At 32.2% G+C, this 72,089-nt stretch overlaps 3 protein-coding genes and 1 pseudogene across 3 annotated transcripts; 2 read left to right on the top strand and 2 right to left on the bottom strand.

The window, feature by feature from the left end:
* The first annotated feature begins 1,770 nt into the window (after positions 1-1,770).
* Positions 1,771-2,332, top strand: LOC130949898 (NAD(P)H dehydrogenase (quinone) FQR1-like; annotated as a pseudogene).
* Positions 2,333-34,695: 32,363 nt separating this feature from the next.
* Positions 34,696-37,575, top strand: LOC130950515 (3-ketoacyl-CoA synthase 11-like). Its single transcript, XM_057879035.1, has 2 exons — positions 34,696-35,754; positions 36,564-37,575. Exons 1-2 carry the CDS (start codon positions 34,954-34,956, stop codon positions 37,347-37,349), a joined length of 1,587 nt encoding a protein of 528 aa, XP_057735018.1. The 5' UTR covers positions 34,696-34,953; the 3' UTR covers positions 37,350-37,575.
* A 4,939-nt stretch (positions 37,576-42,514) lies between these two features.
* LOC130948600 (uncharacterized) lies at positions 42,515-43,727 on the bottom strand. Its single transcript, XM_057877392.1, has 2 exons — positions 42,605-43,727; positions 42,515-42,570 (listed from the first exon to the last, which is right to left on the bottom strand). Exons 1-2 carry the CDS (start codon positions 43,725-43,727, stop codon positions 42,515-42,517), a joined length of 1,179 nt encoding a protein of 392 aa, XP_057733375.1.
* Positions 43,728-44,927: 1,200 nt separating this feature from the next.
* On the bottom strand, positions 44,928-53,286 carry LOC130949897 (uncharacterized). Its single transcript, XM_057878501.1, has 5 exons — positions 52,818-53,286; positions 47,995-48,096; positions 45,678-46,433; positions 45,422-45,517; positions 44,928-45,325 (listed from the first exon to the last, which is right to left on the bottom strand). Exons 1-5 carry the CDS (start codon positions 53,284-53,286, stop codon positions 44,928-44,930), a joined length of 1,821 nt encoding a protein of 606 aa, XP_057734484.1.
* Positions 53,287-72,089: the final 18,803 nt, after the last annotated feature.

Genomic DNA, 72,089 nt, shown 5'->3' with positions numbered 1-72,089 from the left:
TCCCTAACGTTTCAAAACTGACTCAATGTTGTCCTGCCATTAGGAATCTGTTAACAGAATTGACGGTGGGACAAACTTGAGACGATTTTAAAATATTAGGGACTTAAATAGGACAAAAACGTTGGGGACAAAAATGATACATAGAAATAAATTTTAATTTTATCCTTCAATAATATCAATTTTTTATTATACATGGTATTTAATTATTTTTTAATCACATCTAAGTAAATTACACTTAATCATTTTACTTTAATTTTAGATAATTTTTTTTATAATTTTACTCTTAAAGATTTTTACTTATCATGAAATATTTGTAAAATGACTAGTATATAAATTTGCAGAAAAGAAAAAAATATATATATAATATATAATATATATATATATATATATATTATATATATATATATATATACAATAAACTATAAATTATACATTTTGTTTTTAATGTATCAAAATTTTTTAAAATTATAAAAAATAAAATTTATTTAAAATAAAAATAACGTGATTAAGTGTAATTTATTTAGATATAATTAAAAAATAATTGAATATTATGTATAGTAAAAAATTAATATTGTTGAAAGATAAAATTAAATTAAAATTTATTTTTATGTATCATTTTTGTCCCTAACGTTTTCTTCCTATTTAAGTCCCTAACGTTTCAAAATCGTCTCAATTTTATCCTGCCGTCAATTCTGTTAATGGATCCCTAACGGTAGAACAACATTGAGTCAGTTTTGAAACATTAAGAACTTAAATAGGACGATTGAAACATTAGTACAACTTTGGGACTTACCCCAAACGTTAGGGACAAAAACAATACTTTAATCTATTAATTTATTATTGTCTTACTATTCAGTTATTTTTCTTTAATAGTTATACAAACTAAATTAATCATTGTTGATATTATTGGATGGAAATTGACAGGAAAATTCTCAAACTGGTTGCTGGTAAACAAAAAAATGATTGATTTTTCTGCAGCTTCCTCCCGAGACAAGTCAACAGTTTCAAATGCATCACAAGACAAGTCGGTAGCTACAAACTATCTCCTATTGTGGTCGTTTTCTTGTTTGAAGATGCTACGAGGTTTGCCGTGTAACTATAAAATGTTTTTCCCCTTATAATTGCAGAGTTGTTTCCACTTTCTTTTTTTTCATATTTTACTATCGAACTTTGCATGAGAGCATGAAAAAAATTTACATTTGTGTTTTGATACTATAATTAACTCTGATCCTAGATGGCAACCTACTTAAAGTTCATTTTCACATGATACAGTGCCTTCTACCAAATCAATGGTACTTTTCTTGTTAGTGCTAAACTTTCTTGGTTTTTATTAACTATAAAACACATTTATTTGTGAACATGAGTTACCAATGTTCTGTTTTTCAAGAAATTTACAGAGAATGCAATGCTATATTCTTATATCCTCGAAAGCACTTCTAGACTGCAATGCTTTATTTTGTTGATATTATTTATATGTATTATTTTTTTCCCTTTCTGTGGTTGTGATCTTAAACCCACCCTATTTATCACTTTGTTGGTGTGCATTAATCTCTACTCTTTCTTATGTTGTAGATATTTAGTGCCACCATTCATACTTTAGTGGTTGGCATTAGTATAATTCTGAATAGGTAAATGTTGATTTAGGAGATATATTTACAACACAAACCACGTAGGTGCAACACCCAATCTAATAGTGAGTGGAAGTGATTCATACTATGTGTGTAGTATTATGATCTGGTACTGGCATGAATCTGATTAAAATTATATGGCATGTTTAGTTACTATTCCATGTACGGCCATGTTGAGAAGTTAGCTGAAGAGATTAAAAAGGGGCTGTTTTCGTGTAAGGAGTAGAAGCAAAACTCTAGCAGGTCTGTATTGAAAAATCTATCTTGTTATAAATCTTTTCTTTGGAACTCATTGTTCTAAAAATTTTTTAGAAATTTGCATGTTGCAGTTATAATATTGTTAACACATGCAGGTACCTGAAACACTACCTAAAGAGGTACTTGGGAAGATGGGAGCACTTCCAAAGAGTGATGTGCCAATTATTACACTCAATGAGCTACTTGAGGCTGATGGTTTATTGCTTGGATTTCCAACGAGATTTGGACTCATGGTTGCTCAGTTTAAGGCATTTTTGGATGTAACTGGAGGCCTATGGCATACACAGGCACTAGCAGAAAAGCTAGCCAGAATCTTTTACGGCACCAGTTCTCAAGGAAGTAGACAGGAGACCACCTGTGAATTTTTGAATCTGTTCAATTTTGCTTCCATTACTTTCCATTTTTCTCATGAGCATCTTTTTAATGCTAGTTATAGATATTTGTGAACTACATTGCCTTATTTTTCACATACTTACACTTAGATTTTATCAGAGGCTCCAATGAACAAGCATTTTTACTTTTATATTTAATTTTGATGTTAAAATGAAATAATACTTAAAAAAGGATATGATTTAATAATATTAATTAACATCTTAATATATCTACATATGTAAAATATTATATTCCCTGCCACTTCCAAATTTGTTAATTAGTTTTTTTAGTTCAGTATCTTTTTGAAAGGAGAATATATATTAAGATTTCATTCCAATGAAAATATACTAAACTATCTTATTTGTTTGATAAACTGAGTTTGCAAATATTTAAGGCTAGAGTGGTTATTCTTTTTGGTCTATATCCTCGGCAAAGGGAGCCAGATTGAGCCAAGACCAGGTACTAACTATTAGTATTTATCTCTCTCTAAATAGCTAGTTATAATTAGTTGTATTTGATTTATTATTAATATTGTTAGTGGAGTAGATAGTAATTGAGTGCCTTGCAAAGTGAGTTTCTGAACTTTGAGAAATCTAAGAGAAGGATAGAAACAAGATGGAGCCAAAGAGGTTAAATGTAATATCCAGTCTAACTAAAATTAATTAAATAATAAGTTAAATAGGAGCCAATATGGTTGGAAGATTTGGCAATTGAAATTTGATAATTTAAATATGATATTTGAATTCAGTGAATTTTTTCGAGTCGAAAAATATAGTTTTCTGCGTAAAAGCGCACAGTAAAATTTTGACCGGCAGTACCGGCTGAGATATGTCTGGTACTGCAGCTGAGAAAATTAATTATAAGTAAATAAGATTAAGAAATAAGGAATTTGGTGCACGAATTTGCAATCCGTACAACTAACCAGCAAGTGCACTGGATCGTCCAAGTAATACCTTATGTGAGTAAGGGTCGATCCCACGGAGATTATTGGTTTGAAGCAAGCTATGTTTATTTTATTAATCTTAGTCAGGATACCAATAGAGTTCTTTAGCCTCGTATAAAGTAAAAAGGGCATAAAATAAATAGTTGTTACTTGTTGTGCAGTAATGGGGAATATGTTGGAGTTTTGGAGATGCTTTGTCCTCTGAATTTCTGCAATGTAATATTCAACTCAATTGTTTGTAAAGCCCGTCTACGGCAAGCTGTATGTAGGGTGTCACCATTGTCAGTGGCTACCTCCCATCCTCTCAGTGAAAACGGTCCAGATGCTCTGTCACAGCACGGCTAATCAGCTGTTGGTTCTCGATCATGATGGAATAGGATCCATTGATCCTTTTGCGTTTGTCATCACGCCCAGCAGTCGCGAGTTTGAAGCTCGTCACAGCCATTCGATCCTTGAATCCTACTCGGAATACCACAGACAAGGTTTAGACCTTCCGGATTCTCAAGAGTGGCCGCCATCAATTCTAGCTTATACCGCGGAGATTCTGATTAAGGAATCTAAGAGAAGCTCATTCAGTCTGATGTAGAACGGAGGTGGTTGTCAGGCACACATTCATGGATTGAGGGAGGTGATGAGTGTCACGGATCATCACCTCCTTCATAATTAAGCGCGAATAAACATCTTAGATCGGAACACACACACGTTTGAGTGAAATAGAAACAATTGCATTAATTCATCGAGACGCTGTAGAGCTCCTCACCCCCAACAATGGAGTTTAGAGACTCATGCCGTCAAAGTGTAAAAAATTCAGATCTGAAAATGTCATGAGGTACAAAATAAGTCTCTAAAAGTTGTTTAAATAGTAAACTAGTAACCTAGGTTTACAGAAAATGAGTAAACTAAGATAATTGGTGCAGAAATCCACTTCTGGGGCCCACTTGGTGTATGCTGGGGCTGAGACTAAAGCTATCCACGAGTTGAGACTTTTCTTGGAGTTGAACTCCAAGTTATAACGTGTTTTGGGCGTTCAACTCCGGATCATGACGTGTTTCTGGCGTTTAACTCCAGACAGCAGCATGTACTTGGCGTTCAACGCCAAGTTACGTCGTCTATCTTCGCGCAAAGTATGGACTATTATATATTGCTGGAAAGCCCTGGATGTCTACTTTCCAACGCCGTTGTGAGCGTGCCAATTGGACTCCTGTAGCTCCAAAAAATCCATTCCGAGTGCAGGGAGGTCAGGATCTAACAGCATCAGCAATCCTTTTTCAGCCTAACTCAGATTTTTGCTCAGCTCCCTCAATTTCAGCCAGAAATTACCTGAAATCACAGAAAAACACACAAACTCATAGTAAAGTCCAGAAATGTGAATTTTGCCTAAAAACTAATAATATTCTACTAAAAACTAATTAAAACATACTAAAGTCTACATGAAATTACCCCCAAAAAGCGTATAAAGTATCCGCTCATCAGAATTATAACTAAGGGAGGTAGAAATATTTAAAGTGCGATTTAGAGCGCTAATCTTAAAGGGTTTTGGCCCAAAATTGGGCCAACAGACAAAAATATATGAATCGGGTCTAAGTGGGCCTAAGATCCAACATATATAAACATTAGTTATGAGCATTTCACCTCATTTTACCCTAAAAATAAGAAGAGGGGCGCTGAATTGAGAAGAGAGAAGAGAAGAGAGAAAACCTATCTCTCTTTGATCTTCAAACCACCATAACTTGAGCTACGGAGCTCCGATTGACGAGCCGTTTATGGCCACGCGTCGCTCTTCTCATCCTCTATAATTATATCTAAGTTTTGTGGTGAGTATTTTATTCCTCTCTGCCTAGTTTTTGAAATTCCCCACTGTTACATATTTTTGGGTAGTTAGCGTTGAAATCTTGTCATTTTGGGTGTTTAGGGATACTCCAACATGGATTCTAAGTGGGTTCTATACCTACTTCATATGGGTGGAAGTAAGAAGTACTCAAACCCTTGTGATTTATCATTTTTATGAGTCCTAGGTTGATGTATGTATGTGAAATTGGTTATGTTAGTGTATTTGGTGATTTTGATGCACAATTAGGAGGTTGGTGTTGTTTGTGGAGACTTTCATAGAAGAGGCTCAATTGGTTCGGCTACAAGAGGTACGATTTAAGTTTCATTTAAGCACCGTGTGGTGTGATGAGAATTCTTAGGGTAGATGCCCCTAGGATTAAGTTTGGATTGTGTAAATGGTTGGTGCTAATATGCATAGTTGGTTTGTAATGTGAATTAATGATTGGGTTGAGAATTGTGTGGCCTTGTATGCTTGGTGTATTGAGAATTGGATGTATTGGGTAATGAGTATTGATTTGTGGTTTATGCTTTTAAATTGTGAAATTGGGCCGGAGGCCGTGAATTTTGGGTCGAAGGCCGGAAAGAGGTAAGGAAGGTAAGTTGATGTGTGCATTGTATGATGACACAAGTGATTGGATGAATTTTTAGATAATGAATATATGAATGATTGGGTTGGTTATTGAATAATAAGGTTTGAGGAGTTGAAGTATGGAATTTGGTAATTTTGGGTGAAATTATGTAGATGAGGTATGTTTGGTTTTGGTTGAGATATATTACGTGGTCATATATGTGATTATGATTATTGATGTCTTGATGGTATGATGATGCATGAGAGATATGTATGTTGTGATATATGCTTGAGGAATGATTAAGCTTGATTTGTGGGTGAAACCATGTGATAGTGAGTATGATATTGATTATGTATAATGATGGTTGATTGAAAATAGTATTGTTGGAAATCGGGATGAGGAAGGATGCATGACATTTTAATGTGTTTGTAATTTAGCCATTTGTTTGAAATGGGTAAAAATGGTTATATGGCAGTTTTGTGAATTGTGGTAAGGTGTTAATGTATGAGTTGAGGAGGCCTGATGTTGATTTTGGTATATTTTGATTGATTTTAAAAAGGTTGAAATTAGCATGCTTTGGTTGATTTTGAAAAGGGTTAAAAATGGCTTGTTTTGAAAATGGCACTTTGTGGTTTTGTATGAAAATATGGTTTTTGGGCATACTTTGACGGAACATAACTTGGACTCCGGATCCCCGTTTTGTGCCAAACTCGTTTAGAAATAAAATTGGATTCGGGGTGTCCATGCCGTTTGAAGAACGGGCGAAAAATGATTTATAACGAGGAAGTTATGTCCATTGACAGATTGGGGGTTTAATTTGTGAATTCTGCAGCTTTTAACTTAGAAAAATTTTTAGCAGAATGCCCCCCACGCGTAGGCGTGCTTGACGCGTACGCGTCGCTTTTCAAGAAAGCACCATCCACGCGTGCGCGTGGTGTGCCCGTGCGCGTCGATGCGCTGCATCCAATGCCGAGCCATTTTTTCCGAGAGTTGTGCCGGAGTTGTACCAGTTTTGTTCGTGGGGCACTAACGCACCCACGCGTACGCGTGGCTGACGCGTGCGCGTCCCTTTGCTGTTTTTCCACCCACGCGTACGCGCCGATGAACATTGTGGCCATCTATGCGTGCGCGTGGAGGACTCGTACGTGTGGCCCTGTTTTCATGCCAAAGTTGATTTTTAAGTTTTAAAAGCCAAATCTCATACTTTTAAGCCTCCGATCTCACCCCTTATGTATTAAATCATTATGATATGCCTAACAATGAGAAAGGAGCTAGGGAATGTGGTAACTTGCGAATGAAGCAAGGGGAAAAGTTATTATCAATGATGATCAAAGATGATTATATGAGATATGGAGGATGACGGTGGAAGTACCGTGTATGCCATGAGCCGAAGGGCTATATTTATTGATAAATGGCTGGTTCTTGATTAAACCATGAGCCGGATGGCTGAGTTATTGCCGGGTACGACGGAGCCATGTTGATAAATTGGCTAGTTTTGGATTGAACTGTGAGCCGGATGGCTGAGTTATTGCCGGGTTACGGCAAAGCCATTATTGATTATGGCTGAGTATAAATGCATATATGATTAATGAATGAATATGATAAATGAATAATGAAGGAAAATGTTGAATGTGAGTATGTTTGTGTTTTCTCTCTGGTTGTAAAGGTGACAGGACCCCGATACCCTCTAATGGCGACAGGGCGGATATACCCTCTAATGGTGACAGGGCACATATTCCCTCTAATGATATTAATGCGCAACAGAGAGACTGTGCCCGGGTTAGCTACCGGACACGTCGGGTTGGCTTGATAACCGACAGATGATATCATTAGGCATAGGGCAGGCATTCATCGTTTGCATATGTTTGAATTGTTTGGGTTTACCTATTTGTTTTGGATTTCTACATCATATATGCTATGTTACCTGATTATGTGCTACTTATTCTACTTGTACCTTATTTGTGTATTACTTGTCGGTATTGCTTGTGTTTGTACAACTGAGAGGCCCCTCATGCTGGTGTCGGTGGATGTTGAGGCTGTTCTTGATGAGATGAATTGATGATGCGATTTCATGATGATGATGATGATTGAATGAGATAATTTGATCTCCCTGTGTAGACGCAGTGATGTGGTTTCACTAGCTCCAAGTGAGGGTATGATGTACTAATATAGAATTGCTGAGGTAGAACAACTGGTGATAGTTTTGCTTATGATTTTGAGTCTGATTCATGGAAGAGTCAGCAAGTTGGGAAACATGTGAAACATGAATTAGATTTAGCACTCCCTTATGATAGTTGCCTATTCTTGGATTAGCGAGAACATAGGATGGATAATTGGTGAAGAAGTTTAGGATGCTTAGTGAGTTTTTATTGCAATGCGTTGTATTTATTTGGCACTTTTACCGTATTGGGAACCCATGGGCCTGGGATTCTCATTCCGTATATATCTTTTATTTTTCAGATACAGGTCCAGATGCTCAGAAGTGAGTTGTGGGTCGTCTGAAAGACGGCGAAGATCTTTATTTTCTCTACTTTGTGTTTTGTTTAGAATCTCTCCACCTTTGTTTCGAAAAGATTATATTATGTATTGAAATCTTTTGAACTTGCCTATAGAGGCTCTCATGTTTCCTTTGGGAGAGATTATGATATACTGTTGTCAACTACTTTCATACTGTATCCTAGCCGGCCTAAACTTCGCGGGTCGCGACTAGTGGCTATTTACTTATGTTATATATATCTATCTGTTATCTATCTCTTAATCTTCTTTATGCCTTGTCCATATATCGCTTTCAGATTCATGGTTTATCTTTTTTCTGTCGAAACGTGAGTGATACGTCTTCGTGATTTTATTTCTACTCTTTTCAGGCTTCTCGATTAATACTCCTTTCGAAATTATTTATATTTATATGTTAACAATCCACCTGTGAGTCGTACCACCGTAGTATCATTGACTTATGAATCGAGTATAAGGATTTGAATATTAGGGTGTTACATTAAAAAGATAGCTACCCCTAATTAATAATGAGTTCTTATCGAATAGTATATTTTTTGTGAGACTGCTGGTTCAGTTTTCTCTTCTTCAAAATGCTGGTAGTTTGCTATTTATTTAAGCAACTATTTATTTTAATGTTCAATTTTTTTTTTGCAGGTAATATTTATTCACACAGACATGAACAATGAAAATGTTGGAAGGGCCTGTAGCAAACTTTTTGAGCATCTCTAGAAAAACTTCCAATGTAATAGAACTAACAATATTTCTTAGTTTGATTCTTTGTATAGGAGTTATTACTTTTGATTTGCAATACTAAAAAATCATATATTATGTTTAATACTTTGAGTTATATAATATTTTGTCTATGGATTATGATTTTGTCATCGTGTAATTTTAATAAAAAATATTTTTTTAGCACGATAAAAACAATAGTAAAAACTGTATTTTTAAAAGATAAAAAAATGTCACTTTTATCCGGTAAAAAGTCACTGTTAGGGTAAAAATAGCGGTTCAAAAATATCGTTTTGACCAATCAAAAATGCCATTTTTACTCTGAAAATAACGGCGGTTTGAACCGTCATTTTAACTAACTAAAAACTGTCGTTTTAACCCTGGAAATTGTGGCGATTTTCTGAAAACCACCGTAATAACCAGAATGGTGCCCAAAATTACGTCACTTTCTAAAGCCGCTGTTCTTGATAATAATAGCGGTTCAAATCGCCGTAAATACCTAAAAAAATTATCGTTTTAACCAAAATTTTTTGTAATGAGTGATTCCCTTCACTGTTGCATTAGAAAATCAAATTAAGGTAAAGGAGTCCCTTTCTTTAATTTTCTATCCTATTTTAGATTCTGTTCCATATCATTTAGTATCAGATTTCAGGTATCAGATTAATTTTTATTAATCTATATATTTTTTTGTAAAAAAAAAATAAAAAAAACAATGTCTCTTACGTCTTTGTCATTCCTGTTCTTTCACATTGCATCGTTAACTCGTTATTGTCTCGTTCTTCTTTGTTGATTTCATTATTTTTTATATATAAAACAAAAAAAAAAACAAAACAAAAAACAGAAAAGGAAAACCCATGTTGAGGTTGGAAGGATCATAAGTCTCATGCTTTCTTCTCTTGGAATATAAACTAATAACCTTGCTCTCTTTTTATAATAATTATTATTATTCTTTTTTTATTTTATCTTTTTGTACTCTGTGTTTGTGTGTTTTGTCTTTTATTTCAATTATTTTTTTCTCTTATCGTTGTGTTGAATATTCTCTATTTGTTTTTATTTTTATTTAATTTTTAAAGTGAAGAGTTTTGAAGAATGATAAAAGACAAGAGTGTTGATTTCAATTGAGGATAAAAGCCAATTATAAATGCAAACACAAGTGACCTAATACAAATAATGTCATCACCATATATCATGAGAAATTATCATGTGCCATCATCATACCACAACCAATTTCTTGAAAAGTTTCGTTAGTTGAAACAAAATTGCTGTATTTGATGTGCAAAGCTAACGTTAACAAAGGTCCTAAAGTTCTTATAGAAAAATTTTTTAATGGATTAAACAAAGAAATTACAGATTAGATCGAACTTTATCATTATGCAACAATAAAGGATTTAGTCTATTTGGCAAATGAGGTAGAGGCACAATAATTTATGGCAACTTTACACTCTTCAAACTCTAATTCTACACAGGATTCTAAAAGAGCAAAATTTGAGGATACGACAAAATTTACTGTTACAAATTTCAAGAAGAATATTATAGATCGACATCAGCAAATTTCTTTTGATCTTATCTTTAATTCTACCTCACAGTTAGTGATGGAAGAATTTATTGAATATATTATAGATAGAGATGAATACTTGGAAGAACCAAAAGTGTAACTATTCTCAAAGGGGACTTTTAAAAGATTGAGCAAATTGATTAATAATGGCAAGATAGTTTTATAAATTATCTAAAATTTTTATTAAAGATAAATGATGCAAAGGAAGGTGTGCTTTCTTGAATCTCAAGAACAAACTTTGATTTTTTATATAATTGTTATCTAAGTGTGTTTTGAGAATTTTTTTTACTATGTTACCAAAAGCAATTAATTTACTATGTACTCTTTTCTTATTTTCTTTTTATTTGATTGCTAAGTAAAACTATTATCTATCAGGTTGCCTCTTTTGAGGTCATCAGATTGAAAGGTATATAAAGAACACTCAAGCAGAAATACATTCAAATTGTTCAGTGAAAATTGTTCAAATATTGAATAGGTTGATTACGTTAAAAATATGTGATTATTGCATGATTAAGCAAGCATTTTTTCTCCAAATTTTTTCTTTTGCTAATGGAAAAGTATAGATAGACAATCAGAATACTAAATAATGTAAACAATAGATATGTCAGATGTTCAATTCAATAGGTATGTATATGATTATGTTCATTATTTTTAATTAGATATTTATTTTTTTTTATTCGATTTACTCATGTACATTTAATAATGACTAGATGTTCAATTCACTAGATATACAGATGGTTATCCTAATATTAAGGTTTAGGAGGTAATTTGAGAGTGGAGTGTTTTTTATTTTATTGGGTCAATTTTAAAACTCATTGTTCACATTATTTACAAAAATCATTATCTACCTAACAAAACACTTTGCTAATATACCCAAAAAAATTGCTATTGTGTAGACATTTTGAATTAAATCAATCACTTTCCACAATGTCAAGTGCTTTTTTGTTTGAATAATGATATGAATAAGTGTTTCACGATTATATGTCATCTCTTTCAAAGAACTTATTAAGTGTTATCAATTTTATGGTTTGTAATAAATTTGTTGTTTTGATTCATGAAATATAATGACATGAAATTTAATTCATGTATTCTAAAAACTTTGATGCAAAGTTGATCTGCTTTTTTGTTTGAAACTGTTAAAAATAATGTTGTAGGATTTATGTCATCCCTTTCAATCTAGTTAAAGTGACATTTAAATTTAACTTGACTAATATTAAATTGAAATTCATATTTTCTAATTTTTAAGTTTATAATCACTAAAAATACAGAACAAAGAAGCCTAATAAATATAGTCAGCCAATATATTTAGGAGGAGAAGTTGTATTCATTTATGATTTTAATGTAATTAAAAATGGCAAAATTTACTGATTTTAAACACAAAAATACTCTAATTTTTATCATCTCATCATTGAAATTAAATAGTATGCAGTTAACAATCTTTTTCTAATTATTTTATAATTAATATTTTTATTTTCTAATGAGTTTAAGTCTGATAAATAAAAGATATGCAACATCTCTTGAGTCATTAGTTAATATGCATAAGGGAGCAAGTCATTTGTTTCTGGTAACTAAAACCTAAAATTTAATGCATAGTTTGCCTTATTGCTGAGCCCTTCAGCTTAGCTTAGCTTTGCTCTGCTCTGGTAACTAAAACCTAAAAATTCCATTTCCTAATTGCTTGATTAATAATTAATTTATTAGTTAATTATTTATTAATTATTTAGATTTTACAATATGCAATATTTTTATTTATATATTATTCAATTTTAACTTAAAGTTATGAGTTCTATGGAGCTTTTTTTTCTATTATTGAGAATTAATTTTAGCATGGCAAAATTCTTTATGTTAATATCTTAATATTAGCCATAAAAAAATCGTTGTTCTCATTTATAAGTGGAGGTTTTTGTTTATTTAATTTGGTAATTTAGTTTGAAGTGTGTAATTATATGTGGCACGTTCGTAATAAAAATATGGAGGATAGTGCGTGTTATTGTGATATATGTGTGGCCTGTATTATATTAACTTATAGAAATAGGTTAATTTAGTATTTTTCATGTATTGCACGAGTCATGCACTACAAATGTACACACAATTATTTATTATAGTATTTAAAATATAATTTAATTTGATTATAGTATTATGTTATTTACACATAATATAATTTTTAATTCTCGTGATGAGTATTTTTCATACATCGCACGAGTCATTCACTAGTAATGATATATAAAATAAATAGAGTGGGTGAAGAAAAGAAGAATAGAGAAAGGGTCAAAGAGAGAGAGAGAGAAGAGAAGAAAACTCTTTAATTTTAGAAGAAAAAATTTAAATTCAATTGCAATGAGAAAGTGACATGTAATATATTTTGATTGTAAAATTAATAATATATAATAGATATAATAGATTATTATTATTATTATTATTATTATTATTATTATTATTATTATTATTATTATTATTATTATAGTTTAAATTTTTAGAATAAATAATTTTAGAAAATCACTATTTGTATACTAAAAAACTAATCATTATATATTTGTGTATAAATATATATGTAGTTTAATTCATTTTTAGTATATATTTCATATTTTTATGTATATTTTATAATGATTATTGATTTTATTGTATATCTAATATAATTGATAATTTTAAGACATACGTCATAAAATTCAATAAAAAATACGATTAGAGTTATTGTAATAATAAATTAAGGTAGAAATTTATACGCTATTGTCTTTATGTAAAGTTAATATTTAAGAATTGTTAGATGATTTGATAAGATTGACTAAATTACTATCTAATGATTCTTAAATTATCAACTTCACATTAAAATAATTGTATAAGAATTTTTCACCGCAAATTAAATGTGAATAAAACGAATACAAAATAATAACCTAATAGCCTAATAGGATGTTAAATGAAAGCACATGCATGTTAGAAGATTAATTAAACTACTATTTCTAAGCATACATGAAAAATGATCAGTTATTGCACATGAATAGAATGCTTCTTTAAACTACTGATGATCCAAGCTTAATAGTAAAAGTGATGGACCATGCAATCAAATTAAAGGGAAGTGAGAACAAGAAATGGGGTGCACTCCCTTTCACCGAGAAAAAACTATATAATATAGTACCAAGGTTGACATTGTTTGTAAAATGTCAATCGACCAAACAACATGGCACAAAGCATATAATAATAATTATTATTATTATTAAATAGAATTTGTAGATATTATGGGAAGGGTATGGTAGGTTGTTTCGTGTGAAGCATATTTTCTCCTCCACTTTCTAACTATATCCCCCAATAGATGCACCGAATAATCTTATGCCCAAAATTGCCTCTTTACTTGCATTGCAACCATTTTGTATAAAAAAATGATTAAAAGCTTTGTCCAAACAATTTATGAATTGTGGTTCACACGGTGCAAGATGGCACCTTGGTAATGAATGAAAATTAAAGAAGGGTACAGTCTAAATTGGTGGGTGTTTGGTGGGAAGATTGATCATTGAAGAGAGAAGGAAATAGTTATGAGTTTGTTCGGATGAATGTGTCCCTAAACAGAAGAAAACACATTAAAATTGGACACGCATTCCATATAATATAATATATATGCAAACAAATAAGGAAAAGATAACTTGTTTTGAGGTCAAATACTCAAATGAGTTAGACCTCACATTTGTCACTATATATTAATCCTGTGAGGCTATGATGCAAATGAGCCACTGCTCATCATCACTCAAAACTTTTACCTCATCAATCACGCGTTACGCTATTTAATTCTCATTAATAATCTAAGGGGGAATTGCTCTTTATGCATTTAACGAGAAATTGGATGAAAAATGACACACACACAAAAAATTACTGTACTTCTACTATGCCTTCGAATTTGTCCTTAAATGGTGTAAAGTAATTTAGTTTTCAATATATTGAACAAAATAAAAATTTGAAATTTACTCATTTTGATATCCTTAAGTAACTCCCTAATTGGTTGGCAAAATTTCTTTGAAAAAAAAAATAGCATGAAAATAGATCAGAGCTTTAAAGAATTTAATTTCTAAGGTTATTAATTTAATTTGTAATTCTTTTTCGGTAATGCTACAAGTACAAATTTTTTTTAATCAAGTCTAACTAAATTTTACACAAATTAAAAAAAAATGCGTGCATGCGTCATTCTTCTCTTTTTGCGCACTTTGTTAGAATATTTTTTGTTGGAGATAAAATACAAAAATTTATTAACATAAAACATAAATTTTTGCACATAACACATAAATTTTGCATATAACATATAAATTTTTGTTACAAATATAATTTGTTGGTTAAATAAATTAATTTTTTAGATATATGGTCTTTTAAAAATTTTTGTGTTGTATATACAAATTTTCTATGATGCATGTATTTTGTGGTGTGTCAAAAAATTGTGTACTTATGCACCGAAATTTTTATATTATATATATTTTGTTAGTTAGATGTTAATATTTTAAGTATATAATTTTTTAAAATTTTTTGTTATATGTATTTTATTAGTTAGATGTTAATATTTTAGGTATATAATTTTTTAAAATATTTTATATTATACATCAAAATTTTTATGTTGTAATTTTTTGAATATATATAAAAAAATACCAAGAAGATGAGAAGAAAAAACAACTGCACATATATATGTGTATTTAAAACTAAATGCACTATAATTTAATTAAATCCTTAATTTAAAAAAATTTGGATGACCAACTTTATTCATTCTCTTATTAGTCGTTGACAGGGGCGGAGCTACTCATATAAAAAGGGGGGCGGTGGCCCCCCTAAATTTTAACTTTTGCTTATAAATTATGAGTAAATTTTGATTTAGCCCCCCTAAAATTTTGATTTTAGTCCTTCTATATTAAAAAATTAAACTTTGGCCCCTCCCTAAATTTTATCCTAGCTCCGCCCTGGTCGTTGATGATATGCTTAATGAGTCTTACCATTTAAATTCCACTCATTTCTATTGTATATGGTCCAAACCAAAATGCATTCTTAATCTTTGTTTCATACGTTTATCTTTATTTTATAAAACTTTAATTTAGATTATTACATACGTTTTTCTTTTTAATTCTGATGATTTTGTTTAGAAGTTATATTAATAATGCCTTCGAGCTTATCAAGAGGATAATATTAGAAATTTTTCAAAATTTTTTATTCATTTAATACATCAAAAATATAAAACTTTAATCTTTTTAAAAAAAATTTAATAAAATTTATTCTTTTATAATATTCTTAACCAGTTATTGTTAGTAAAATCCTATAATTTATTTTTTAATCGAATTTGTTACATTTCATTAATTAGTATTAAGCCATAAAATACACAAAATGGAAAAGCCCAAGTTAAAGCGGATAAAGCAAATTCCTCTAATCAATACTTTTTTTTTTTTTGAAGAAATATTCCCATGATTTTGTGTAATGCTACAAAATCAAATTTTTAAATTTATATTAGTCAATTTTTTAAAATTATTTTTTATCTTAAATTTTATATTCTAAATTATAAATTATTAATTTTAAGTTTCAAATCATAAATCGAATTTTACTCATTTGTATTCTAAAGATATAAATTAAAAATATCATAATTTTTTTATAAAAATTGTTAAAAAAGTAATATTTTTAATGCATTAAATACATCAAATGTATTAAAAAAATTTTATTATTATTATAACAATAACAACAACAAAAGCTTGTTCCATTAGGTGGGGTCGGCTACATAGATCAAATAATACTATTGAGATCTATCATATATATATTATATCCATAGAGAGACCGTATACATGTATATTTCGTTTGACCACCTAATGGATGGTCTTCCTAGGTCTTTCTCTGCCTTTCACCTTGTGTCCATCTTCTATCTCATCCACCTTTCTGATTGGGTGCTCTGTTGGTCTTCTTCTCACATATCCAAACCACTTGAGACGCGACTCTACCATTTTTTTCACAATAGGTGCTACTAGATCCAACTCTGTCTCTTATATTTTCATTCCTTATTCTATTCAATCTCATATGATTACTCATTCATCTCAACATCTTTATCTCTGCCACACTTAACTTATGTTTGTGTTCTTTTTTGGCCGTCCAACACTCTGTACCGTAAAGCATAGTCGGTCTGATAGCAGTACGATAGAATTTACCTTTAAATTTTAAAGGCACTTTTTTGTCACATATAAAACCAGATGCACTCCGCAATTTTGACCAACCTTTTTGGATCCTATGATTTACATCATGTTCAATCTCTCTATTATCCTATATAATGCATCCAAGATACTTAAAACTTTTTAACTTTTGGTAGGATATTTTCTCCAATAATCTTCACCTTTGTATTAGGGTTTTTCCTTCGGCGGCCAAACTTATATTTCATATATTCCGTCTTGCTACAACTTATACGCAAACCATACACTTCTAGAGCTTCTCTCCATAAATTCAACTTCTTATTTAGGTCTTCCCTGGACTCTCCCATAAAGACGATATCATCGACAAAAAATATGCATCATGGCACAGGCTCTTGGATATGCTTTGTGAGTACTTTCAAGATTAATGTGAAAAGGTATGAACTTAAGAATGATCCCTGTTGTAATCTTATACCAATAGAAAATTTTTCTGTCACACCACATTGAGTCTTTACACTAGTTGTAGCCCTATCATACATATCTTTAATTGTATGAATATATGCGATCCTCACTCTCTTCCTTTCCAAAATCTTCCATAAGACCTCCCTTGGTACCCATTGTACGCTTTTCAAATCAATAAACACCATATTTAGATGCCTTTTATTACTACCATACCTCTTCATCATCATTCTTAACAGGTATATCGCTTCAGTGGTGGATCTGTCTGGCATAAAACCAAATTGGCTCTCTGTTACTTGTGTCTCTTGTCTTAACCTCTGTTCTATCACCATTTTCCATAACTTCATAGTATGGCTCATGAGTTTGATCTCTCTATTGTTTTCACAACTTTGTACATCCCTCTTATTCTTGTAGATAGGTATCAAGATGTTATTTCTCCACTCATTTGCCCTCTTCTTTAACCTTAAAATCTCATTAAAAAGTTTGGTTAACCAACTGATGCCTTTCTCTCCAAAACCCTTCCAAATTGCAATCAGAATATTATTGGGTCCTACTGTCTTACAATTTTTCATCCGCTTTAGATCCTCATTTACCTCAAAATCTTGAATCCTTCGATAATAATTAAAATTTTGAGCTTCTTCTCTCGTTCATAACCGACTAAGACTCGAAAGAGTCTTCTATCCTTCATTAAATAACTCGTAGAAGTAGCTCTTCCACCTTTTATTGAACTTCTTCTCTTGAGCCAAAACCTCTTCGTCTTTATCCTTTATGCACTTAACCTGATCCAAGTCTCTCGTTCTTCTTTCAAAACTCTTTGCGATTCTATATATACATTTTTCTCCTTCCTTTGTGCCTAAAGACTGGTAGAGACCCTCATATGCTCTTGTTCTTTCTTCACTTATAGCCACTTTTATCTCTTTCTTAGCTGCTTTGTATTTTTTCCAATTATTTGCATTGCGGCACAAAGACCACTCCTTAAAAGTCCCTTTTTGCCTTTACTTTTTCTTGTACACTCGCATTCCACCACCAAGACTCCTTGTCTTTTAGTCCTATCCCTCTAAATTTACCAAAACTTTCTTTTGTTATTTTTATAATAACTTGTGCCATCTCCCTCCACATCTTCTCTACGCTTCCATCATATCCTACTTTGCCTCTTCTCCTACCCGTCTTAGAAAACTTCTTCGTTTTCCACCTTTCATCCGCCACCACCTCGTCCTGGAGTTTTTCGTATGATGTTATTTTCTCAACTTTTGCTCAACGCAAAAATCCATGACGAACATCCTATCTTGTGTTGTTAAACTCTTTCTCGAAATAATTTTATAATTAATACAAAATTTTCAGTCGACTCTCCTCAACAAGAAGAAGTCAATTTTTTAAAATATATTTTTAGAATATAAATTAACTAAATCCTTATAAATTTTAAGCATTAAATCTTAAAAAAATAAAAAATGTTTAAAATTAAAAAAGTTGATTAATATTAACTAGTTAATTCAACTTCTTTAATAAATTGTTGCAATGTTCGAAAAATATGAGTATTATTCATACTTTAACCCTAAAATATAAAGTCAGATTCAATAAGAATAACAATCCGTCCAAAAAGGTGGCCTCATTTATTTACTCGATCTCATAGAGGTCGGACATGACAAAGGTGGCTCAATCCTACTTATCTGAATAAGTAATCGTCTCTTGGAATATCTCCTTCTATCTCTCTAAGAGAGATCTCAACAAATTTCTAAAGATAAAGAAACGATTATCCATCATTAAAAGTGAAACTACTTTAAAGGTGGTTATTCCACCTACTATAAATATACGATACATCAGAATCTAATCTACTAAAAACCTACCTTAAACTTTTGTTAATTTAAGTATAAGAGTCTTTTGTAAATATTATCCTCTACTTTCTCACCAAGAATTCGGATGGCGACACTTCGACACTGAAACAAGTCGAACGCTACTTTAAAAGGAGTTTGAATCCTATATTTAGGTTTAAACTATCGTTTCAGATAACCCAAAAGAAGAATATAACTATTTATCATTATTATGTGCGGCACATCATTAGTATTTGAATCCTCGTGCATAAAATACAATATACAGTATATCATAGTAATAATAATGGATCATGGAGATATTCTTGCCTCGGGCTAGGGGAATTTTTTTTTTCCTCCATAGAATTGAATGTGCTAATATGACGCCAGTATTACATCCTCATTACTGAATATGTATCATGTATAATAATATCACACTAAATAATTCTCTAGTGCGGCAGAAGTTGCGAGTGTAATTTTTTATGGTTGAGGCATTGTAATTAGAAGTGACAAAGCTAGTAGTCGGTTTTACTATTTAAAATGGGTTCAAAATATTAGTTTGTTTTATTTGACGTTGAGTTGGTGAGTCAGTAAACTAGTTTACTTGACTTCGAGTTGATGGGCCGATAGACTAGTCTATTTAACTCTTTTTAAAACAAAAAAATTAATTAAAATTAATAAAAAATAATTATTAAAAAATAAAATAAAAAATAGTTAAATTATAATATAATTTTTTTATTTTTTTAATTTTTAATTTTATAAAATTATTCAAAATAATATTCATCAATAAAATTATGTTTATTTTAAAAAATAAGTCACATAATTTAAATATATATTTATAAAAGTATAAAATAAAATAAATAAAGTTAATAACTAAAAAATAAAAAATAAAAAATTATTTAAAAATTATATAATTGTTAATTTTTGTAGTAATAATAATTTTATTTAATAAAAAAATAAAATAAAATAATTTCTAACCTGATGGCCGGCCCGTCACGCCAAATCTACGGGTTTAACGGTTTCAAATTCTAGCCCTAACCTATCTTTTTGACGAGTTCGACAGATGGCCCGACGAATTCAGTCCATTTTGCTACCCCTAATTGTAATGTTGGTCATGAAAAATTTGTTGCTACTTTGATAGGATTGTAAATGTAATTTTTCGGGTAAGAATACTTGGCCATCTCTAAACGAAGAAGAAGAAGATAGTTCAGTCATTGTTATTCTTATTAAGAATGCTTCTTCTTTTTATTTTTTTTTTGTGGTGCCGGTGATTTAAGGTGAAAATAATAGAAAATTGGGATAAAGTAAATTTTATTGGTGATAATAGCTAGAAGAAGGGACAGTAGACAATGGGTGGAAAGGGGAGTTGGGATTTGGAGTGGATATTGATTGGTTATCGGTTAAGAGATGAAAGTAAGATAGGGTTTGATGACGACAGTAATAATAGTGGAGAAGACGAGAGCAATTTAAAAAATTTAGGTAAATTTTAACAGAATCAACAAAAAATTTAAGAGTAAAGGACATTTTTGTCCCTGACCTTTTTTTTGCGGACATTTTCGTCCTCAAGCAATGAAAAATACATTAAAGCCCCTGACCGTTGAAAAACGTGGACATTTGTGTCCCTTCGTTGATTCACTCCGTTTCCACTCAACAGAAAAGGCTGAGGTGGCACGTAACGGAGGCCACGTGGCATTGGGGCAAAAAGTTATAGGACATATAAGTCCCTGGAGACGAAAACGACGCCGTTTCGTCTCCTCCCCCATTCAAAACAGTTGAATCCCCCATATACAATACCCAGAAGACCCATAGTTGAGTGAGAGAATTACAGAAAACCCTAACCCAAACGATCAAACTCCTGCGTCTCTGTTTCTCCCTCCAAAACATACAACACGTAGAAGAGCAAAAGGCCAGGGGTGATCGCTGGTGGCAGAGGCTGAGGAGAAACTTCGTCTGTGGTCGTGGCTGGTGTCGTCGTCACAAGGTAAGATTGTTATGCTTAGCTAGGAATGCAATGTGTTTGCATGTTTACAGAGTAATAAAGAAAGTGAAAAAGGGGTGTATTGCGTGCTGTGTAGGATTAGGGGGAGGGATTGTGTTCGGAAAATGTAGTGTCTTCCATATGTTGTGGTGTTTCCTTTTTTAATCCTAGTTCTGCACTGGTCAATTTCAGATGATTGACGTGTTTGTGGTTCCGGTCTTTCATCATGGAGGGAACTTCGTAAGAGGAGTTGGTGGAAAAATGGTTTATCAGAATGGAAAGGAGGAAAGGTTCCCTAAGATGGACCTAGACTTTGTGAATTTCGGAGACCTAGTGACACTATTTAAGGGTTTGGGCTACCAGTCATACAAGGCAGTATACTGGTATGATCCATCGAGCACTGAATTTGAATCTGGGATGAACATATTGACTGGCGATGTCGGGATCAATGCAATGCGAGAGAACCTAATGAAGCACCCAGGGAGAGGTGAGTTCCATATATACTTTGACCATCCTGTCGACGAGCTGGAGGTTGTTCAGGATGCTGCCCAGGACAGAGACACTGCAGGGGAGGTGGATGAAACTGCAGAGGAAGTGAATTCTTCTTCTTCATCTGATGACGGGTACGAGAGCACAGAAGACATCTTGTACAAACCTCCACCGGCTGGAATTGAGAGTGACAGCAGTGAGAGTGACAATGGTAGGGTCATTGCTGGGAAGAGGAAAAGATGTGTGAAGGGTAAGAAGAAGGTAGTTACTCCTAAGAAGAAGGTAAATACTCCTAGGAAGAAGGTAGTTACACCAAGGAAGCAAGGGAAGAAGAAAAGACAATTTCGCACAAGGGTTAATGAAAGAGGGGAAGGGAGTGGGAATGGGACTGATGCACGTGGTGAAGCAGGGGATCAAGGACCTGATGTCCAGCCGGATTATGCAGTCGGGGGTGGGTTTTATGTCAGTGAGCTCCCAACGAAGATGGAGGAGATAATATTTGAGTATGAGTCTGAAGACTTACATACTCCCATATCATCTGATGATGAAGCAGAGGTGAAAAGTTTCCAGAGTTTAATGATGAGTATGCTCATGGTGAGGGCATGTTTGAGCTAGGAACTAGGTTTGCCACTGTAGACAGGTTCAAGGAGGTAGTTAAGGATTGTTTCATCGCTGAGGGTCGGGAAGTGAAATGGATAAAAAATGACAAAGAGAGAGTGATAGTGGGGTGTGGGGATAAGGAGTGCCCTTACCTAGTTCACTTGTCATACAACAAAAGTCTGCAGTGTTATCAAGTGAAGACCTACCATCCAGAACACACTTGTGCGAGGGATTTGGGCAGCAACGCTGCTGATCAACACTGGCTAAGTAAGAAGATTGAAAAGCGGATGTCCACCCAACCACACATGAATACAAAGGAGGTTACTGATTTTCTTAAGGAGGACTTTGCCCTCTGTCCCCATCTTAAAATGGTTTATAGACCAGTGAAGGAGGCTAGGGAGAAGATCCAAGGAAATGAAAAGGAACAATACAAGAGATCCAGGGATTATTGTGAGGAAATACTGAGGAGCAATCCAGGCTCATCAGCCAGGCTTGAGCTCATGCCAATTCCAGATGGTCCCCCTATTTTTGATAAACTATACATTTGCCTAGAGGCCTGCAAACAAGGTTTCAAAGATGGTTGTTGTCCCCTGTTGCATTTGGATGGGTGCTTTCTGAAGACATATTACGGTGGTTGGCTTCTAGCAGCAGTTGCTCAGGATGCAAACAACCAATTCTATGTTGTTGCCTATGGAGTGGTCAGGGCTGAGACTAAGGAAGCCTGAAAGTGGTTCCTGACCAATCTGCAAGGGGACATAGGAGACGATGCTAACCATGGCTGGAACTTCATTTCAGACCAACAGAAGGTAACTCCAGTTTATGGTTATTGTCATTGCTCTGCATTTGGTTTAGATCATTTATAATTTTTTAATGATATTCATTGCTACCTACTTGGTTAATTTCATTGCTGTGTGGTTGATTATGTTGCGGCCAGGGTTTGCTGCCTGCGTTGAAGGAGGTCATGCCTCATGCTAAGCTCCACAATTGCGTTATGCATATGTGGAAAAACTTCATCAATCGTTACAAGGATCTGTACATTCAACAAGTTGTGTGGGAGTGTGCCAGGTGCACGATTGTTGCTGAGTTCAAGGAATGCATGGAGAAGTTGAAGACAGTTAACAAGGGTGCCTGGGAGTACCTCAGCAAATTTCAACCTGAGACATGGGTGAAGGCTTACTTATCCATTGGGCCAAAAGTGGATAACCTCACAAACAATATGTGTGAGGTTTTTAATGCAAAAATAGTAAGTTATCGCTGCAAGCCTATCCTGACCATGTGTGAAGAAATCAGATGCTATCTCATGAGGCGGATGGTGAATCATAAACGGGTTTTGGAGAATCACTCAGGGAGGCTAGCACCAGTTCAGGAAAAGAGGATGGAGAAGCTGTTAAACCTAAGCACCAAGTGGACGGCTGAATGGGTTGGTGATAATGAACGAAAGAGGTTTGAGGTTTCTCGGAAAGGAACTAAGGTGGATGTGGACCTCATTAGGCACAGTTGCTCATGCAATCGATGGCAACTGACTGGTAACTCCTATACAGTACTTGGTCCAGTTTCATTGCTATGTTGATATGAATTTCCTTTACTGTTACTTTGGTTATATTACTCACATTCGCTGCATTACCTTAGGCATGCCCTGCTTACATGTATTTGCTGCCATAAGGAAGAGACATGACACACCTCAGGACTATGTTCACCCTTGGCTATGCATGAAGTCCATTAGGAGGACATATGCACACTGTATTAAGCCTGTTCCAAGTCCAGAATTTTGGGTTGGAACTGAGTTCTCGAAGCCAGACCCACCTATTATCAAAAGGCCAATTGGACGGCCAAAGGTTCATAATATGCAAAAGGATCCGGCTGAGCCACTCATGCAAGAAGGAAAACTGAAAAGGTCATTCGTTGTATCCTACAGAAAGTGTGGTGAGAAGGGTCACAACTACAAAACATGTAAAGGAGCCCCTTCCAACCCAAACTGGAAGCCGAAGACAAGGCACCCTAGCAAGAAATCAGCTACTGCCTCTCAGGCACTGATTGTGCTTCCACTGTCACATTCTGCTCCAGGTTCAGAGGTAAGAACCCTATAGTGATTACTCTGTCTTAGTATTAGTACTACTAAGGTTAGGGATTAATCTGTCTTAGTATAGAAATAGTTAAGGACTACCATGTCTGATTACTGATATACCTAGGGACTATTCTGTATTAGTACTGCTAAGCTTAGGGACTAATCTGTCTTCCTAATACTACTCTGTTCACATCTTACATGCATATTTGCAGGATGCATCCAGCAGCCAACCAGTCAGCTCCCCAAACCCCACTGTTGTGGAATCACCTGCCACAAGCAATCCACCTATGCCACAAGCTCCAACAAGGGTGACAAGATCCACACTTATCATTTCACTTCTAGGGCCAACAACTACTCAAACCAGGCCACCAGCCCCAACTATAGGCCGTCCATTTAAACCTCCAGTGAAAGCCAATGACACATCTCGCCCACAACAGTCCAGGTTCAGACCAAAGCAGAAGATCTTCAGGCCGCCAGCTCCAGTCGCTGCATCCACAATCAACACTACTACACAACAGCCAACTCCACCAACCATCCCATCTGCAGCTCCAAATCAAAAAGCTCGACCCCAAAGTTTGCCAAATTCTCCAAAAACAAAGGACTCGAAAGAATGAAGACTACTGTCATTAGGTGCTTTTTCTGATAACTTTTTGTCTATGTAATGGTTGTTGACAAGTTGTACAAACAATTTAGGTTTCTATCCCATATTTTTTGAACACCCTTTGTGGGTCAGATAAACATGGATGTTAACTAAACAACTTTTTTGGATGACTAATGCAATGGTATATTATGTATTAGGGAATCAATTTTAATTTCCTCCACATCTTACACAACAAGTACAGGGCAATACAATCATCAATCATATAAATAACACTGAATTCACCTATAATTGCTGCAACAATATTACACACTTTTTGATTCATTTGTCAACTCTTACAACTTAGAACAACAAAAATCAACACAATGACAATGACACAGATACACCATCTTATTGGCTTTCTTTTCATCTCTAGAGCTAATATCCTCTTCTCCAAGCAACTTATCCTCATTTCCATGTCCTGCCGCCTGTGATAATCTTCTACATCTACAAATTCCTTCTCTCCCATATACTTTGTTGCTATCAATCCAAGTCCAGCAACGTGCTCATCAAGCCACACAAAAAATTTGCAATACGGTTGTCTTGCCTGCAGCAAATCAACCCACATAATTCAAACCCTAAAAATTAGTAACCCTAACAAATCTTCAACCAAACGTGCATCACATTTCGTTTTCATACCTTGTAAAAGGGACAGCCCAGAAACAATCTATCCGGATTGCTTCGGGTCTTCGACATGAAAAGGACTGCATTTTCTCCACAGAAGCACTTTGGTGAGACGTCATGTTTGCTGTCTTTCTCCTTAGGATGCGAGCTCGAGGCCACCGGACCTCCCCCTCTTCTCCAGCTGGATGATACCCCTTCATATGCCATGGAAGGAGGAATTTTCTTTCTGCCACAGCTCCCCACTACACCCACTGCGCCGTCACTGTGCAGACCAGGGGTGAGGGAAGACGAATTTCAAAGATTGGGGGAGGAGACGAAACGGCGTCGTTTTCGTCTCCAGGGACTTATATGTCCTATAACTTTTTGCCCCAATGCCACGTGGCCTCCGTTACGTGCCACCTCAGCGCCAACTGTGCCACCTCAGCCTTTTTCGTTGAGTGGAAACGGAGTAAATCAACGGAGGGACACAAATGTCCACGTTTTTCAACGGTCAGGGACTTTAATCTATTTTTCATTGTTTGAGAACGAAAATGTCCGCAAAAAAAAAAGGTCAGGGACGAAAATGTCCTTTACTCAAAATTTAATGTTTAGATATTTTTGTCACACAGAATTTATTTTTTATGAGTAAAACATTAATTTCGTTTTTTTTGGATAATTTTATTAGTATTCTAAACTTCTATAGAAAAAATAGATAAATTATCATTTGTATTCACAAATATTTAAAACGCTAACAAATCAATTGAAAAAATTAAAATTAATATTATACCCATAAAAGATAAATTTTGATTGAAAAAATTATCCAAACTCTAAAAAATTTTTCAAAATTTTTAAATTACCCTCTATAACCTAATATGCTCGAGTCCTAAATTTGCATCATCACCAGAAAAATACTACTACCATCATCATCATCACTATCATCATCTAGTTTAATGCCACCTTCTTTTGACTCAATTCTCTCACCGTCGCACTCTTGCATCTTCACATCACTGTTCTTTGCAAAAAAACTTGAATACGGTGGCGAAAAAGAAGCGCCCCTCCTAGACTCAAAATTCTCATCACTCTTACTCTCACAAGAACCCTTATAATTTTTACAATCATCATTATTTTTGTTGTTTTCACCCACTAAGATAATTTTTTCAGTTTCTTCTCTGATCCTACTACCTCAACCCAAAGCCCCACCTTTACGTTTTCATCAACTCGAGCTCCTATTCTACGTTCTTTTACAACACAGATTGACTCAAATATAGAAACAATAGCTTCCAAGCCATTACCTTTTTTCTCCTTCTGCAAGGACATTTCTTTTATTAAGGGAATATAATCAAAATTGATGAAGTAATCGACAAAGACATAGTCGTCTTCAATCTTAGTTTTAGGTTGTGGTTGTGATGGTTTTGATTGTTGTTGTTGTTATGAGGTTGGAGCGATGAGAACAATGCCATATTCAACGCACGATAAAAAAAATGAGAGTTTGTGAATTTGGTGGTGTTGGTGATATGAAAACGTAAGGAAAAATTTAGGATAAAAAAGAATTAATCAATTAGAGAGAAATTATAGAGAATCAAGAGGGAGAGAATAATTCCATTGATGGAATTTCAAAGAAGAAAATATACAAATTACTCAGTTCAGGCTTACTTGATTCTATCCCTATTACTCTGTTTATAGGAAATTTGACTCCTAATCATGAGAATTTCTAATTGAACTAGGCCCATTTTTACTCCTTACATTACATTTTCTTTAACGACCACCTTATCATCAAGGTTGTGAAAAAAATATAAATTCTAATTATAATTAATAAAAAAATATATAATTCTAAAAAATATTTTTTATTTTTATTCTACTGCTAAAAAATAAAATTACTACTAGGATCTCATTGTTTGAAAAAAATTAGACTATCCATATGTTTAAAATAATTTTTTTTAGTAGTTGGCTGAATTGATGATGCGAATTGGGCTTGGGACACAAAGGGAGGACCCAACTCTTAAGGAAAGGGCTGCTCTCTTTGTTCAGCTTCCTCAGTCTCGTTGCTGTACTTGAGAAGAGAGGACACCATCTCAAAACAGCCACTATTTATCTCTTGACCATTCTGCATTTTCGCCACCTGCTTTGCCTTGGAAGGTTCATGTGTTGTTATTCAGTCTATCGCAACCCACAGAGATAATACCTCATCCCGCTTCTTCTCTGTACCGCATCTATGTTTGCGTTCCCATGGAAAAACCACCACTGTGAGTGGTGGTGGCTTGGCCATGATAGAGGAAACACGACGAAACAAAAAACCTCTTCTCACAGTCTTGCGCTTCGGTTTTCACTGTGGCTGCACTCTCAACCCAAGATTTTGCAAGCATCTTCTCTCCCTTCGCAAAGGCACTGCCCTCGACACCGCTACCTATAGTCAGATCTTCCATTTCTTTGACCTCGACGCTGACCAAGACCACCACGTGCGAGTTTAGATACGGTGGCATTGGTGGTAGTCGCGTTACTGTCGCCGCCCTTGTCCAGTCAAGATCTGCGTTTTTCATATTCTCGTTTGGATGGCATCATATCCAGCGCCATTGCTGGTCGTGAGTCTCTTGATATCATCTTCCAGAGTAGTACCGCTATTGTCGGTTGCACAATAACTTAGGATTTGTGATTTTAACGTGGTATGTATAAGCCAACCATTCATCGTAATATTCTAAAACTAGATTGGATTGTTTCTTAATTGAGTCCGACAAACCATCATAAAAATAAAAATGGTAGTTAATAAAATACCATTATAAGGGAGAAAATTGAATATAAAAAGAACTAATAGTATTAGAGAGAAATAAGAAAGAATAAGAGAGAATTAAAAAAGAATCAAAGAAGAGAGATAGACGGAAAAGATAATTCCATTGATGGAATTTTAAAGACAAAAGATACAAATTACTCATTTCATGTTTACTTGATTCTATCTTTATTATTTTATTTATAATAAAATTTACTCTTAATAAAAAGATTTTGAACTATATACCTATTTTTACTCTTTATAGAAAACAGAAGTGAGAGTATATATTTAAAAGTGTATATATGCTTTATGTTTAATTTTTCTATGATTTTGCTACAGGTTGTCGTATGTATATCGAACCCAAACTCACTTCCCAGATATGAGATTGATGTGAGTTTTTGTATCGATTGAAAAAACAAGTGGGAGTACTAATAATGGGAAGTAGAAAATTTCTTGATGGTTATCAGTGGCTAAAACAAGGAAGGTTGAATCTTAGCTTCTTTTTCTACTGAATAGTACTTTTTTCTTTTTCAAAAAAAACTTAGGAGATATTTTTATTTTTGTCTCATAACGAGTTGAGAGACATTTTCATTTTGTCTCCTAAGTAACAGAAACAGAAATGAAGTAGAGAAGAAGAAATAACATCCATATGTATCTGACGATTGGATTTTTGACGGTTTAGAATTTCACTAATAAAATCTCGTTGTAAAGTATAGTTTATAAACCAACAATAATCCTTTCATACAAAAGATTGTTTGTCACAAGTAACAAACCCCTAATTTTATAAACCGAAGTATTCAAACCTCGGGTCGTTCTCCCTAGGAATTACAATAAAGTGTCTTGTTATTGGTTAGAAATGTGTTTTGGGGTTTTGGAATAAGAAGCATGAAAGTAAATGGCAAGAAAGTAAACTAATGGCTAAAAAGGTCTTGGCAAGGGTTGGTGGTTAAGGATCTCTATCCTAATCACTAACCACAATATGAGAATTGGCAAGGATTAATCTCATTAAATCATCCTCTAACTAGTAGTAAAGGAAAGTCAAATGAGCTATATCAATCCTAGTCCATAAGTCCTAACTCTCCACTAATTCAATTAGTGAGAACTAGAGTCAATGGCTCCCAATCATCAATCACTTGGACATTAGTAACTCAAGAGGTCCTAAGTTACCTTTCCAAGCCAAGAGTATAAAGTTCTACTCTAAAATCCAACCAAGCATTTCATCAAACACTTGGAAGGCATAAAAGGAAAGCATAGTAAATTGACAACAAGAATTAATTCTAACAACAATCAAATGTAAAGAATTAACAACAACAATTAAAGGAAACAAGATCTACATGAATTACCTCTTATTGAATTGAAAGAGAAAGGAAGGAACAAAAGTAGATCTACAACAAAACATAAGAACAACATAAAGGAAATTACAACAAAAGAATAGAAGGAGATGAATGTAGCAACAAGGAAATGAAGAGTAGAAGTAGAAGAATGAGTAAAATCTAGATCTAAGAACTAAACCTAATCCTAATCCTAATTCTAGAGAGAAGAGAGAGCTTCTCTCTCTAGAAACTAACTCTAAACTAATCCTAATGAGTGTGTATGAACTAATGAGTTGGAATCCCCCTTTTTCTCTTCAATCCTTGGCTTTAAATAGCATCTTTGGCGCCAAAGTTGGTTGGGATTGGGCCCCACAACCCTTCAGAATTCGTTGGCCACGTTTTCATTAAAAAATCCTAAACCAACACTGACGCGTACGCGCACATCACGCGTACGCGTCCATGGGGTAATTCGCAGGTGCGCGCAAGCGCCAGGTGCGCGCGCGCGTCCATGGACGAGTTCAACTTCTTTGACTTTTCATGATTTCTCCACTTTGCATGCTTTCCCTCTTCACTCCTTTGATCCATTCCTAGCCCTTTTCAATCTGAAATCACTAACAAACATATCAAGGCATCTAGTGGAATCAAAGGGAGATTAAAACCATCAAATTAAGGGTTGAAAAGCATGTTTTCACATTTAAGCACAAATAAGGAGACAATCACAAAATCATGCTATTTCATTGAATAAATGTGGGTAAAAGGTGATAAACTCTCTTAAAATCAATACAAGACAAACCGTCAAATTGGGGTTTGTCAGTATCTTGTTTCAGCTACTTAGTGCAATGTAGCCTACATCCAGTCTGCATCACAACTATAATGGAATTTCACTATCTCTTTTTCAAGATTATAAACACCAATGCTTCCCTAGGATCTACCCAATTCTATTTGGGACAAATCCAGATTCTAATCCAATCCGAATTTGACTAGGACTTTTCCTAGTTTTCAACTGCAAAGTGCTAACCCAGCTTGCAAGGGAATCCCCATAGGATCATGACACAAAACAGAAAGATATACAAAGCAAACCTGAGACATCTTATAGCTTTTTTTTTTTTACTTTTTATCTCATTGCCTTTTACCTTTCATTGGCTTTTTCTTACAAATCTCACCATATTTACCTTTTTCAATGAGACTCAGAGAGATCAAAACAGAGAAAAAGAAAATACTAAATGAACTACATGAAGGAGAAGAACTCTAACAGTTTGGGTAGCTATGAGAGTGAATTTTGTGCTTTTCACTTACTCTCCTTACCTTCAACCCTTGGCCATTCACCCTTAATGTAGAAGAGTGAAGCTTCTAAAGTTAAATCACGTTCAACCCTAGCACTGTCTTCTTTTCCAACATCAGAGACTAGCAGTGACTTTGTCAGAGAGGAGAGAGAAGCCTGAATCTGTTTGCATGCAAGTCACCCATTCTTTCTTATCCTTTTTCTTCAAACTTCTTCAATCTTGACTGTTGAGCTTGACTTTGACCCCAAATTTTGATTTTGAACATTGATGAACTTCTGACCATGGTTGACCTCACATTTTCCATGGTTGCTTTTTCTGTGCTTGAGACCTTGTGGCTTTCTTTTTGATTTTTCGGTGTAGCACAAGTGATGAAAGAAACTTTTGATGTGCTTTGATCGAGTGAGACTAGCTACTTGGTTGTAGCTTTTTTTCTTTGCTTTGATTTGACAATACCTTTTTTATCTTTTTTCATAATTTTTCTTCTGTATTTTTTATTTTCTTCTTTCTTTATCTTTAGTTGATGTGACTGATGCAAAAAAGAGAAAAAAAAAAGAAGAAAAAAGTGATGGTTTTCGATAAAAGTTTTAAGAAAATTAAAAATAAATTAAAACTTGAAAATTAATTTTCTTAAACCAAAGGAGTAGGTAATGAAAAGTGCCTTGAAGAACTTGGGCCATTTTTTTCCTTTTTTTTTATTTTTGATCAAAGATTTTTTATTGAATTTGATTTGGTTATGATAGACTAAAGAGAATGTTGACTTGGACTTTAGATATTTATTCCTTGAACCAATTTATTTCTTTTTATTTTCTGCACACTTGATTAAATATATTAAACAACCAATTGATAATTTTTTCATAAACACTTAATAATTCTTTAATAATATTTATTTATTATTTTAATTTAATATTAGTTTTTAAACTCAACATTTCCATATCAAAAGAAGAAACGAGGTTTAAGGTGGTATTGGGTTTTGTTTCACTTTCAGTTTTCGGTGGTGGTGGATTGTGGCGGTGGTAATTGAGGATGGGGTAAATTAAGGATATAGTTAAACATTTATGATTGAATTTAGAAAGGATAATTTAAAAAGAATTAACCATTAATTTGGTATGTGAAAGGTTTAGATACTGACTAAAAAGATTATTAAAAAATGTTATCGACAAAATACTGTCTAGATAATTTTAAAATATAACAAAAATAATTAATAAATATAATATTTTTTAATTGACAAAAGATTTTTATATTTAATAAATAATTTATTCATTTAATTTAAATTTTTGTGTCAATATTTAAATAAATATTTAAAAAATACACAAAAAAATCGTAACAAAATTTAATTTTTAGATTTTTTTTATTTTTTAAAAATATGTAATCATTCACAATAATTTTAAAAAAATTCACTTGACATCAATTTATTAAATTTTAAAAATAAATAGATCTTATTTTTTTAATAATAATTATAAGAATTTATATCAAAATATATATTTATTATTTAATTTTTTTATTGTATTTTTAGATTTTTTAAAAACTTATTTATTATTATCATCTTTTGACTTCGAGTATCGTTTGATAGTTTACTCAATTTAAAAAATTTTAAAAATTATATAAAATTTAAATAATTTTATAAACCAAAACTTATTTGAGCGAACCGTTAATTTTTATTTTTCATGAATAAATTTATAAACATTATAAATATTCGTGAATATAATAATAGTTTATTCGAATAAAATAGTTATTTAAAAAAAAACATAAGAATAAAGAATTTGAATATCTAACTTAGAGAGGTATGCAGACACGGGTCAAAGCTTGACTTAACCTTTTTAATGATATATACAAATATTTTTGTTTTTTTAAAAGTAACACCTCTGTTATATATACTTATATGTACTACTCTTATTTATACTAAAAGTAATAGACCTTTTTATAATTTTTAAATATTTAAAATTTATTGTAAAATGTAAATTAAGTAAAAGGTGTAAAAAGTGTAGCTATGGAGATATCTACAATTTATTGGACTTAATTATAATTTATAAGAGGTATTATCTTACCGAAAGAAGTAATATGAGAACGTTCTAGAAGACTCTCAAAGTTTAGTAGCTAATATATTCGATCGTCAGTGAAGAATTAGAATTAAATAAGGATACAAATAATTAATAACGCCACCAAAGATTTTTGGCTTTGATATTAGATTATACATTAGAGTACCGGTAAGAGATTAGCTAGATTGTCATTGGCCCTATAATAAATTCACCTTTTTAATTTGAAAGACATCACACCAAGACCCTTCTTTGTATACTTATATACATAGTAACTAATATATCTCAATAATATTCTGTTAAGATAATGGTTTAGGGTACAAGCTAACATCTATATCGATGAAGCAGGCCAGGATGCCCAACTCCAAATTTAGGCACTTTAAAATGTCTAAGATTTTCAGAGTTTAATAATGAGCACATTCGTCTATTTAAATAAATATAAAAATTTAAATTTTATTTTATATATAATAATAATTTATTAATTAATAATAAATTTTTAAATATAATAAAAATTTAATTTAATTTTTAATAAATTAATCTTTAATCTATTAGTGACTAAATCTTATAGAAAAAAAAAATTTAGGTGAAACTAGATTAAAAATAAATCATTGGTTTTCAGCCGATCGAGGATATTTAATGGTTATACTTGTTAGACCTAAAAAATTGTAAAAGTAGATAACAATGCAATTCTTGTATATATAAACTCATTGAGTTACTTTTTAAAAAAAAATTATAAAATACTACATTAACTTATATATGATTGTACTTAACATATATATAGTTCAAAGTTATTGTTTCTTTAAATACTTAAATTTACAACTTCGCTGCTTAGGTTTAATTTATGCATGCGATAATCAAATTTAGATAATCTTGCACGTTTCAACAACCAATTAGTAAAGTTAATTATTAAACCATCAATTGTTGAATATATATATATATATATATATATATATATATATATATATATAGTACTTTGTTTGATATCATTGAGTAACAGATTTTTCAATTTTGTGGAAAACTTTCATAATTTGAAATGTGAAAAAAAAAACTGACAATAAAGACTAGAGGCGGAAATGTAGAAAACAAATCATATAGTTATGTTGTCCAAAGGAGGAAAAAAAGCAATAAAGAAAACTCAAAGCACGGTACATAGTTGATTAGGAGGGTGAGAATTATTACCAACAAAGGAATAAAAAGATAGAGGGGGCTAGTGAGAATTGCAAAATTTGTTCATGCATGTAACGTTTAGTTTTGTATGTGGGAGGGAGGAGCTTTCGTTTCGGAGAAGTAAAAAGAAAAAGGAAAAAGTAATAAGCAGAAATCGGAAAGAAGATAATCACCAATTTTTGTAGTTCAACAATCACCAACGTGTGATTTTGACTCAAACGGTGGAGTGTTTACCGATCTAACATGCATGCATGTGATTGTCGCCGTGTTGTATTTGTTGCCTCCAAATACACAAAATTTATATTTACAATATTTTACTGACTAGATAATTTATTTGTTAAGATTTTAAAATATTACTTTTTGTGAAAGAAATAATTTTTTTAATGTATTAAAGTCTCAATAATTTATTATTTTTCAAATTTTTAATAAATACTCTTAGTATAAGTCACTCGTTAATAAAATCTAACTATAAATCTATAAGCATATATATCAAAAGAAATGAGAATGAGTTATAATATATGTATTATTATTGTTTTATATATAGATATTATTATATCAGCTCATTCATTATTTACTTTTAAATGTAATGAGTTCCAAATAATAGACACAATTCAAAAGATCAAATTTAACTTATTATTATTATTACAAATTAAATAAAGGATAGAGATATTACCATTCACAATTATTTGATGGTATGATATTATTATAAATGTAAAATGCATTTTAGTGAAAGTAAAATTTTCCAAATAAAAATTAATTCAAGAGTAGAAATATCCGATCCTTATTAAGAAGTAGTGAAGTACATTCCACATAAACTTTTGGAAAAACACGGATTGTACAGTGGCAAAGCAGCAATAAGAAAGAAAGGAGGAGGTCAAACTTGAAGGAAAAAGGAGCTCGAAGAGAAAGAGAAGATGGCTAAATTGTCCCAGTTGGCTTATTCAATGCCTCGGCATGTAAACAATTAAAAGTTCGTTGGGGTAGTTGCATCCACTATCTCCCTCTCCCAACTCTCTCTCTCTCTCTCTCTCTCACAAAACACATAAACACACCCCTTTAAAACCCTCCCACATCTTCCATTGTTTTGCATCCCCCAATTTTCAATCTCATTCGCATGTTTAGGCAAACACACATTTCCTTACAAACACAATTCGAAAACCCTAACCAACAACTGTTCCTTTTTCCCTTCTCCTTTCGGCATTATTCCATCTCCGATTCAAGAACATAATAATAGTTTCCCTCTCTGATCTCCACCATGGCAGATCCAAAGAACAACAAAAAAAGCGACGATTCAGCTACCATTTCAGTACAAGAAACAACAGCAAAGTACAATAACAGCAATAACAATAAGCTTCCGAATTTTCTTCTATCAGTGAGGCTCAAGTACGTGAAGCTCGGTTACCACTACGTAATCTCCAACGCCATGTACCTCTTACTGGTGCCGCTTCTCGGCGTAGCCTCAGCTCAATTGTCTACAATTTCAATCCATGACGTTCTTCAACTGTGGGAAAATCTCAAGTTCAATCTTGTCTCAGTTACAGTCTGTTCTTCTCTCATGGTGTTCCTCGCCACGCTCTACTTCATGAGCAGGCCAAGGGGCGTTTACTTAATGGACTTTTCGTGCTACAAGCCGGACCAAGATTGCACTTGCACAAGGGAGATCTTCATGGAGCGCTCCAATTTGACGGGAGTGTTCTCCGATGAAAACTTAGCGTTCCAAAAGAAGATTCTGGAACGCTCTGGCTTGGGCCAAAAGACGTATTTGCCCCCAGCCATACTGCAGGTTCCCCCGAACCCGTGTATGGCTGAAGCCAGGAAGGAAGCCGAGGAGGTCATGTTTGGTGCTATTGACCAGCTTCTTCAGAAGACTGGTGTGAAGGCCAAGGATATTGGGATTTTGGTTGTCAATTGTAGTTTGTTCAATCCAACTCCTTCGCTTTCTGCCATGATTGTCAACCATTACAAGTTGAGGGGGAATATTCTAAGTTACAATCTTGGCGGTATGGGATGCAGTGCTGGACTTATATCCATTGATCTTGCCAAGCAGCTCCTTCAGGTATATATAATATACCTATGCAACTTCATTCTAATTTTAACTTCAAATATTTATTCTTATTCTTGTGCATGGCTCTAAGATGATGATCATTGCAACTGTGCTAAAAATTATACTATTAGTATATCCCACTTAGCCAACTTGAAGTCAATTAGTTAAAAAATAAATTTATTATAAAAAAAATATTCTTAATATTTTAATTTTTTAAATTTTAAAATTAAAAATAAAAATTATTTTTCAATTAGTTGGCTCCAAATTGGTTATCCCTTAATTAGTTCCTTAGACTTTTTTATTAGAATAAGATACAAAAATAAATTATTTAACATGCATATTTCATATTATACATTAAAAATAATTAAATAATATTTATTATACAAAAATATATTATAACTAGTTTAATAATTAATTTTATATTTGCACATGATATTTTTGTGTGGCAAAGTTTTTTTTTTTAAAAAATCATTTATTTTCTTTTGGAGTCTTATAAACGTATGTAAATTAAAATAATGTATAACAGGATGTGTGAACTTAGATTTTCCTGGGTGAGGAAGATGGGCCCATCATGTGTAGACATTTTCAACCCTAGTTGTCCACATGACCAACTTGCTCAAATATTGTCTAGTCCATTTTATTGCGAATTGCCAATTTAGTTGAGTAAGCCCACTTATTTAAGTCCATGGACAATCGTGTCAGTCCAAGATGTGCATTCTCACTAGTTATTTTAATAGTATATTTTACATGGCTCACCCCAGGTGAACATGGAAAACGAAACCATCTAAATTAACACAGCAATTAACATTTTGAATTTGCAGGTACACCCAAACTCGTATGCCTTGGTAGTGAGCATGGAGAACATCACACTAAATTGGTATTTCGGCAACAACCGTTCAATGCTGGTCTCAAATTGTCTGTTCAGAATGGGAGGTGCAGCAATCCTGCTGTCCAACAAGGCATCGGACAAGAGAAGGGCAAAGTATCAACTCGTACACACCGTAAGGACTCACAAAGGCGCCGACGATAAGTCCTACGGCTGCGTCTTCCAAGAAGAAGACGAGAAGAAAACAATCGGCGTTTCCCTCTCGAAGGACCTTATGGCGGTGGCCGGCGAAGCCCTCAAGACCAACATTACAACACTAGGTCCCTTAGTCCTTCCCATGTCGGAGCAGCTACTCTTCTTCGCAACGTTGGTTGCGAGGAAGGTGCTGAAAATGAAGATAAAGCCATACATCCCCGATTTCAAGCTCGCTTTCGATCATTTTTGTATCCATGCAGGGGGTAGAGCTGTGTTGGATGAGCTGGAGAAGAACCTCGATCTAACTGACTGGCACATGGAGCCTTCTAGAATGACGCTTTATCGCTTCGGCAACACTTCCAGTAGTTCCTTGTGGTATGAATTGGCATACACTGAAGCTAAAGGGAGGATCAAGAAAGGTGATAGGACATGGCAAATTGCGTTTGGTTCTGGATTCAAGTGCAATAGCGCCGTCTGGCGCGCATTGAGGACCGTTGATCCTGCTAAGGAGAAGAATCCTTGGATCGATGAGATTCATGACTTCCCTGTCCAAGTCCCTAAAGTCGCAACAATAAATTCAAATTGAAATTATTGATTTTTTTTTTTGGGGAGGGTGACTAAAATGCGAGGAATTTGTTATTATAAGGTTTTATTTTCATAATATAGTTTTCTTTTATCTATTTTTTATAATGTTTAGGAAGTGTGCATGATGAATAGGATTGGAAGAGGATTACTATACCATCTCCAGCTGGTTGGGAAGAGTGTGCATATTGTTGCCAAATTGAACATTTATTACTTGATTTTTCATTAAATGTATTAATTGACCTTTCTATACAAGTATTGGTTTCAAGTTTCTTGTTGAGCTGAAAGCAATTAGTGCAAGAAACAAAAAAAAGTAGTTGAGGGTTGATAACATTAAATACTTGAAAAAAAATAAAAGTTCTAAATTCTAAAATTTTAGTAATTCACTTGTTGTGTATTTAATAAAATAAAAAATAAAAAAATGTTTATTAATAATTATCTTAAGCTAAATCCTTTTCTTTGATTTAAAATTTTAAATCATAAGAGTGATTATTCAGTAAACATACATAACATTTTGAATTTGAATCTTCTAAGTGTGATTTTTCATTTTTAAATAGTTTTTTTAATATTCTTTTATTCTATTTATGAAATAAATAGTAAAAGATCATACTTTATTTTTTAAAATAAAATTTAAAATTTAGAGGAGTCAATTCTTAACATTTTAGGTACTTTTCCTAATTGTACTATTTAAATCTTGCAAAAATAATAAAAAAGAAAAAAGCTATACAAAGTTTAAATACCAATTTAGGATTTTAGTCTATAAGATGATGTTTAATTAGGATATATACGTAAAACTAACAAAACACTGTAGCTATTAATTTGTTTTTCTGAAACTGGAAGTACGAAATTGATAAAGTTGGTGAGGCTAATAATAGGTGTCATTGATCTTGTTGACAAGGATAGAAATGAGTGTCCTTGTTACTCTCAGAATTAAAATGATAGGGATCAAATTATATAAATCATTATCACAGCTAGGCAATAGGTAAGTAGATATGATACGATTTGAATTTTATTCTAATTTTATGTATGGATTGAAATTTTATTTAAAATTTAATTTTATTTTATGTGTGAGTTTAAAATTTTTAATTTTAACTTTATTTGTATTTTAAAGTTTTTAACTTTATTTTATCTAACTTTATTTGTAAAAAAATCAAATTTTTTAAATAAATATAAAATTCAATCATTTTATATTTTATATATATTAATAAAATAAAAAATTAAATTTAAATTTAAATTAAAAATAATAAAATTTTAAAAAAATTCAACATAAAATTATAAATAGTATGATCATTAAATTTTTAATAAAATTAAAATAACACAAACAAAAATAAATGTCTTGTCACTTTTTTTTAACTCTAATTTTTTACAATATTACTCTTTAAATAATAAATGTATTAAATTATAATTCAAATGATTAGTTAGTAGTTACTTTAAACTTTTATAAAAAGGAGGTTATGGATTGGATATCTATTTTTTTCACTACACATATAATATTTAAATAGCAGATCAGGTAGGCAGGTTGATTAGGGTTGGATATGTAGGATAATGCATAAATATAAATAATTCTTATTTAAATTTGATTTTATTTATCTTATATTTTAAAAATATATGTCAAAATTACAAAATAATACATTTTTTTATTGGAATATAAAAAATGTAAGATTTTAATGGATTTATTTTATATTATTAAATTAAATTATTTAAATTCTTTCACTAATGATAAACTTATTATAGGGCACATACATGTTAGTTAAATTGAAAAATATTTTTGTTTTTGGTTTTGGTATAACGTCGTATGTATTTTAATGGGTTAAGTACAATTTTAGTCCTTAACATAGAGGTCGAAAATTTATTTCGTTCCCGACTTTTTTTTCGCTACAAAATGGTCCAAAAAGTTTCATTTTATTTTAAAATCGTCCTTCGGACGAAAATACACTTCCCCCTTCTTCCCCAAATTAAAATCAACTAAAATGCAGAAACAAAAGCAGAATGTCGAGACAGAAAGCAGAAGCAGAAAATAGAAGCAGTGAAACAACAACAATGAAACATCAGCTAGAAGAACAACACCAACAACAACAATAGATAATGAAATCAGAGCAACAACAAAAACAAAACCAGAAGTAGAAGCAAAAGCATAAACGGCGAGAAGCATCGACGACAGAGCAAGGAGGAGGAGCAGAAACGGCGAGCGGCGCGTGAATGGCGGCGACGCTGAATGCGGTCTCCTCTCCCTTCCAATCTCTCTCTCTTCTCCCTTAACTTTCTCTTCTCTTATTGCTCTCTGTTTCCTCTTCCGATCACAAGCAGCGGTGCGGCCTTTCCTTCCCTTCCCTTCCCCCTTCTTCTCTCCCCTCTCCCCCGATTCTCTTTCTTCCCCCTCTCTTTCTCTCTCTCCCCCGCCCGATTCTCTTTCCTCCTCTCGTGGTTTTTTTTTATTTTATTTTATAATTTTTTAATGAGGGATAATTTGATAATAAAAATAAAAAATTTGATAAAAAGAACGATTTTAAAACAAATTAAAACTTTTGGGACTATTTTATAACAAAAAAAAGATCGATGACAAAATAAATTTTCAACCTTTAGGTTAGAGACTAAAATCGTACGTAACCCTATTTTAATTAACTTGTTATATCAAGATTTAATTTATGATATTAATACTTAATGGAGCAAACTAATAATATGGACTAAAATAGAAAGTTTTTAAATTTTATAAGAAATAAAACTAAAAGTATATAAATAATAAACTTATTTAAGCCTTTAAATATTTATTTTAATACAATTCTGTGTATTTATCTCAAAAGTGTTTATAATTTATAGGATAGATCGAGTATGTAATAATACGATATGAAAGTTGATGACACAAGATACACAGGATAGATCGTGGTTCATTTATTTAGTTAGGGTTTTGCTCATATTTTTGTCTTCTACTTCTAAATCAAACAAGACGAAAATAATTATACTCCTCTAGTTACCAGTGTTAGGAAATTATACTTCTCTAGTTACCAGTGTTAGGAAATTATTTTAATTTTTTAATTTGTTTGTGAGTAATATATATATTAATTATAATCACTAGCGGCTCAACAGGCACTAACGTGCCTATTCAGCCGCTTTTCTATTGTTTTGAATAATTTAATTTTATTTTTAAAATATATTATTCGTTCTTTAAATTTATTAGATTATATTTATTAAATTTTTATATTAACGTGATCTTATTTATATCATATTTTAGTGTTGATATTAATATATCATTTATTCTTTAAATTTGTCAAATAAATATTTTTTTCATTATTTTAAAATTAACGTAACCTTATTTGTTTCATATTCTGTTGAGGGTAAAACTACTATAGAAAACCTTTAAAATGCTAAATTATAAAAGCACATGATAAAGATATATGTATATTATCAGAAAAAGATATAGTTCCAGAAATAACGACAAAAATATTATCCTAATTTAAAAAGAGTATATATCTATAAACCCAAATGCATGTTAGTTATTTACAAAAGATTAATTTTTTCTAAATATCATGGATATTCATGTTTGTCTTCTTCTTTTTTAAGTGGTAGGCCAAAATATGATTCTGAATCTGAAGAGACCTGCATTTTCCTACAAATAATGGAAGGATAGAAGAAATGAATATGCTTATTTTTTTCGTTTTAAAAGATCAAACTATAAGAGTATTACTGAAAAAAATAGGAGAATACAAAGATTGTGTACCTGGAAAAAATCCTTCGTAATTCATCATACATCTCCTTGTCAATAACTTCTTGCATTTTGAAAAACTGTCAGATTTTATTTATCATAAAAATAACCGTATAAACGCTTCAGGTTTATTCAATTAAATTGATTACTTATTATAGAGAAGAATTTAATTAAAACCTGTAGAATTGTGACATCTTGTTTTGCATTGAACTTTCTGAAAGGACAAAAGAAATGACATTAATCTTTGTTTATCATTGACAAAATGTAAATTAAATGAAATTACATCTTTTTTTGTTAGGAATTTTTTTAATAATAATTACCTGCAATAATATTGTTTTGGTTCGAAATGAGTTAGTTGTGTTCTTCTAAGTTCATGGCTGAAAGAAAAGAGTTAAAGTTTTAACATAGTTGGTATATAGGACGAAATAGACGGAAATATTTATTATGTAACAAAAGTTTATTGCATTACCTTTTATTTTTTTGTTCCAATATTTCTCTTTTTACCATCTTCCATAGTTGAGTTTTGTCTGCTTTAACTGTTCCTCCCCAACCAATAGAATAAATTTTGATTGGATGAACCTGTGTCAATTTCACGTTTGATCAGTAACACTAAAACAAAAATATGTATCATCAGTGTAGTTGTCACTGTCATTAATTCTGTAATCCTTACTTTATTGTCGATTGGTCTCGATTGCTCATCCTTCCATGTATTCCATAACGATTGAAATCCTATTTCCTGTAATTTATTGCATATATGTATCACAATATATTGCAGTAGTGTCCTATATATTACTTTAGAATTAAGTAATGATATATCCCAAATAAGACATACCTCTACCTTTTATTAGTTTTAAAATTTTAATTTTTATAATTTTATTGATAAAATTATAAAATTGATAGCAACATTTAAAGAAATCAAATTTTGAATTCTTTTCAAAGTATATACAAACATTGCAAACTTTAATTTATTAAAAAACCAATAATGATATATTTTAAGGATGTATGATATAATTTTTATAATTTATATGTGAATCGTAGTTGGTGCATACCTGTTGGGTAAAGTAGAGGTTCCAGTTCCTTTCACTTATCTCTTTTAATATGCTGATGAGCTCTCTTGATATCAATTTATTTGTTAAAAATCTTAGTCATTAGTTGTTAAAATTAATGAACAAAACTATCTATTCCAATGTTGATATTGTAATGATAAAATTACATAATACACGGATTATACTTGTAAAAAGACTCACATATTTGCCAAGGACATAAATTACCTGAGGTGCAGGTAACAAAATTTCTTTGAACACCACATTCTTTGTGAATTGTCCCCTTTTTCCATCTACTGTTCCTTCTTTCACTAAGATTTTTGTGGTTGACTGAGAAACACTTCGAGATAGAGCAACGTATAATTGACCATGGCTGAACACATGTTTAGGGAGATAGATCCCTACCTTAGGGATAGTTTGCCCTTGTTATTTATTTATCGTTAAGGCAAAACTCAACCTTACAGGAAATTGTTTTCTAATAAGCACAAAGGGTAGTCCTGAGTTCTCAGTTGTTTTATGTTTTATCCGAGGCAGAAAAGCTCTTTTTGTCTAACATATTTTGAAAAGTTCCTCGACACAGTAGCCTTGTGCCATTGCATAAGCCTGCCTTAGGATCTATGTTTCTCAGTAACATCAGAGGAGCACTTTTTTTTACCTTCAACATATGAGGTGGCAATCCACCTGTAGAGATCGAGTTAAGATATTCTTGTTGATACAGATTATTTGTATCTCCTTCTACTTCATCAAAGGATGCTAAAATTCGTTCGTCTCCCGGAAATTGGTTGATGACTATATCATTAAGCTGTTGCACATCATGATTCTTGGGTGTCAATATCGCTCTCTCCACCATATAAGATGCATCCCACCCATGAGATTGCAAATTTGGAAAGGTTTCTTCTATTAATTTGTGTAATGATGCCTCACCTTCCCATGGTATTGCCATGCCTACTTCTATTTGTACCAAGTCTTCACATATGGTAGGCTCAATCCCATCCCCTATGCGCATAAGATACTCCGCAAAATCACGATCATTAAGAGATCGCATATTTTGTCGCAGGTGGAGAATTTTGGTGAATGCCCATAAATGTGATTTAACAATAGAAGCTGAAATCATTTGCGACTTACTTCCTTTCGGCACAACAGGTAGTACTTGGCGAAAATCCCCTCCCATAACCATCACCTTCCCTCCAAATGGATTATTGTTTTCTAAGATATCTCGTAATGTGCGGTCCAGTGATTTCATTGTCTCTTTATTAGTCATTGGCGCTTCATCCCAAATTATCGCGGTCGTCTGCCTAATCAGTTTTGCAAGATCAGATTGTTTACTTGTATTGCACGTGGAGGATGGTTCTGCATTGATTGGAATCTTAAATCTAGAATGAGCTGTTCGACCACCAGGCAGTAAAGTTGCAGCTATTCCTGAAGACGCAGTTACCAAGACAATATGCCCTTTACTTCTTAAGTCTGCAATTATAGCTCTGTAAAGAAATGTCTTACCTGCTCCTCCTGGTCCATCCACGAAGAACACTCCACTTTCTCTTCGATCAATTGTATTCATAATGCACCTGAAAGCTGCAGACTGGTCATGATTCAATCTTTCTATAGAACACAGGTCTTCTTGAGGAACTTCGATGGACATTTCTTCTTGAATAATTCTAGGCATGAAGTTGTCGTTGTCGTTGTCCGAGGTTAGAGCTGGTAAATCGTATTGTGCAATATGTTTTCCATGTTGTAGGAGGATGTCATTTAAATCCCTAAGCAAACGATTTGTCAACCCATTGCAGGTTGTAGTGCTTGTTGATGCGTAATCATCCACCATACATGAAAGAAACTCGTCCCACAGACTTCTTACATCTGTTGGCTCACAAAAAATTAGAATGGTGGCAAACAACCTTCTTAGAGCACATGGCATTCTCAAAATGGATGCCTCAACCAAACATGATCTTATACTACTATCACTCTCCAACAGTCCTCGATGCTGAGCGGATTGCTTAAAGGACAAATATTGGACACCATCGACTGTTAGCAAATCATCCCAACCAGTTGGGTCTCTTACATTTGACAACAGAATGCGCAAATAGAATTTTTCACCTTCTATTGGCGAAACGGTATAGATCCGACCAATAGCTCTCTTTTGTGACCTGCGTCGACGCCATTTTTTTTCCTTGTTGTGCCAACTGTAATATTCTGGGATTTTCCTGTACAAAAGATGCCTAGATTGTTGGTCATCGGCCCGATTAAGTGCAAAAAATTCAGTGAGCATTGTTCTTGAGAAATAGTCATTATTAACTATTTCAGAAATAGTTTGGTGCTCATAAAAGCTCACTTGATGTTGATTTGGCAAATGAACTTGCAACCTTTCAACTTATGGATACATTCGGTAAAGGTTGAATCTAAATATCCTCCAACATGCCTCTGGAGCGAACTGTTGCACCTCATCATAATGAGAACTTCTGTGAACCTCCATTGCCACACGGTCTGGTCCCTTACAGCAATACTTGTATAGATATTTTATGCTCTTGATACTGTTACATATCTCTACATTGATATGACAATCATACTTCAGTAGTAGCCAAGGGTTGTACGGAACCACCCATCTATTGTCAATTATGACATTTTGGTTTATAGGGATTGGAGTATCAAATCGCCTCCTATATTGAGGATATGAGTTATCACCTCGTCGTGTCTCTAGTACGAACTCTTTTGGGTAGTTGCGTTTACATTGACCGTTCTTCATGCACGGTGAAGATTGATTTAGTGTTCCGCAAGGACCATGGACCATATGCCTTAGCACTGCCTCATGTAAGTGGGGTTCTGTTTCTTTACATGGTATTTCCGCTCAGACTAAACTATCATATTGGTCAGGATCACTCAACTTGTCATTGTTTTCTAAGATTAGCAACATATGTACGTGTGGCAATCCTTTTTTCTGAAATTCGGTGACATAAATATAACTTTTCACTTTTCCCAATACACCTTTGGTAATAACATCCTGCTTTAATTGTTCGAACTTGGCTCTGAAAATCCTAGTTGTTAGATCCGGACGATCCTGTGGAGTTTGAGTAGGACTGAGTTCTGAAGCTATTTCTGACCATGATGGATTACATGTCATAGTTAGAAAAATATCCGGTTTGCCTTCTTTAAGAACAATAGCCATTCCATCCTCGTACCGTTGAGTCATGTCTCGACGACTGCCCACGAACAACGATGGTAATATCGTTCTTCTGCCAACATTTTCTAAAACAGATTTTAGAGAAAAGTATTATTAGTTTTAAAGTTTAAATTTAGGAACACGTAATGATCAATCATGTGGCCGTTAAGTTGAATAATTACCAGCATTATTCTCTCCTGTGTGCAAAGCATCTTGCAAGCCTTGATACAGTTCAGCTCGAAGTTCCTTTTGTCTTTGTCGAACCCATCTTAACTTGCCTGTTTCCATTTTCACATAGTTATCAACAACATATTGTTGAAGAAGTCGCCCCGCTTACAAAACTGTTGAGTGATCATTGGGGCAGATCTACCAATATTGAGGATTATAGAAAATTGTTAGAAATTGTGAAATGATTTATTGGTACAAACTATCATCTACGGAAGTCTATAAATGATGTAACAAATATAGGAGTTTGTACCTGGAGCATATAGCTATAATATGTCCGGCATGATACTTTGTTTCCACGTTGAGTTCGAGTATTTATATCCCATCCATGGGTTCCAAATGGAAAAAGAAGAGGATATTGTAGTGGAACGTAATACCCAACAAACTCTTGAATCCTTCTGAGGTTACCAGCATGCGTTTGAACCTTGATATCCCGTCCTCGCACCATTGTTTCAATATCATCACCGACTATTATGGCTGCTACTTGTGAAGCAGTTGGGAGACTGTATTGTGGTTGATTAGCAGGTCGCTCTCTGATCACCAAACTACACTCATGCACATCTAGTCGTTGTGCATGCTGGTGGAATACATGGATAAAAGGATTATATCGGTGCAACAATTGTTGTAGCTTCAAAACCAAACTTTCATGCAGTTGTGTGTTCTCCAGCATCCTATTCTGTAACTCGTGATCAGTATCGTATATATATAGTTGCAAGAAGCGTGGCCGCGCCCCCTGATCCGGATGAAATCCTCCTATACTGTGGTACATTGATCCTTGAGCACGGAATATATATATACCATGACTTGCTGAAGCTAATTGTTCGTCTATGTGTACACCACACGAAGTGAATGAAAAAACATGATTGTAACCACGAATGTATTTCCTAAAATGGTTCCCTTCTGCAGAAGGGTCTAAGAAGATGTCTAGTAATTCCTGAGGAGCATTTACTTGGGGCAAAGAGACTTTTCCTCCATTGTAACACATGTCAAATGTTTCATGGTGAAACAGACGTGCATTACAGTGTGTACATGTCCTTGTAGGAGGCAGTATAGTTTAAAGCACTGTTGTATTCTCTTGAAAATTTCGAGCACAATTGTGGGATGTTCGGACATGGTGTCTAATTTCTGCACTCGCATAGGAATATTAAAATATTATGTTATAGATTTCTTTTCCTACATGTGCCAATAATTGTATGGTTAGGTACTCGGATAGAATGTATTAATTATTTCATATTATTTTAGATAGTGAAATCAAGGGTGAACAAAGAATATATATACAACTTTTCAATTGAGGTGTGTGTTTTCAAAATTAAACATAATTTTTGAAAATGTCGTGTCTTTTTCTATATTTTTCTATTGCCTAAACTCATATAAGATTGTCAAAGTTTGAAGTTCTAGGTAATATATGAAGTTAAATATATATTTAATAGAGCAAATTTTTATTCTGAGTTATACTGAAATATACAAAGAATATTTTTAAAATGATATAATTCTATTGTGTTTTTATTTACTATTTAATTTTATGAAAATTTTGAATGTTGCCCACTAATTTGTAATAATTTTAATTATATTTTTTAAAATTATTATGATAAATTAACGATATAATAAAAAATTTGTCTATTAAAATTGCATAAATATTTTTTTATGGTTAACATACTTGGTGTTTTTTATTTTGTTATTTTTGTTTGTGTTTATGTTTATAATATTTTATACATTATTAAATTTTAATTTGATAATCTTGTTATCATCAAGGGTTTATTCCCTAGTAACTCTAACGATGTTAAAATTTATTTTGCATCAGTAAATAATATTATGTGTCTCATAGTTTTTGCTATTGGATAAACGATGTAGTAGCATTTTTTTGAGTTAGTACTTAAATCAGTGATTCATTAAAATTTTTTTTTATAACTCATAAGAATGTATATACCGTTATCTATGTTTTTAATTTGAGATCTACATTATTTAGTTACGTGTTGACTTGTAACTTTTAATATAATGTTTAGTTTTTTTTATTTTAAGAAGTTAGAACACTTTGTGCTATTTGTAAATTTCACCATTTATTAAATGCTTAATTTGTTAATGACCTTATAATAAAAAGGACCCATATAATTTGTACAGTTTATTTTTAAATACATGAGATAGGACATCAATATTTTTGTAGTATCTATTAATTGTTGTTTTTGTGTTTAAATTTTTTTTGTTCAGCTTTTCTCCTTAATTTTAAAAGATATATGTTGTTACAAAAATTTTATTATATAGTTATTGTTAGTATTATTAGTTTCATGAATGTATCAATTATTTTAAATGTTTTATTTGTTAAGTATTTATTTTAATTTTTTTATTAAATTCAAAATTTTGGTTACAATATATAATAAGCAGTAAAGATTATAAACATAATAAAAATTCATTTGTTATTACGATAACTAATAAGCATAATAATACAATAAGTTTAACTAATCACATTTTATATAGTAATGATTATTATATGATGATGATGATAAAATATTAAAAATATAAATAGAGTACTCACCATTTATATTTGCATGGCTTCTAGTATTGTTTATAGTTGGTTCATAAGAAGCAATTGGTTGAGGAATTGAATTAGTAGTTGTAACGGTGTCTTGATGTACACCTATATTTAAAAAAAATGCAAAATTCATATGTTATCTATCTTTTTGAAAAAATAGAATATTAGCGCTTAACAATAAAATAAAGCGTGTTAATTAAGTTGGTTAATTTTGTTAATATTCCACATTAAGAAGATTTGATGTACAGACAAATTAACTTATATCGATGTATTTACATGTTTAAAGCATATAAAGATACTAACCAGATGATCTATTACTTGGACCAGTTCTATTATTATATATTTCCGTACCTATATTTTTAAAGAGCAATATAGAAAATAAGCATAAGTTAAACTAATAAGAGAAGAATTAGTTAAGGTTGATTGTGTGAAACAAAATATCGGTAACTTCAATTATTTTAGAATTAATAACAAATTAGTGCTTAGCAATAAAATAAAGCGTGTTAATTAAGTTAGTTAATCTTGATAATATTCTACGTTAAGAAGATTTAATGTGCAGGTAAAATAACTTATATCGATGTATTTACATATTTAAAGCATATAAAGATAGTTACTTGGACCAGCTCCGTTACCATATATTTCGGTACCTATATTTTTAAAGAGCAATATATAAAATAAGCATAATTAAACTCATAATAAAAGAATTAGTTATCATAATATTAGTTAACTTTGATTGCAAGAAATAAAATATCGATAACTTTAATTATTTTAGAATTGATCTAGATTTCTTTATTATAATATAAATAGTTTTTTCTATGCTTCTATTATATTTTTTTATAGTACTTTTTCTCAAAGGTTTGAATTTCGTCCATTAATGTGTGAGATATTTTAACTTATTTTTTTAATTTATTACCTTAAATTGATGATATGATGCGTATTTCATCAATTAAGACAATTAAGAATACAAAGATATGATTAAATAATAATTTATTTGTTATACTGTAATGTATTCTTGTTTTTTTGTGTTTATGTTGATAATAAAAGAAATTAATCTTATAAAACAAAAGGAACTAATCTTTATTTATGTAGGGCTATTTTAATCACAGAAAATAAAGAATAATAACTCTTGTAATTTTTTAACCATTATGTATAGTTTATTATATATCGGTATATATTTGATTAATGAGTACACTTTTATATGTAATTTAAAAAAAAAATAAATATTGGACATAAAAAATATGTAAACCATGTGTTGTAGATTTAATTATTCCAATGACTTTAGTTAATAATGATTTATGTTTCTTTATAATTTAAATACTATTGTCCATTGGAATAACTATTAATAAAATAATTATATTTTATATACTATCAGTTATCGTCCTATAATAATATATTGATCACTTATATACTATTGTATTATAGGCTATTATGTATGAAACATACTAATAAAAAATAATAAATAATTAATATTTTGTTCACGTAATTTTATTTATATATCATTATTATGATTATAGTATAACGTTATTTATATTAATTATTTATATTTAATAATTTTTAAAAAATATCATGAAAAATTAAAGATAAAAATATAATTAATAAATTTAATTTTAAAATATTATGTATCTGGAGTACGTAGTGTCAGTTTTCTTTATTATAAGTGGTTTAATTTTTAAATTCTGTCAAACCCATTTTTTAATAAAAAAGAAAGAGACAAAGGAATTGGATACTAAAAAAAATTGGATACTAAACCTGTGCATCTCGATTATATATTGGTATTTGTTGATGACATTATTGTTATTATTATTATTATTATTATTATTATTATTATTATTATTATTATTATAGTGTAACGTTATCTATATTAATTATTGAAATTTTAATAATTTTTAAAAAAATATCATGAAAAGTTAAAGATAAAAATATAATTAATAAATTTAATTTCAGAATGTCATTTATCCTAAGTACTTAGTATGTATTTTTTTTATTAGAAGTGGTTCAATTTTTAAATTTTGTTCGTAGGTAAGTTCATTTTTTAATGAAAAAAAGGGATAAAAAAAAATAGATGAGAACATGTATTTTCCCATTATATATTGGTATAGATAGATAGTTTTTGTTATTTTTTTAGCTGTTATATTTGTACGTAGGTGATATATATCCTAATTTTATTTTTGATTTCTTAGAATTATATATCATTACCAATTGAGAATACAAAAATAAAAAAAAAAATTAAATTAAAGTGTTGTTAAGAATTTTATTGTTACATTGATTTATTAATTTAATATATAAATTTTATTTTTGATTATAAAATCATTATAAAAAACTTTAATATAAGAGTACTTTTTGTCGTTATATATTATATTTGACATCATTTTTTTATTTTTTTAATACAAATATATAAAAATTATATATTACGTTATATATTATATTGGACGACGGGAATGAAATATATTAAAGAAATATTATTATTAGTTATTGACCATTAATTTTTTAAAAAAAATTTTATGGATAAATGATGTCTAAAAAATTTGGAATGTTAACTTTTAACTTCATATATGATTAATATGTTGTTTGATTAAGAAAGATACTGCTTGGATGGTAAACCATGTATAGTAATATTAATTTAATTAATTTTGTTACAAAATATTAATGATAAAATAACAACCAATTATGTTATTTTTATTTCTATAGCTGTGGCAGTTCTATTGCCATGCGCTTCCATTCCTGCATTTTTAAAAAGTAAAATATAATTATTAAGAATTAATTCAATTTATAACTAGTCACAAAAAAAAATTCAATTTATAACAAAGAAATTTAAATTATGTTATCGTGTTACTTGTAACAGATTGATGATAAGTGGTAGCTCTGGTCATTTGTCTAATTGTAGTCAATCTGACTACCCTTATGTTTGTAGTTAATCGGGCATCTCCACCAGTGTTTGGCATTGAAGTTGTGTATCAGTTGATATGGCAACTTGTTTTCCTTGTCGAATCATCTCCCGATAACTTGCACGTCTTCTAGCCAGGTATTGTTGTCTCTGTTCTTCGGTCATGTTCTGTCTTCTTCGCTAGCATAATGGGTCGACGTTTTTGTGAAGTTTCCATTTTTATTTGTCAGAAAGATAGGAATAATATGTAGAGAAAAAACGTTTGTGAGAGCACGATTGAAAGGGAAAGAGTCTCTTAAGAGTTGAAAGTGAATTAGTTTTTAAAGCGAGTACGTAGTAGTAGCAGCTTTTTACAGTTTTAAAATATATCGTGGGTTGATGGAATCAGTTTGACATTCTATCGTGGAGTAAATTCTTTCCTTGATAAAAAATAAGAAATATGGAGGACGTAGTAACAGTTTTTTATATATTGAATACAGTGTCTAAATAAAAAAATAAGCAGGGGTAAAATAGTAAGAAAAAATTGGGTACCAAATTTTTTTATTCCCATTATACGTTGGTATAGTCCATTATATATTGTATATTGTATATATTGGTATAAATTTAATTAATGAGTACACTTTTATCTGTAAATTTTGTTTAAAAAATAAATATTGGACATAAAAAATATGTAAACCATGTGTTGTAAATTTAATTATTTCGATAATTTAAATACTATTGTCCCATTGAAATAACTATTAATAAAATAAATATATTTTATATACTATCAATTATTGTACTATAATGATATATTGATCACTTATATACTATTGTATTATGGACTATTATGTATAAAAAATACTTATAAAAAAATTATAAATAAAAAATCATAAATAATTAATATTTTGTTGACATAATTTATTTATTTATATTATTATTATGATTGTATTTTTTAATAATTTATAAAAATTATCATGAATAATTATAAATAAAAATACATTTAATAAATTTAATTTCAAAATATTATGTCTTTTGAGTACGTCAGTTTCATCTATTAGAAATAGTTCAGTTTTTAAGTTTTGTCATGAGTCAAAAAAGAAACCAGGGCAAAATAGGAAGAAAGATTTGGATACCAAACTTTCATATCCCCATTATATATTGGTATAGATAAATTATGCTATTTTAAATTAAATGATTTATATAATGGTGATCTTATTTATTATTTTAAATGCTAGATTGAATAAGTTATTATTACTTTTGATTTGGAATTAAATGAGAATAAAATCGGATATTATATTTTGCTCTTTAGATAATTATCTTTTAGATTTTAGATATATTATTTTTTGGACTGTAGATACTATTTTATTTGGGCTTAAGGATTTAATGGGTGCCATGCTCAAATATAAATAGTGTCTTTAGGATTTCGATTATCAATATATCAAAGCCATTTTTGTTGCTCTTTCCTCATTAAAAGAATAACAATTAAGCCGCCTAAAAATACAGAAAGCTTTAGTTGAGGAAGATCAAAAGAACCACAAGATTCAAATCATTCTGTTAGAATATAAGTAGGATCAATTAGGATCAATTAGTATTATTTAGTATATCTGAATATTTATTATAGAAGATTACGTCTTTATTATTACGATTCTCTTAGTACCTATAAATACCCTTTTATATTGTATCATTCTAGACAACTTGAATAGACAATTTGATTACATTCAATAATACACAAATCATTTTTCAGTTTAGTCTCTTTTTTCTAACATGGTATCAGAGCCATGGTATCCTCCTTGAAGAGGATAGGTTGTTTTCCTTCCGGTGAAATCACCGTAGTTTTTGCATTTTTTTCTATGCCATTCTTCTTTTCCTTTTGTCACTCTTTGATGTTTTTCACTTCACCGACTAGCCTATTTTCTCTGTCTTGTATTTTTTTCGAGTCGTATAATCAAACACCATTGTTTACCTATTCTCATGAAGAAATCATATAGTTTTCGTGGCAGTTCCGTCTGCGTTCTCTCGTCGCAGTTTTGTTTTTGTTCTCTCGTGGCAGTTCTGTTTGTATTCTCTCGTGGCAGTTCCATCTGCGTTCTCTCGTGGCAGTTCCGTTTGTGTTCTCTCATGGCAGTTTCGTCTGCGTTTTTTCGTGGCAATTCCATTTGCGTTTCGTCTGTGTTTCCTTGTGGCAGTTCCGTCTGCGTTTTTTCCGGCAGTTCCGTTTGCACTTCCTTCAAACAAGTGGCAGTTCCGTATGTGTTCTCTCGTTGCAGTTTCGTCTGCGTTCTCTCGTGGCAGTTTCGTCTACGTTCTCTCGTGGTAGTTCTGTCTGTGTACTCTTGACAGTTCCATCTGCATTTTTCTCGTGGTAGTTCCGTCTGCGTTTTGTCTGTGTTTTCTTGTGGCAGTTTCGTGTGTTCTGTCTGCACTTCCTTCATATAGCGACAGTTCCGTCTGTGCTTCCTTCAGACAAGCGGCAGTTCTATCTGTGCTTCCTTCAGCCAGTTCCGTCAGCACCCGTTTTATCAGTTTATGCATTTTTTTCTCTTTATTTCGATGTTTTAAATAAATTTCAAACTTAAGTTGTCACTTGAGTTTGAGGGGATGTTAGAATATAATTATGATCAATTAGTATTACTTAGTATATCTGAATATTTATTATAAGAGATTACGTCTTTATTATTACGATTCTCTTAGTACCTATAAATACCATTTTATATTGTATCATTCTAGACAACTTAAATAGACAATTTGATTACACTCAATAATACACAAATCCTTTTTCAGTTTAATCTTTTGTTTCTAACGCATTCCATCAATTTCTGACTCTTATGAGTAAAAGTACGCTTCCGCATTATGTTATATTTTTTGTGAATCAATATAAATAATCTGGGTTAATAAAATTATTTATTCCAACAAATAATATCAGAACCATCCATTATTTAATCATCGAAAATATTCAATTTTTTATTTTTTATTATCGAATCAATATATATGTATGTTGTTTACCTTATAAATTTTTGCACGCATATATGTGAACTTGTTTGAGTTTGTGTGCGTGCGTCAATGTATATATATAAATGGTGAATTTTAGTATACAGAGCAAAAAGTCATACAGATTTAAAGATTTGCTTACACCACACTTTCTAAAGCCACACTTTTCACTTTAAACCGTAACTCTTCACAAAGAAAAGCGTCATCTAATGGAAAAAAGTAAATTAGAAGATTTAAGAGAAGAAATAATTAAGTTATCAAAATTAATAGATCAAAAATTAATGATTTTAACTAATGTTAACTGTAATGACACCGAATTCTTAAAATCAATACAAAATGATTTTTCTCAAAATCTTTATTTTACTATAAGTTTTATTGAAGGACTTCAAAAACCTGAAAAAACTTATTTTTCACACGGAATTTCTAAGAAATGTTACTATGGAAATGATTCCCCACATCTTTATCATACTTTTAACCCACAATTAAATTCTATAGTAGATATGCTTGAAGAAATATTAGTATCCATAAAATTTCAAAGAAATAAGGAAAAAGAGAATCCCAAAGAAGAAAAATTTCAAAATATAATCAACATAACAGATTTAAAAGTAAAACCACCACTAAAATTATGAATATTGAGGAAAAATTAGAAGAAGTTACAATGCTTTTTAAACAATTAAAAATGGCTCAAGAAAATAATATTATGGAACAAGAATTTCAAATAGAAGAAGAATTAGTAAATTCTGAAAATATAGAAAATGAAGAATACATCCTAGATTATTCAAGTGACGAAGAACCAGCAATTCCAATACAAGTAAAAAATGAAGCTGGAACATCTAAAGATAATCAATCTCAATTTAAATGGGAAACAGGTTTTGATAATTATGCTTTTAAAAAAGGGTTTATAAATAAAGATTCAAAATATACAAAAATACCATCAAAATACGTTCCTAAAATCCAGAAAATGGAAGGAGAAAGAATGCTTGATTTAGACTGTAAAAAGAATGAAAAAGAAATTTTCAAAAATTGGTTGAATTCCTTTTTATTAGAAGCTTTTACTAATCCAAAGCTTAGTGATTTGTCTAGAAGAGATATTTGGAATTACATAGGGTTTCATACTAAAGGAACTATAAGAGATTATATGACATCAATAGAAAACCAAATAATAGAAGATTTAGCAACAAAAACAACAGCTTATGATAAGATATTATATATAATGATGATTCTATATAAAGAATTTTTTGGAAAAAATATTATAGATCATAGACAAGAAGTCTATAATAAAGAATATCAAGAAGCAAAAAATCATTTAGCTAATATTCAGATATATGATCTATGTAATGTGGAATCTTATATATGTGAATATAGAATACATTATTACAAATTAAAAGAAGAAGATAAAAATCATTATCTTAGTATGTATATAACAAAACTTCCATATCCTGCTAATGAATTTATAATGGGAAGATTTATAAGAGAAATAAATAGAGGGACAATTGAAAATAATTTTGGTGGAGCAACCTCTACAATAAGAGAGGAAATAAAAGAACGTTGTATGCAAGAAGCGACTCAAAAAAGATTTGCAAATATAATTAGAATTTGCTGTCAGGATAATGAAGAGATACCTCAAAAATATGGTCTTAATAAAAACCTTCAAAGAAAAAGAAAATACTATCCAAACTGGAGAAAAAAGAGGTATTTTAGGAAGGAAAATAACAATAAAAACAAAAGACAAAAAAATAACTATTGTCCAAATAAAAAAGAAAATTGTAAGTGTTGGTATTGCCAAGAAGAAGGATACTATGCAAATGAATGTCCAAAAAAGAAGGATAAAAAGAATCTTACTAAACAAATAGAAATTGCTAAGTCTTGTTTCATGGAACCATTAGAGGAATCTGATGATAACTTAGACTATATTTTTGAATATGTCTCAGAAACAGACTCAGAGATTGAGTAATAATGCCACATTTATTACTATAAAAATAACAGAAAAGTTTATAAATGCTTTCATAGATTCTGGAGCAACACAATGCTTTGCTAGTTCAAATATAAAACTTGATTGGAAAAATTAAAGAAACCATTAAGAGTTAGAATAGCTGACAAATCAATACATAAAATTAACCAAAAAGCAGAGATGGCTGAAATTTTTATTCAAAATTATAGGTTCATTGTTCCATCTATATATATGTTAGATTCTGGAATGGATTTTATCATAGGAAATAACTTTTTAAAGCTATATCATCCATTCATTCAAGAATTAACATATATAGTTTTAAAAGCTCCACACGATTCTTCAATAAATCAAAAATTGAAACGTATAAAAATACCAACCACTACTATAGATAAGATTCTAAAATTTAAAATATTTTCTATATTAGAGACATGTTATTTAAATTTATACTTTCAGATAAAAATTCCAAAAAATAATCTTGAAACAAAGATAGAAGAACTTCTGGATGAAATTTATGCTGAAAATCCTTTAGATATTAAAAATACAAATAACAAATTAGTAAGCATTAAATTAAAAGACCCTACAAAAGAGATAAATGTTCCAAATAAAATTCCTTATTCCGCAAGAGATAAAGAAGAGTTTTCATTAGAATGTAGAGATCTTTTGGAAAAAGGAATTATAAGATTAAGTAAAAGTCCTCATGCGGCTCCAGCCTTTTATGTCGAAAACAATAATGAAATTAAAAGGGGAAAATGAAGAATGGTTATTAACTATAAGAAGATGAATGAAGCAACTATTGGTGATGCTCATAAACTTTCAAGAAAAGATTCTATTTTAGAAAAAATCAAAGGAGCAACTTGGTTTTCATCTCTTGATGCAAAATCAGGATATTGGCAACTTCGTTTAGACGAAGAAACAAAGAAATTAACTGCTTTTACTTGCCCAACAAAAGAATCAACAAGTGTGTTGCTCTATGAATGGAATGTATTACCATTCGGATTAAAACAAGCCCCAGGTATTTATCAAAGATTTATGGAAGAAAATCTAAAAGAGTTAAATGAATTTGTTTTAGTGTACATTGATGATATACTAGTTTTTACAAAACAAGATAAAGAAGATCATCTTCAAAAATTATTAATAGTTTTAGAAAGATGTAAAGAAAAATGATTAGTTCTTAGCAAAAAGAAAGCAAGAATAGCAAAACAAGAAATAGAGTTTCTTGGATTAATTCTATCTACCCAAGGAAAGCTAAAACTTCAACCAAATGTTCTAGAAAAGGTAAATTTATTTCCTAATAAAATAGAAGATAGAAAACAATTACAAAGATTTTTGGGGTGTATAAATTATATTTCTGATCAAGGATTTTTAAAGAATATAACAGAATACACTGAAAGCTTATTTCCAAAAATAAGTACTAAAAAAGAATGGAAATGGGATGAAAAAGATAGTATGCAAATTCAAAGAATTAAAGAATTATGTGAAAAACTTCCAGAACTTTATATTCCAGAAGAAAATGACTACTTAATAGTAGAAACAGATGCCTCAGACATAACCTGGTCAGGATGTCTAAAAGCTAAAAAAGCTATAAAAAGCTTGGAACAAGAAAAAGAATCACTAGATTCTAAATATTCCCCAAAGGAATTACTTTGCAGGTATATTTCAGGGACTTTTACTCCAACAGAACAGAGATATACCACTCATGAAAAGGAAACTCTAGCAGCAATTAAATCTCTTAAGAAATGGAAAATTGATTTACTACCCAGAGAATTTACATTAAGGACAGATTCAAGTTACCTAACAGGTTTTATACGATATAATTTAAAAGTTGATTATAATCATGGACGATTGGTAAGATGGCAATTATTTTTGTTACAATATCCAATAAAAATTGAATATATTAAGGGTGACAAAAATGTTATTGCAGATACATTAACGAGAGAATGGAGTTCGTCTACAACGCATTAGATCAAGAAATTCAAAAATATGAACAAGAACTCGAAAAATGCAAGCATTGTCAGCAAATAAGGACACAGATCCAATCCCTCAAGAAGGCCATTGAAGCAATGAAATCAACACAACAAGCAAAACCATCAGAGTTCAGCCAGCTAAGCGTGGTGGACAAATCAGGTGAAGAAAAAATTTCAGAAAATAAAACAATTGCTGAAATCATTAAAAAATCCACCAAAGATAAAAAATATTATGTAATTTATAATGGCCCCATGAAAGGAGTATATGATGCCTGGGAAAAAGCAGCACCATTCACACATCAATCAAGGATAATTCATAAAGGAGGGTTTCTAACACTGGAAGAGGCAAAGGAATCCTTCAGGGAATATGAAGCTCTCCATCTAGAGCAAACCCTAAAAAGAGCAGATAAAGCTCCAATTCAAACCCAGAGAACAGGGATAATAAGAAACATTCCTACAAGGGCTGAAATCAAGGAAAAGAAAAGGGTCTGTAGATCAAATCTCAGAGAAACCCTTAACATAGTCCTAAATTGGACTGAAGAAAAAAGGGCAATTTTGAGATATTATCCTATTGCCAAAGAACAGCTAACAAAACTGGTTATATTTCCAGATGCTTCCCCATCGGACACCTATCAGTTTTTCCAGTATGGATTGATTGATACAATTTTAATTTTTAATGATCTAAAAATTATTAGTGAGTTTCCTGCAGGATTTGTTGATGCAGTAAAGAGATTTAAAAATATGATTGACAATGTAAATCCAAGGGATATATCCCTAAAATTTACAAACAGTCAACCTTTTTTTAATGAAGAAGAAGAATGCTTGGTTCCAGCACACCAAGTAATATTCATGTCCGTCTTTCCAGGAAATTTTCAACCAATTGATCAGATTCAAGACTTAACAATTTACAGTCATGAAGGAAGACTAGCCAGCACACTAGCAAGGGTCTTCGAAAGAACTCAAAAGATAACAAGGGAATCTCACACAAGAATCAATTATAAAAGCAGAAATACTCTGCTTGTGTCCAGTAAAAGAAATGAAATTGAAGAAAGAGAGATGAGACTCTTGGTAGAGTTTGAATCTGCATTCTACAATCTATCCGGACTCTTAGAAAAACTCCCTGAAGGGATAAAAAGGAATCTCTGCTATTTGATAAAAAACAGAGAAGACCACAAGTGCCAGCTGTGTGTCTCAGAAATATCTGAAGAAAGCAATAATGAAATAGGATCCACCCACATGATAAAAGAAGAAGACAGCTCATCCACCCACATAAAAGAAGAGAACAGCGCATCTGAAGCATCTCTCGACATTATTGCATAATGACGTAAGCGCTTAGGTCATAAAGCACTAACAATATAGCTGGTGCAAGATAATAAACAATGACGTAAGCAATGACGTCATAAGAAGGGTAAGGATGTGAATTGTCTATCAGACCCAACCATTATACATAGATTGCTTAGGCAATTGTAGAAGCATCAGAAAACAGAATGCAGGAGGCTAAGAGTACTCATATGCTAGGAGAGCAAGGAGGAAGCTGCCGAGGCGATTCTGTAGTCTGAAAAAAGAATTCCTTTAGGAAAAAAATAGTTTTAAACTCCCCTCTGGAGTTAATATCTATAATCTCCCCTCTGGAGATAAAAACATATGTAAAATATACTAAATAAAGGAAGTTTTTCTCCAGAAAGGTACGCCTTTATCCTAATCTCTTAGTTATGAATTATTTAGAAAGTTTAGAATTAACGGAAGAATCTGATTATTATAGATTATCTGCCTTATTAGATAATGAAAAACAGGCTGTTCTAAAAACAGAATTAAATCTCAAATCAAATGAAAATTTTAATAAACAAAATCTTTTAAAAGAAGTTTTTAATAGAAAAAATATAATATACTATGGAAAAATTCAACTTGAAGCCCCTATAAAGATAAAATCCGCCAATGGAGAACTTGAAATAGCTTTGATAAATGATGAAGAATTGAGTAAACAGATTGAGAAAATTAAGGATCAACAAAAAGATCTAAAATTGGATGGATTCATATTAGTACTATACAAGTCTTAATTAAATCTACATATATGAAAGGAATTAATTCACCAATAAGCTTAGCAATCTGTGATAAAAGAATAACTGATGACCCAATAGATCAAATAATTGGAATTATTCATGGAAACTTGGCAAACGTAAATGTTAAATTCAATGCCCATCTTGGATACGCTATACCTTTATCAACTGAAAATCTTGGAAGATCTATAAGCTTAGCTTATAAATTTCACAGAAAGAATCTAATGGAACAAGATGATGAACCATTTTCAATTACATATGCAATAAATTATGCTTTAACAAATAGCCATCATAGTATAATATTTAAAAACAGAGAAAGAATTTATGTTGATGAATTATTTCAGAAAATTGTAAAAACAGAAATACCAAAATATAAAGCTATTGAAAACCCAGTTCTATTATTAAAAGAACCATCAGGCAAATTAGTTTCATCGAATTTTCAAATAAGAGAATCTAAAATTAATAGCCCTTTAAGTTTATCTAAGTTAAAAATTAAAGAAGAAAATTCTGAAATAAAAGAACTAACAAAAAAGGTCGAAAAATTAAATGAAACCCTAAACACTAAATTATGACAATAAATAAAGAAGAAATATATGTAACTTATCAAGACAAGAAACAAGAGCTATTTGAAAGAAAAAATCGTTCGAATTATTTACAGTTTTCTGAAATAAATCAAAGAGCATTTGAAGCCCTAAAAATAATCTATGACAAGTTGAAAAGAGAAGTTGAAGAGCTAGAGAAATTAATAGAATCTTTAGAAAATAATGATGAATCAATGATAGAGTTTGCAGAAATTTTAAAATAAATAATGAAGTATAAAAAGATTGAAAAAGCAGAAAAAAAAATAGGACGAGAAAATTAAAAGGTAAAATAAAGGAGTATAAAAGGGAATTAAACAATCTTCAGATTGAAATTGATGATCTTATAATAAAAAGGATAGAAATAAGAATAAATATAAACAAGTTGGAATTAAACTTAAAAAATTTATAAATGCCTGAAAAATCATATTATGACTTAAAAGAATTAAAGCTGTTGAAAGAAAAAATGGAGAATGAAATTGAAAAATTAAACAGATATTTAGAAACAGGAGAAAGTGTAGAAATAAAAGAAGTTATTGAAGAATTGAGAAATTATATTAAAGAAAAAGACAAACAGATAAAAAATTTTATATACAATAATCCATGCAAAAAAGAATATTATAAATTAAAACAAGATTGAAAAGTTATGAATCAAAATATCAAAGATTAGTAATAACTGCAAGAGAAATAGTAGAAATGGTCAATACTTTTTATCAAAATCCTTTAAATAAAGCACCTATACAAATTATAAACTTATTCAAAGTAAAATATGAAGAATTAATAAAAATTTTGAAAAAGAAATTAAAAGAAAAGCCAGAAATTGAAAATTGGTATCAGAGCCAAGTTAACGATTAAGGGTAACACTTTTTCTTTAAGCAACACTTTTATTGATACACTTTTAAATCAATAAACAACCAAATAAAAACAAAAATCTGTAAATCTGTACCAAAACACATATGTACACTAGATGAACTTATATAAATTGATACGTATATACATATATATCCATCGATATGCCTTCCTGTGTTCCTTACGTTATGACGATGCATATAAAGAAATATAAAAAAATATATATATTTTGTCTTCCTTAATCAATAATTCAATATATGCGCGTATTATGTATGTGGGATTGTGCATATATATATATGTATATATATATATATGATTTTAGTATTGTTTCAGAATAAATGTTATTACTGCCATTTGGATTGTTTTATATATATATACTTTCGGCTGCTGATATATATACCGTATCGATTTTTTTTATATAGTAATTGATTTATTCTGAAACATTAGCACAAAATATTATTATAATTGTCTCGTTTATAATTATGAGTGCCATTAATTTGGTATAAATTAATGAATTATCCATAAGAATTGTTATACCCACTAATTTTATAAAGATTGATTTTAATCTTAACAGATTATGAATTTTTGGCACATGAGTTATAATTATTTTTTTTAAGGTCTCAAAAGATATCATTAAAATTTAATTTTTTTGGGATTTAAGTATTTTTTTTGTTGTTACATAAAAAAACTAGTAACAATTTGAATTATTATACTCAACTATTTTATAAAGATTTGGTTTTGAAATAAATTGATTGAACATTATTCTGCCAAAGTAGCCTCTTTTGTAAAAATTTATTTATTTAAAACATTAGGAATATGGTGATATGTAATTCATGCGAATATTGGTCAGCCCAAAGGAATGTCTATATTTGGCCGAATTACATACACATATTGATGGTAAATACATATTTGGGTAACTAATTAAGAATAAAGTAATGCTTATTATTTATGCGAACAATAATCGGCCCAAAGGAAGTTTATTGTTTGGCCAAATATTTACATTACACACTTTTATTTATTTTCTATTAATTATGCGGTCAATAATCGACCCAAAAGAAGGTTATTGGTTGGCCAATTAATAGAAAATATATGCGGTAATAAATAGGTTGCGAAGTTTAAAGTTTTCATGTGCGCATTAAGTCGGTCCAAAGAAAGGCTTAATGTGTGATGGGAATTTCGACAATATTTGATTACTGCAATGAGAGTATCACTCACAGTTAATTTTCTATCTAAAGATTGAAAATTAATGTTGTTCTAAATATCTCAATATAGATTTTTTTCCATTATTTAACTAATGTTTACTGCATATTTTTTTTGTTCTAATCTAGAAACTATGGCCTTAGCTACCAATGTTTCTGCACAAATTAGTAGTATTCCTATGCTGAATGGTTTAAACTTTAAAGTTTGGAAGGATACCGTGGAGATTGTCCTCGGTTGTATGGATCTAGATATAGCTCTTCGAGAGGAGAAACCCACTTTCACTCCGGAAAACCTCAATGAGGTTAAAATAAAGAAGTGGAGAGATCCAATTGAATGAGCATTATGATCATGAAACGCTCATATCCTGAGGCATTTCGGGGCTCAATTACTGAGGATAAAGATGCCAAATAGTTTCTAAAGGATGTTGAAAAATTCTTTACTAAGAATGAAAAGGCGGAGGCAAGTAGTCTTTTGAGCAAACTTGTCTCCATGAGTTATAAAGGTAAAGGGAACATAAGGGAGTATATTATGGAAATGTCTCATCTTGTTTCAAAATTAAAAGCACTAACGTTAGAGTTGTCTGAAGATTTACTCATACATTTCATTTTGATTTTCCTTCCTGCACACTTTGGGCAATTCAAAGTGAGTTATAACACTCTGAAGGACACTTGGTCCTTAAATGAGCTTATATCTCACTGTGTGTAAGAAGAGAGAGGCTACAACAAGATAAGATTGAAAGTGCTCACATGGCTTCATCTTCTCAGTATAAAAGAAAGTGTGATACTACTCCGGATGTGCATTCTCAGCAGAAAAAGGCTAAGAAACATGATCAAGTTTCAAATTATTTCTTCTGTAAGAAGGTGGGACACATGAAGAAGGATTATGTAACACCCTAATTAGCCTAAGCCTTACCTCACGTCGTAAAGCTAAGGTTAATCAGAGATTACGATAGTTCTAAGCTCATACATATAATATATATAGAAAGAATAGTATAATCTAGAAGCCCGATGAAGGATATAGCTCAAAAATAGGATTTCAAAGCGCAAAACGTACTAACCAAGCTACTAACTTGAAGCATAAGGAACAGGTATGGAATAACCAAACATCATAGTATAATAGTATAGTATCATAAGACGCTAGTCACGACTCGCGAAGTTTAAGCCGGCTAACCATATACAGACTATGTATGAAACCAGACAGTAAAAACAGCTTATACAAATTTTGTTCTCTCAAATACACACCACTAGGCGAAACAAAGTACAAAAGTGAGAGACATATTCAAAATATATCAAAGACTCAAAAGAAGTATCTGGATCCTCCGCTTCTGTCACCAACCAGACAACTCACCGAGATGGGTTGCGACTTGCATATAAAAAACACAACAAAATATGGTATGAGAACCAGAAGTTCTCAGTGTGGTAACAGTTCCCAGTGATGTAGGATATAAGACTCCGAGACGCCAAAGGCAATCCTAGACTCCATGTCCATCACAGGATTCAAGCTTAAAGCATTCTAAAACATATAAGCATAATAGGTAATTCCTTAATACATCTTAAGCCGTAGTACCATAAAAGGGTAATCTATCTTAGGGAATTTCTACTCTATTCAAACACTGCTATCCCACAGCATTCACCACCCGATGCTCCATGCGATCCCATCGCCACCACCTTCTGAACCTCCTCAACTTCACTAAAGCATAAGTATATACAATACAAGTAAAGCATACGTAGAAGTGATGCACCACTATTTCGTGGTACATCTTGTGCTTAATTAAGTGGAATTTATCCACTAGTCTCACACTTATTCATATTATTTGCATGGTTTTACAATTCTCCTTCCTGATTTTGTGCTATGATTGAAAATATGCTTCTTTGGCCTTATATTTGCTAATATTAATCCTCTCTTATTACCATTCGATACCGTGATATGTATGTTAAGTGATTTTAGAGATTACAGGGCAAGAATGGCTTGGAGGATGGAAAGGAAGCGTGCAAAAGTGGAAAGAATACAAGAACTTGAAGAAATTGCTAAGCTGTACAGCCTGACCTCTTCCCATTCAAACGGTCATAACTTAAGCTACATAGGTCCAAATGATGCGGTTTTAGTTGCATTAGAAAGCTAACATCCTGGGCTTCGATTTGATATATAATTTGTCATAGTGGCCGTACATCTAGGCGATACGAACGTGTGCTTCACGCGGACGCATCGCAATGCAGAAAATCAACGTGGCAGAATTCGTTTCCAGCAATTTCTGGGCTATTTTCGGCCCAATTTCAAGCCCAGAAAATACAGATTAAAGGCTGCAAAGTGAAGGAATGAAGGGGATGACTCATGATTCACTTTTTATAATTTAGATGTAGTTTTTAGAAAGAGAGGTTCTCTCCTCTCTCTTAGGATTTAGGATTAGGATTCCTCTTAAAGGAATTAGGATTTTTTCTTCTCAATTTTCAGGTTCAATGTTCCTTTTACTTATTTTCTCAATTTGGTTTATAAACTTTTTATGTTTGAATTGATTTTCTTTTATTAATGCAATTTGAGGTATTTCAGATGTCTGATTTTATTTAGCTTTTTACATTCTTAGCTTTGGTTGATTAATCGGAGACACTTGAGTTATCAAACTCAGCTGTTGATTGAAATTGGAATTACTGATTGATCTGGATCACTCTAAAGCTAGTCCTTCCATAAGGATTGACTAGGACTTGAGGATCAAGCTAATTAGTCCACTTGACCTTCCTTTGTTTAGTAAAGGCTGACCAAGCGGGATTAAAACCCAATTTCATCACACCTGATAAGGATAACTAGGATAGGAATTCCAGTTCTCATACCTTACCAAGAGTTTTCTTAATTATTAATTTATTTTTTTTGTCATTTAAATTACCTGTTCCTTATTTCAAAAATCCAAAATAAAATATATCTTTTTCCATAACCAATAATAAATCATACTTCCCTGCAATTCCTTGAGAAGACGACCCGAGGTTTGAATACTTCGGTTTATAAATTTTACTGGGTTTGTTATTTGTGACAATCAAACTTTTGTACGAAAGGATTCTCTGTTGATTTAGAAACTATACGTACAACGCGAACTTATTTTTATAAATTCTTCACCGATAGAAAATCCAATCGTCAAAATGGCGCCGTTGCCGGAGAATTGCAAATGTGTGCCTTATTATTAGTTATTGTAAATATTCTTCTTGTTTGTTTTCTTTGCTTTGATCTAAAAAAATTCTAAGTTTGGTGTCATTTTATTGTTTTTCTCTTTCCTCATTAATTTCAAAAATATCTTTTCTCTTTATTTTAATTGATTTTTTAGAAAATTATATAAAAAATTCAGATTTTTATTTTAAAATTTTTTTATCTTAGTTTTAAATTTCAAAATTCAAATCTTTTTCAAAAATCATATCTTTTTCAAAATCTTATCTTATCTTATTTCAAAAAATCAAATTTTAAATTTCAATATTTAAATTCCAAAATTCAAAAATTCAAATTTCAAAATTTAAAGTTAAAATTTTAAAAATCAAACCTTTTCAAAATTTAAACCTTTTTCAAATTTTTATCTTATTTTGTTGTCAATGTTTCTAGTTTTAGGAGTTTATTTTTATTAATTTTTTTATTAGTTTTTGTTTTTATTTTCTCTTACTACTATGAACTCTCACCCCTTTGGCTATGAGTCTAGTTACAACTATGTTGCAGAAAAAGGAGATTACAATGAGAACATGCATCAAGGATGGGACAACCAAAGATGGAAGGAGCCACAAGGATTTGATCAACCCTCTTGGCAACAACCTCCACCAACATACTATAACGAAGGGCCCTTCCAAGAGGCATACCAAGATGATGGCTATGGTGAGTACTCTTTTGATTATCAACAACCACCACCATACGCCTATGAACCCTCTCCTGAACATGGCTTTGAACCACCAAACACCCCCATATGACCCTAATCCATATCTACCATACCAACCACACTATGAGCTGAACGAACCATACATAGAACCACCCCAATTCCAAAATAATACTCTCGTGAACCACCACCTCCATATTTATCATCTCCATACCATTATCAAGATGAACCACCTTCCTACCATGAATCCTTTCTCCCAACAAATGAACCCTCCTATCCACCCCAAACCTCCATGGAGAAAGCACTTACCGATCTAAACTCTACTATACAAGCTCTCGTCACCCAAATTGGACCACCGAATACCTTCAATATTCAACTCTCAAGCTCTAGTGAACTTCCTTTTCAACCACAGAATGATCTCTCGATTCCATCACCACCATCCAGGGAAGAGCACCCACATCCATCAATCTAAGAGCAACATGATCCTAATGATGCTATTGATATGGAACACGAGAGAAGGGATCATCTTCGCGAATCCATACTTCATAAGGAGCTAGAGGAGGCACTAAAGGTGAAGGTAGAAGAGACCTTTGCAGATGAAGGAGTAGTTGAAGGAAGTTGTCATAGAAAAGAAATCATCAAGGAGGAGTACGATTTTATACTTAAACAACTGGACAAAGCAGCAATTATTGAAAAGGAAAAAGTGGTTGCAGACTTAGGAGATGCTGAACCTCCATGGGAAGGTCAAGTCATAGAGCCTCCTTCTAAGGTGTTTGACATTGATGTTGAGGAAGGTGTACAACCTCCAAGGCATATCATAGTTGAAGACTTGGAAGAGGTTGATCAAGGGATGGAGATTCAAGAAGAAGAAGCACAACCTCCCATGTCCTTGGTGCGCAATGAAGAAGAGATTGAATTGGAAGAAAGCTACCAAGAGGAAGAGGTTGATATTGAAGAAGCTTGCAAAGAAGTGGAAGTTGTCAGAGAAGAGCACAAGGGAGTGGAGCTTGCAAATTCATTAGAAACACCTCTCCCAAGGCCATTACCATCCAACACAACGTTCAAGTGGGCAAAATTCCTATTCTTATCCTTTGCTTTCCCACTTGAATATGGGCTACTAAAGACGGATGGTCAACTTAGAGCTCTTTGTGGCATTAAGAATAAGAGGAAGATGGTTAGTGGTTGGAGTTGCCAGGCAAGGTTCATTAAGGTTCCGCATTTCGCACTGGAGTACAAGTGTTGGTACAGAGCTCAATTGAATGGGTCTAGGATGTTGTTTGGCTGCTTCAGTGAGAATTCAAATTGCTTGCCACCCGGCTGGAACAATGATGATCAACTTGAAGACGGGTGTAGAAACAAGATTTGGGATCTGGGAATATATGAGGATCAATTTTGGGAGCTCAAAGCTTGTGAAGAACTCCATCAAAGCTTGAGGAATTTACTTGGTATTGATAGAGTTTATTGGAAGTCCAAGCAATGGTGGAAGTTTCAAGATGAGTTCAAGCACAAGCCACCATAACAGGGAGCTCACCAAATGTCCAACTTAAGGACTTTAACTAAAAGTGTTAGGTGGGAGACAACCCACCATGGTATGATCGTCCCTTTTTCAGTTTTAATTCTAGTCTGTTTTGTTTGTTTTTGAGTTATCATGCATAACATTCATATTAGCATTGCATTCTGCATACTGCATTAAAAAAAACCCACGCGATGCGTAAGCGTCACTGACGCGTCCGCGTCACACGTACATTAGGAAGAAAAGAAAAGTGAATAGAGAGTCACACAAAAGTGTAGCTGGAGGCATGCCTCAGGCCCAAATACGCCCACGCGACCGCGTCGTTTGCGAAATAGCCTCCCCACACGTCCGCGTCACCCACACAAACGTGTGGCCCTGTAAAATCGACGTACATGAGTGAATGGCAGAGAGTTATGATGGAGTAGGGTTGGACTCGTGCTAGAAGCACAAGCCCTAGCACGCGAACGTGTACCTCACGCGTCCGCATCATTTTTCAAAAATGGCCATTCACGCGATCGTGTCACCCACGCGAACGCGTCACCCAGATTTTTGGCAAAATGAGTTTGAGACAGAGAGTTGCGCGAATGCGAGGCTGCACTCGCGCCAATCGCACAAATCAGGCCACGCGATCGCGTAACCCACGAGTCCGCGTCACCTGACTTTATCGCACAGCACGCGACCGAGTCACTCACACGTCCGCGTCGCCTGCGCCGCACAACTTATCCAAATCAGCGCCAATTATTTTATCTTTTCTTTTCTAATCCTAATTTCTTCTATCTTTTCTTCTTTCTTCTTTCATTCTTACTATATCTCTTTAAATTCTCATCCCTCACCACTTCAATTCTATTTTACTTAATTTATTTGCATACTTTATTCATTGCATTTTAATTTTGTGCATATTTTTCTTTTCTTTTCTAAATTGATATTTTTCCATTGGTGTTACTTGTTCATATTCAACTGTTGCGTCTTTTCTGGTTTTATTTTGGTACTCAGTGACTTGTTTTTACACTTTGGGTAATATTATTTAAGTCAATGCTAATCTTTTATGATACTTGTATTAATTTTGCATTGACATAAATTTATATTGTCTTTCATTACCCACACTCCTCCCCTTTGTTGCAAATTTTGCACCATTGGTATGCCATGTGCTTCTATTGCTTTCTCATGTGCATGTTGTAGCTACCATGTAAATGAGACCCTTATTATTTGGCATTAAGCCACCCATACATTATTTATTTTCTTATCTTTATTTCTGGGTTACTTTTTCTTCTTTTTCCTCTTCTTTCAGGCTGGCCACCGAGAAAGGAAAAAAGAAACTTCTATATGGGGCAACAGACAAGTCCATCTATACAATCTCTAGAGAAAAGCATCAGTTGTAGCAACCCATCCACCTGCACATCTCAGCATGCATCGAGGACGGTGCAATCTTTAAGTGTGGAGAGGTCGATACCGATCTCCATGGGTTAGTTATTTTTTCTCAACACCAATGTATTATTTTATTTAGTACATTGTTGCATTTGCATGTTGTATTGCATGTTTGTTTGATTTTATGCATTTCGCTACTGCTTGGTTAAAGTAATGAGTTTCTTTTTAAGACCCTATTTTTGAAAAAAATTTCACTAATTTAAATAAAAACTTTTGTGTTAAATTTGTTTGGAAGTTGTATTTGGAACATAGTTTTTGAGCCAAAGAACACACAACCTGTGAGATTTTGAGCTTATTTATATGGTTACATTATTTAACCATAACATTTTATTCTTGTGTGTTTCCTTCTCTATAACTGCAATCTAGATTTTGTTCCAGTCTATATGTCCAATAATTAGTGTATTTACATGCTTGCATATGATCGAGGCCATTATTTGAATTTTTATTCACTTATCCCAAATAAGCCTATCCTTTCTACTACCTTTGTTAGCCACTTTGAGCCTTTTAATCCCATTTGTTCTATATTTCACCACATCACTAGCCTTAAGCGGAAAAATAATTAATTACACCAAATTAAATCTTTGGTTAGTTTAAGGTAGAGATTGTTGGTGGACGAAATTGTGATCACATTATATGTTTCTTGGATTTTGAATGAAAGCTTATTTACGGCACTGCCATGTTCTAATTATTTTGAGATGAAGGCTTCTAAAGGGCAGCACCTGTGTGAGGTTTTCTTTTATTGGAATTCACAACTCCGTTCAACTAACCAGCAAGTGTACTGGGTCGTCCAAGTAATAACCTTACGTGAGTAAGGGTCGAATCCACAGAGATTGTTGGTATGAAGCAAGCTATGGTCACCTTGTAAATCTCAGTCAGGAGGATTAAAATAGTTTATGGTTTTCGAAAATAGAAATAAAAAAATAAATAAAAAGGATAGAATACTTATGCAGATTCATTGGTGGGAATTTCAGATAAGCGGAATGGAGATGCTGTAGAGCTCTCGGACGCCTGCTCTCCTATTCCTTCTACCCAATCCTTCTTACTCCTTTCCATGGCAAGCTTTGTATAGGGGTTCACCATCAGCTGTGGCTACTTTCAATCCTCACGGGGAAATATCCTGTGCGGCTGTCACTCGCACAGCTAACCAGTCTGGAGGCATCACCCATGGTTGATAGTTACATCCCATCCTCGCAGTGAAAGCTAATGCTCACGCACTCTGTCACAGTACGGCCAATCACCGGTTGGTTCCCTCCCCTACTGGAATAGAATCCCTCTTTTGCGTCTGTCACTGACGCCCAGCAGGTTACAGGTTTGAAGCACGTCACAGTCATTCATGAACGGAATCCTACTCGGAATACCACAGACAAGGTGAGACTTTCCGGATTCCCAGGATCCTACTCGGAACACCACAGACAAGGTTGGACTTTCCGGATCCAGATAAATGCCGCCATCTATCTAGCTTATACCACGAAGATTCTGTTGGGGAATCTAAGAGATACACATTCAAGCCTTGTTGCATGTAGAACGAAAGTGGTTGTCAATCACGCGCGTTCATAAATGAGAATGATGATGAGGGTTATCTAACTCATCACATTCATCATGTTCTTGGGTACGAATGAATATCTTGGAATAAGAATAAGATAGAGATTTGAATAAAAGAAAGTAGAACTTCATTAATCTTTGAGGTACAGCAGAGCTCCACACCCTTAATCTATGGTGTGCAGAAACTCCGCCGTTAAAAATACATAAGTGAAAGAGGTTCAGGCATGGCCGAATGGCCAGCCCCCTTAAACGTGATCAATAGTCTCTTAGGATGAAGAATAAAACAAAACTGAGACCAAAGATGTCTAATACAATAGATAAACGTCCTATATATACTAGACTAGCTACTAGGGTTTACATGAGTAAGTAATTGATGCATAAATCCACTTCCGGGGCCCACTTGGTGTGTGCTTGGGCTGAGCTTGATTAATCCACGAGCTAAGGCTTCTCTTGGAGTTGAATTTCGAGTTATGATGTGTTTTGGGCGTTCAACTCCGGATAATGACGTTTTTCTGGCGTTTAACTCCAGAAAGGAGCGTGTACTTGGCGTTCAACGCCAAGTTGCGTCGTCATTCTTCGAACAAAGTATGGACTATTATATATTGCTGGAAAGCCCTGGATGTCTACTTTCCAACGCCGTTGAGAGCGCGCCATTTGGAGGTCTGTAGCTCCAGAAAATCCATTTCGAGTGCAGGGAGGTCAGAATCCAACAGCATCAGCAGTCCTTTTGTCAGCCTTTTTCAGAGTTTTGCTCCAATCCCTCAATTTCAGTCAGAATTTCCCTGAAATCACAGAAAAACACACAAACTCATAGTAAAGTCCAGAAATGTGAATTTAACATAAAAACTAAGGAAAACATCCCAAAAAGTAGCTCAAACTTACTAAAAACTACATGAAAACAATGCCAAAAAGCGTATAAATTATCCGCTCATCACAACACCAAACTTAAATTGTTGCTTGTCCCCAAGCAACTGAAAATCAAATAGGATAAAAAGAAGAGAATATACTATGAAGTCCAAAATATCAATGAATATTGATCTAATTACATGAGCGGGACTTGTAGCTTTTTGCTTCTGAACAGTTTTGGCATCTCACTTTTTCCTTTGAAGTTCAGAGGTATTGGCGTCTCTGGGGGAACTTAGAACTTCAGATAGTGTTATTGACTTTCCTAGTTAAGCATGTTGATTCTTGAACACAGCTACTTATGAGTCTTGGCTGTGGCCCTAAGCACTTTGTCTTCCAGTATTACCACCGGATACACAAATGCCACAGACACATAACTGGGTGAACCTTTTCAGATTGTGACTCAGCTTTGCTAGAGTCCCCA

The sequence above is a fragment of the Arachis stenosperma genome, chromosome 9 (assembly GCF_014773155.1).
Source record: "Arachis stenosperma cultivar V10309 chromosome 9, arast.V10309.gnm1.PFL2, whole genome shotgun sequence".
NCBI lineage: Eukaryota > Viridiplantae > Streptophyta > Magnoliopsida > Fabales > Fabaceae > Arachis > Arachis stenosperma.
The sequence above is the reverse complement of the archived record's forward strand: the minus strand, read 5'-3'. Positions and strand labels throughout refer to the sequence as shown.

What these genes read in the sequence shown, in the direction of transcription:
- LOC130950515 (XM_057879035.1), top strand. Translation starts at nt 34,954, where the DNA reads ATGGCAGATCCAAAGAACAACAAAAAAAGCGACGATTCAGCTACCATT. An exon ending in TTGCCAAGCAGCTCCTTCAG is followed by an intron (nt 35,755 to 36,563) that starts GTATATATAATA and finishes TTGAATTTGCAG; the next exon opens with GTACACCCAAACTCGTATGC.
- LOC130948600 (XM_057877392.1), bottom strand. Translation starts at nt 43,727, where the DNA reads ATGTCCATCGAAGTTCCTCAAGAAGACCTGTGTTCTATAGAAAGATTG. An exon ending in TTCTGCCTCGGATAAAACAT is followed by an intron (nt 42,571 to 42,604) that starts AAAACAACTGAG and finishes TACCCTTTGTGC; the next exon opens with TTATTAGAAAACAATTTCCT.
- LOC130949897 (XM_057878501.1), bottom strand. Translation starts at nt 53,286, where the DNA reads ATGAAGGAAGTGCAGACAGAACACACGAAACTGCCACAAGAAAACACA. An exon ending in AAGCCATGCAAATATAAATG is followed by an intron (nt 46,434 to 47,994) that starts GTGAGTACTCTA and finishes GTTACAATGGAG; the next exon opens with GAAAAGTCTCTTTGCCCCAA. An exon ending in CACAGGAGAGAATAATGCTG is followed by an intron (nt 45,326 to 45,421) that starts GTAATTATTCAA and finishes AATCTGTTTTAG; the next exon opens with AAAATGTTGGCAGAAGAACG.